Source organism: Patiria miniata, unplaced genomic scaffold, assembly GCF_015706575.1.
Source record: "Patiria miniata isolate m_02_andy unplaced genomic scaffold, ASM1570657v1 HiC_scaffold_22, whole genome shotgun sequence".
In the NCBI taxonomy this organism is placed as follows: Eukaryota; Metazoa; Echinodermata; class Asteroidea; order Valvatida; family Asterinidae; genus Patiria; species Patiria miniata.
The window spans coordinates 3,140,829-3,212,917 of NW_024037061.1; positions in this window are offsets into that span (position 1 = coordinate 3,140,829).

Here is a 72,089-nt window from a genome sequence, read left to right on the forward strand (position 1 = left end):
GTTTGCTTTAAATGCAATGTCTTCAAAAATTGGCTCTTATAAATCTGATATGTGGACTGGCTCCCTCGCTTTCATATCCAAGTACAAAATGATCTTCTTCATTATATTCAAGAGTTTTGTCCGATGGTCTTTTTAAAATGAGATATGGAACATCACTGACGTACGAAATCAGTAATCAGAAATATTATAATAATTCTTTAAGGTTATGTAAAGACAATAACCTTGGAAGGAACCTCTGTATAAAAGAAGACTTATTTCGTTTCGGATTTTGCTCTTGAAAAGTGGCTTCAACAGGGCTATGGATTCTAGTTCTCTTCATCACCAGCGGATTTAGGTGGGGAGAGCCCTTTGAAATTTGTTCATGAAATATCCTGATTGGTCGATCCATGGCAACAACAGTGTGATATTATACCTAATCGCAAGGTCCGTATCACACTCTGTGTATTGCGCTACTCCAAGATACGTGCGCCATTCCTTCTGCACATTCTTGTACTAAAAAACTTTTCAGGCAATAAGACGCTGTGCTAATTGCAAAGCTATGGAACATAATCTCCAATTTTACTCAAAGCAAGGCCAGAAGATGCAAGGCCTCTCATCATCATCAGAGGTCTATAGTTTACATTTACTGGTTTTTCATGGCTGCCACTACAGCCAAAACTTCAGTAAACTGCATGGTGCATATATAATGGCAACTACATATTGTAAAGATGGCTTTATTATTTTGTTCAGTGATACCTATTCATTATAATCACATTGCAATGAACAAAACAAGAGACAATACGCACTAGGCATCATTCAATTTAGCCATCTATACGGGTGCAACTGCACTTTTTTCTTCACATTTTTAGTTTTGCTGAATGACCACCCGCAATTCAGAAGCAAAAAGTACGTGAACCGTAGAAACAAAAAGGCATGCCCTCACACTAATCTAAAAAAAGAAAAGTTTGAAATGTACAGAAAATGAAATGTACATATATTTGTCATCTCTTTGCTCAACAAACTACTTTCATTTTCAGTGTAGCATTAAATTATTCACTAAATGAATCATTTAGGACACTTTAACTCTGATTATTCTCTTATTAATTACTTCCTTATCTGGAACAGCTTAAAGGAAATAAATCATTTTTCATCCTGATGAGTTCATGTCCACAATGGCTGTAGTCGCTCTTGCCTTGTGTGTTTGCATTTTCCTGCAAGTGTCATTGGCATCGGGTTCAGAGCATTTAAGCCTGAATCCCCAGTACCAGAGCGTGGGCGAGGGTGGGACGGCAACATTCACTTGTCGCACCAAATTTAGGGTTGACTGTTCGAACTATAGCATTAGCTGGGACCGGAAGCCAATTGGCAGCGATGAGTATACAGTACTTGCACGTTGCTCAGAGTCAGACCGCGTCATTCTATCTGATTTTGAGAGATATTCAGTTTATCTGAATAGCGCAAAAGATGGAAAAGTCTTCACGCTGGTTATAAACAAAGTTACATCACTTGACAGTGGGCAGTATAAATTCTACATATTTTACCCTGGAAATGTTGTACCTTCCAACATCGCAATACTCAATGTGACTGATCATCAAACCATCTGTCAAACACCCCTGAACATTTCTACCAGAGTCATCCAAAGCCAAGAACTGGTGGTGGGAGATGAAGGAGAGTTTGGCTGTGATGTTGACCCCCTTCCAGACTCATCTACATTCAGATGGTTCATAAAGGGAGCAGGCAACCAGACTATTTCAATCAACAACATGGACAGATTCGCAACTTCAGCCAATCGACTGATCATCTCTCCGCTCCTGGCTTCAGACAACCAAACTCAAATAAGATGCGAGGTTTCTTACTCCCAAGAATGTGAGCAATGGAGTCCTTGGCACCAGCTATTACTGGATGCAAGGACCAAGTCCACACAGACCAGCTTCACCGTGAACAATTTCCTTTTAAACCAGAATTTGACCAACAGCACGAGCAGGTTAATGCAGTCTCCAGCCAGCACTGATGCAACTCCAACCCCACACCAATTGCAGATCACCACTGGTCCCGATACACAGCAGCCCGTGCCACTCTGGGTGATTGTTGGTGCTACCCTTGCCTTGCTGCTCCTCGTAGCTACCTTTCTCGGTGTCTGCTTCTATCGTCGTAAGCCTAAACCCAGACCGCATCAGGACAACCAGGCCACCCCGACTCTGAGACGCTTTATCCCCAATCCGGTTGGTACAGATTCCCACATATACAGCAGTCACACATTCCAACGAGGAACCACGGATGTAAGTGGACGGAATGCTGCTCCTTCGTCCGTCCAACACCCTATCCACACACGTGTCAACACGGTTCTCTACACGATACCCGCAACACGCCCAGGCCAGGTGGCTACAAGGTCTGATTCTTCATCTCTGGGTGCTGGTAGTTTGAGGGGTAACAGACAGAGGAGGAACGAGCAAGAAGAAGTTTCCCTCACACGTGTACGGGTTGGTGAAGATCTGTACACTGTGCCGAGAAAGGGGAAATCTCGCAGCGTGGAATCTCCTGAAGAGTTGTCCGATGACGATAGCGAATCAAATGTCGCTCTTGTGCGATTTCAGGTCGGGGAGGATCTGTACACGGTATCGAACAAACATTACCCCGTATGAACATAAGGTGTACCTCCAACCCAAGCTCATCAAGATAATGTGCCTCCGTCAGCGTCATCCTTGTTATCGTAGGCGTAAAGTAAGAAAGGCGTGACTTTGGTAATGCAACCCAGAATATATTCCATCAAGTATTGTACTATATATCGCTATTTTTGAAGGATTACGAAGCTGTGAACAAATTTAAACGAGAAAGTTGCTTGCGGCCATTTTGCTTATAATGCCCTCTGTATGTGGTGAAGCTGCACGTCAAAATTACAGTAAAAACATGTACGTGTATTACATCAAGTTTTGAAATGTTTTGACATTGAATGGAGTATTCAATTTGTAGAGTATCTCTGCATTTTGAAGTGCCTTGTAAATGTGTTTAATCAAAATTAGATTGAACAAAATCCAAATTTAAGCTATAAGTAAACAATTTAAATGAAAAGTATGCTTTAAATACAATGGCTTCAAAGATTGGCTCTTTTGCTTTAATATCAAATTACAAAACGATCTTCATTATATTCAAGAGTTTTGTCTGATGGACTTTTTAATAATAGATATGGAACATCATTTACGAACAACATCTGTAATCAGAAATATTATAATAATTCTTTAAAAAACTGTTATGTAAAGACAAAAGCCCATGGAAGGAACCTCTTTAAAAAAAGAGAGACTTATTTCGTTTTGGACTTTGCTCTTGAAAAAGTGGCTCCCACTGGGCTATGGATTTTAGTTCTCTTCATCATCAGCGGATTTAGGTGGGGGGCGCCTTTTGAAACTTGTTCATGAAAAATCCTGATTGGTTGATCCTTGGCAACAACAATGTGATATTCTACCTAATCGCAAGGTCGGTATCGCACTCTGCGCATTGCGCTACTCCAAGATGCGTGCGCCATTCCTTCTGCACACACTTGTACTAAAAAACTTTTCAGGCGATAAGACGCTGTGCTAATTGCAAAGCTTTGCAACATAATCTCTAATTTCACTCAAAGCAAGGCCAGAAGATGCGAGGATGTTGCCTTTCATCGTCACCAGGAGTCTATAGTTTACATTTACGGAATTTTCATGGCTGCCACTACAGCCAAAACTTCAGTAAACTGCATGGTGCAAATATAATGGCAATACATATTGTAAAGATGGTTTTATTATTTTGTTCAGTGAATCTACTTATTATAATCTCATTGCAATAAACAAAACAAGAGACAATACGCACTAGGCATCATTCTATTTAGACATCTATACGGGTGCAACTGCACTTTTTTCTTCAGATTTTTAGTTTTGCTGACCGACCACCCATAATTCAAAAGCAAAAAGTACGTGAACCGTAGAAACAAAAAGGCGTGCACTTACACTAATCTAGAAAAACAGTTTGAAATGTACACAAACAAATGCAATGGTTTTTACATATATATGTCATCTCTTTGCTCACCAAACTACTTTCATTTTCAGTGTAGCATTGAATTATTCACTGAATGAATCATTTAGGAAAATTTCACTCTGATTATTCTCCTAAACGATAACTTCCTTATCTGGAACAGTTTAAATGAAAAAAAAAATCATTTTTCATTCTGATGAGTTCATGTCGACAATGGCAAGAGTCGCTCTTGTGTTGTGTGTGTGCGTTTTCCTGCAAGTGTCATCGGCATCGGGTTCGGGGCATTTCAGCCTGAATCCACAGTACCAGAGCGTGGGTGAGGGTGGGACGGCAAGATTCACTTGTCGCGCCACCTTTAGGGTTGACTGTTCAAAATATACAATTCACTGGATGAGGAAGCCAATTGGCAGCGATAACTATACATTACTGGCACGTTGCTCATACGTCGTCATTCTATCTGACTTTGAGAAATATTCAGTGTATCTGAATAGCACAAAAGAGGCAACAGTCTACACGCTGGTTATTAACAATGTTACATCAGCTGACAGTGGGCAGTACCTCAGCTACATATTTGATGGAACAAACTTTCTATATTCCAACATCGCAATACTCAATGTGACCGGTCATCAACCCATCTGTCAAACACCCCTGAACATATCTACCAGAGTTACCAAAAGCCAAGAACTGGTGGTGGGTGATGAAGGAGAGTTTGGCTGTGATGTTGACCCCCTTCCCGACTCATCTACGTTCAGATGGCTTATGATGGGAGCAGGAAACCAGACTATTTCAATCAACGACACGGACAGATTCACAACTTCAGCCAATCAACTGATCATCTTTCCACTCCTGGCTTCAGACAACCAAAGTCAAATAAGATGCGAGGTTTCTTATTCCCAAGAATGTGAGCAAAGGAGTCCTTGGCACCAAATATTGCTGGATGCAAGGACCAAGTCCACAGAGACCAGCTTCACAGATGGTACACAGCAGACCATACCACTCTCGGCGATTATTGGTGGTACCCTCGCCTTGCTGCTCCTAGTAGCTACCTTTCTTGGTGTCTGCTTCTATCGTCGTAAGCCTAAACACAGACCGCGTCAGCCTGACCAAGCCACCCCGACTCTAAGATGCTCTGCCCCCATCTTGGCAAGTGTAGATGCCCAATCATCTGGGGAGGCAAGTGGACAGAATGACGCCCCTTCGTCCATCCATCGCCCCATCCACGCGCACGTCGTCAGGGTTCTCTTCACTAAGCCCGCAACGCGCCCAGGCCAGATGGCTGCAATGTCTGATGCTTCATCTCCAGGTACAAGTGGTTTGAGAGGAAACAGACAGAGAAGGGACGGGCAAGACGAAATTTCTCTCACACCTGCACAGATTGATGAAGTTCAATCAGTTCAATCTTCTACAGAGCTCTCCGATGACGATAGCGAATCAGATGTCGCTCTTGTGCGATTTTAGGTCGGGGAGGATCTGTACATGGTACCAGACAAACATTTCCAGGTATAAACTTACAGTACACATGGACCTCCAACCCAACCTCATCGAGATAACATTCCCCCTTCTCCATCATCCTCGTTATCGTAGCCGTAGAGTAAGAAAGATGATTTTGGTAATATAATCCAGAAAACATTTCATAAAACATTGAGCTACCAGTCCTTTCATAGGACTATAAAGCTATTATATTTAATAATCAAACAGGAATTTGGAACAAATCAAGCAAGAGTTTGGCTTGTAGGTCATTTTGCTCAATGTAATGCCCTCTGTACAAATGTATGTAATGCTTCCCGTACAAATTATCGTAAAAACATGTATTACATCAACTCTTGAAATAATCTGGGAATTCGATTTGTAGAGGATCTCTGCAATGTCAAGTTCCTTGTAAATGTGTATAATCAAAATTAGATTGAAAAGTCCAAATCTTAGCTAAAGAACAAATTAAACGACAAGTTTGCTTTAAATGGAATTTCTTAAATTTGCTCTTACAGATGTGATATACGGAATGGTGCATTTTCAGTATATTCATAATTGTTGTCTGTATATTTTAAATAGACTTAGAACATCAAAGAGAAAAAAAAGAGTAATCAGAAATATTTCAAGAGTGTTTAAAGGAACTTTTGTATAAAAAAACCCCAAAAATTGCTTCACATGTCATTTTTTACCAAAATTTTACAAGGACTATGTGCGCATTTGTTTTAATACCCAAACATCTGACTTCCGCGATGCTGAGCAGAGCTGTTTATTAACCCTAACAGAACTCAACCCATCAAACCCCCACGGCATGTTTTGTTGGAATCTGTCAGGATGGGTACAGTACCCCTAAACTGACAGACTTTACATAGGGTTGGCACACCTCCAGAATTAAAGTCAGAAATATGTGTGTACAGTTCCCATATGGTGTTGGAATTTGCCAGGATGGGTATGGTTCCTAGTAAATCATGCTAGGGACTTAGGGTTAAAGAAAAAAAAAACTTGAAAGAGGCATTTTCTATTTGCAATTATAGAAAAAAAATATCAACAAACTTAAAACCTATTATTTGAGCCAAATGTCTCTGTGTACTCTTTGGAGGAATTTGCTAATAAAAAAGCATACAAGTTATATTTTCAGCCTTTTAAAATCATTTATTTTTGTGCCATTTGTTATGCTTACAGTTTGGTTTCCTGCTTACTCAAATACGTACACACCCACATGTTTGTATAAGACTGTTTTAACTTGCAACGCTAAGCATGGGACCTATTTTTATATTACGCAAATGGTGAAACTCCAATGTTTTTTTCTGGACTTGTGTTTTCTGCTTGTGGTCTTTATCGAATAAAAGAGAAACTCATAATGCAAAAAAAGATTCAGTTCGTTTCGGACTTTGCTCTTGAAAAAGTGGCTCCCACAGGACTATGGATTCTAGTTCTCTTTGTCACCAGCGCTTGGGGGGGGGGGGGCCTTTGAAATGTATTCATGAAAAATCCTGATTGGTCGATCCATGGCAACAACAGCGTGATATTCTACCTAATCACAGTCGGTATCGCACTCTGCGTATTGTGCTACTCCAAGATGCGGATGCCATTCATTCTGCACACACTTGTACTCAAATTACCGCTGAAAAGTTTGTGCACCGTGTGCATGTTCCATCTTTACTGTGCGTCATGTTTGCTTGAAGATAAATTTGTTATCTAACCAAGGGCGGATCCAGAACACAATTTGGGGGGGGGGGGGGCCAAAAAAATTTTTGGTCCCCCCAAAAAAGTGGGTCAAAAAAATTACGGCGTGGGGTTCGGGGCCCGCTTTATAAGGGCCCCGAAAATTTTTTGGATTCTAGATGCTCTGTGGTGCGATCTGAGGCAATTTATGACCACTTTAACCAATGTTTTTTTGAGGAAAAGATGGTGGTGTACTCATTGCCTGCCTTTATTGCGATGTCACAAAAAAAAAAAAAAATTGGTTTCGTTTTGGGGGGGGGCCATGGCCCCCTTTTGGCCCCCCCCCTGGATCCGCCCTTGTATCTAACTCGCGCTCTGGTGCGTCTTGCGTCCCACAAAGCTTAACACTCGGCCTTTGGCCTCGTGGTACGTGGGACACAGACGCACTACATTATTCCACGTTCCACTTGCGCTCGCGTGATAGCTCATATAATAATAAAGAAAATAAATGCAATGGCGTTTACACATTCAGAAACAAAAGTTATCTTTTGTCAATGTCATCTCTCCATGTGTTTGCTCAACAATTCACTTTTATTTTCAATGTACAGTAGCATTTTCTGTAATCAATCTAAAAATGTGTCATGCAGGAAGGCAACCTTTGATTTAAATCTTTAAAGATTTATCTTTAAAAGCTTGCATGAAAAGAGAAATATACAACCTGCAGTGGGTGTCACTTCTCATTCGGACGGGTTGGTGGCAACATGGCTGGTTTTGCATTGTGTGTGTGCATTTTCCTGCAAGTGGCATCGGCATTGAATTCTGAGCTTTGCAGCCTGAATCCCCAGTACCAGAGTGTGGGTGATATTTTTTGCCTGAGAATATTTCTAAATTTATCTTTAACACGTCTTTGGTTCCCGAGAGATATCTCCTGTCTGATTTAAATCAATCGTGAATTTGCAAAGTTTAACTGATGACTTCATTAAACCAGAAATAGCGTGTATCTGTTTATCAAATTGATACTGAAATTTATCAAACACAAAAAGATGTTTTTATTCCACAACTGAAACGAAAGGGTTTTTGGGGGAAAGGCTAAATTTCTTGATTCTTTTTGTTTTGTTCTGACATGGAAATATTCATAACTCAACCGGGCAATGTCCAATGAAATAGTTGCGGGCCCGATCACCCTGCTTTTGTATTCAACAAAAGCGAATCTCTCTAGTTTTACATATTTTTTCTTTCTGTCTTTGTCACTTTCTTTTTGACTCACCTTGTTGTTATTCAGAAAGGCAACATCTGACTGAACTCTTATAAATGATTGCTTCCTTATCTGTATGAGCTTGCATGAACAAATAAGTTTATTCATTTGTTATTCGGACGGGTTGGTGGCAACAATGGCTGTAGTCGGTCTTGCGTTGTGTGTGTGCATTTTCCTGCAAGTTTCATCAGCATCGGGTTCGGTGCATTTAAGCCTGAATCCCCAGTACCAGAGTGTGGGTGAGGGTGGGACGGCACGATTCACTAGTCGCATCAACTTTAGGGTTGACTGTCAACAATATGCAATTTACTGGATCAGGAAGCCAATTGCCAGCGATAACTATACATTACTGGCACGTTGCTCACACGTCGTCATTCTATCTGATTTTGAGAAATATTCAGTGTATCTGAATAGCACAAACGATGCAACAGTCTACACGTTGGTTGTTAACAATGCTACATCAACTGACAGTGGGCAGTACAGAAGCTATATATTCGACGGTGCAAATCTTCTACACTCCAACATTGCAATACTCAATGTGACCGGTCATCACCACATCTGTCAAACACCCATGAACATATCTACCAGAGTTATCCAAAGCCAAGAACTGGTGGTGGGTGATGAAGGAGAGTTTGGCTGTGATGTTGACCCCCTTCCCGACTCGTATACGCTCAGATGGTTCATTAAGGGAGCAGGCAACCAGACCATTTCAATCAACGACACAGACAGATTCGCAACTTCAGCCAATCGACTGATCATCTCTCCGCTCCTGGCTTCAGACAACCAAAGTCAAATAAGATGCGAGGTTTCTTATTCCCAAGACTGTGAGCAACGGAGTCCTTGGCACCAGCTATTGCTGGATGCAAGGACCAAGTCCACACAGACCAGCTTCACGGCGAACAATTTCCTTTCAAACCAGAATTTGACCAACAGCACGAGCAGGTCAATGCAGTCTCCAGACAGCACTGACGCAACTCCAACCCCACACCAATTGCAGATCACTACTGGTCCCAATACGCAGCAGCCCGTGCCACTCTGGGTGATTATTGGTGCTACCCTCGCCTTGCTGCTCCTCGTTGTTACCTTTCTTGGTGTCTGCTTCTATTGTCGTAAGCCAAAACCAAGGCCGCATCAGAACGACCAGGCCACCCCGACTCTGAGACGCTTTGTCCCCACTCCGGTTTGTACAGATTCCCACATATACAGCAGTCACACATTCCAACGAGGAACCCCGGATGGAAGTGGACGGAATGCTGCCCCTTCGTCCGGTCAGCGCCGCATCCACACCCGTGTCAACACGGCTCTCTACGCGATACCCGCAACACGCCCAGGCCAGGTGGCTGCAGGGTCTGATTCTTCATCTCTGGGTGCTGGTAGTTTGAGGGGTAACAGACAGAGGAGGAACGAGCAAGAAGAAGTTTCCCTCACACGTGTACAGGTTGGAGAAGATCTGTACACTGTGCTGAGTAAGGTGAAATCTCGTAGCGTGGAATCTTCTGAAGAGTTGTCCGATGACGATAGCGAATCAGATGTCGCTCTTGTGCGATTTCAGGTTGGGGAGGATCTGTACACAGTACCGAACAAACCTTTTAATGTATGAACATACGGTGTATCTCCGACCCTAGCTCATCATGATAAGGTTTTCTGATGACCTTAATCCTAGATAGGCGTGAACTTTGGTAATCTAACCAAGCATAAATAAATATTTTATTGAGCATTGGACTATACAGGGTCGATAAAAAAAAACGAAACCCAGATATTATTGCTAATTGGAACAGAAGTAGGGCACATGTGAATCAAAGTGAGATATCCTCTGTTAGGGTTGAATCTTCTCTTTAAAATGACACCCTGATCATGTCCTTACATTCACAGTTGACTGAGCAGTGAGCAAATTTATGAAAGAGTCTATTTAGAGAATTGCGCCACTTTCAATTGTGGTTTTTGAGGTGTCATTTGTCACAGAGTGAAAGGCTATGGTTGCCAATCAAGGCAGGTAAGGGGAAAAAAGAGATTTCACCATGAAAAGTGGTGCAATTCTCTAAATAGACCCTTTCATAAAATTGGTCACTGCTCAGTCAACCGTGAATGTAAGGACATGATCAGGGTGTCATTTTAAAGAGGAGATTCAACCCAAACAGAGGATATCTCCCTTTGATTCACATGTGCCCTACTTCTGTTCCAATTAGCAATAATATCTCAATTTCGTTTTTATTTTATCCACCCTGTATATCCGCATTGGAATATATATCTGCTATTTCTATATGTTTATGAAGCTGTTATGTAAACAATCAAACAGAAATATTGAACAAGTCTAACGAGAAAGTTGCTTGCGGTCATTTTGCTTATTACGCCCTCTGTATGTGGTGAAGCTTCACCTCAAAATCATCATAATTATCGTAAAAACATGCATATGTGTTACATAAGGTTTTGAAATGAAAGGTGTATTAAATTTGTAAAGTATCTCTGCATTTTGAAGTTCCTTCTAAAATGTGTTTAATCAAAATTAGATTGAACGAAAACCAAATTTTTAGCTATAAGGAAACAATTAAAATGAAAAGTTTGCTTTAAATGCAATGTCTTCAAAAATTTGCTCTTATAAATCTGATATACGGACTGGCTCCCTCGCTTTCATATCATGTACAAAATGATTTTCTTCTTCATTATATTCAAGAGTTTTGTCTGTTGGACTTTTTAACATTAGATAAGGAACATTATTGACGAACAAAAGCAGTAATCAGGAATATACATGATAATAATTCTTTAAGGTTATGTAAAGACAATAGCCTTGGCAGGAACTTCTGTAAAAAAAGAAAGTTGGTTAATGTGTCGATCAACATTATTATTATTTATATTAGTCTGACCGCAAAAATTAGATTTCAGGACACTGCATTTATTTCTCAAATTTCGTTGAATTACTGTGCCACTCGAAGCTTCCATTGTGGCTGTTGACAACAGTGCGCGTATACCCTGCTGTGTCGCGCGCTACGCTCTGTTGACTGGTTGACTGACTTTATACGCTCCAGATTATGCAGGAACCAGCGAAAATGCCCGGATGACTGCAATATCAATGTTATTGCAGTCATGAAAGCATACAATAGGCTGATTTATTTTTACCACTGGAAGTCTGATATAAATAATAATATCTTATATTACTCAAAGCAAGGCGTATATGACAAACATTGCAATCCCAGAAGATGCAAGGGTGTAGCCTCTCATCATATCAGGGGTCTATACATGTAGTTTACAGTTACCGTTATGTCATGGCTGCCACTACGGCCTGAACGTAAGTGAGCTGCTTGGTGCACATATAATGGCAACTACATATTGCAAAGATGGCTGTATTACATGTATTTAATCAGATCAATGATATTTTGTCCACATTTCAACTTAACTTGGTTTGTCAGATTTTTAACAACACTTCAAAAGCAAGGTATTTCTATGCTCACCTCCTGAATTGTGAAGCCAATAATAGTTTTGCATACAAGAACACCTTAATTGACTGAGTAAAAAACAATTTTAACATGCATGATAATTTCCCACTATTAATTTTCATTGTTAGTCCATCACTCAGAAGGAAATTCATTTCTACCATTAAGAATGTAGACTGTATCAACCATAGTATTTGTGATAGTCTCAAGACAGTTTTGTATCGTAACCAAATTCTTGATTATGATGATCTTGGCACTCTTGGTGGACTGCTCAGGTCATTTTGACAATCTTTAATTTCTGACATTGTCTGGATTATCTGGGGGTCGTCCTTGAGGGTCGGGGTTATCCTGTTTGTGTACACATTGTTACGTATATAATTGTATGTTTTTACTTTAATTTGTATCTTCTCCTTTTATGGAGGTTTTATTGGAAATAAATAAATTAATAAATTATTTAATTCGTTCGGTGAAAATACACGCTTGACATCATTTACATAGCCATCTATATGGTTGCAACTGCACTTTCTTTCTTCAGATCGTTTAGTTTTGCTGACCGACTACTTGTAATTCAGAGGCAAAATAATATGTAAACCATGTAGAAATAAAAAGGCATGCCCTTACCGTAATCTACAATGTAGATGAATAGGCAGTTTAAAACTTATGTAAAGAAAACATTGATGTATGGATTTTTTTTTTTTACATATTCGAAACTAAAAGTTCTCTTTTCTCAATGTCATCTCTCCGTGTGTTTACTCATCAATCTACTTCCATTTTCAATGTTGCATTAAATAATTCACTAAATGAAGTCATTTAGGAAAGGCATCGTTCACTTAGCCATTTATACAGGTGAAAGTGTATTTTTCTTCTTCAGATGTTTAGTCTTGCTGACCGACTATCCGTAATTCAGGCGCAAAAAGTATCTGATCCCTAGGAACAAAAAGGCATGCACTTACACTAATCTAGAAAAACAGACAGTTTGAAATGTACACAAACAAATGCAATGGTTTTTACATAAATATATAATCTCTTTGCTTACCAAACTACTTTCATTTTCAGTGTAGCATTAAACTACTCACTGAATGAATCATTTAGGGAAATTTAACTCTGATTATTTTCTTAAGCGATTATTTCCTTATCTGGAACAGCTTACATGAAATAAATCATTTTTCATTTGGATGAGTTCATGTCCACAATGGCTAAAGTCGCTCTTGCATTGTGTGTGTGCGTCTTCCTGCAAGTGTCATATGCATCGGGTTCAGAGTGTTTTAGCCTGAATCCTCAGTACCAGAGCGTGGGTGAAGGTGGGACGGCAAGATTCACCTGTCGCATCAACTTTAGGGTTGAATATCTACCAAGTACAATTTACTGGAGGAAACAGCAAGCGGGCGGTGATTACCAAAGGATATCCAATGATTCTGAGAAATACTCATTTTATCAGAATAGCACAAAAGATGCAACAGTCTACACGTTGGTTATTAACACTGTTACATCAGCTGACAGTGGGCAGTACGTCAGCTATATATTCGACGGTGAAACTGTTGTACATTCCAGCATCGCTATACTCAATGTGACCGGTCATCAACCCATCTGTCAAACATCCCTGAACATATCTACCAGAGTTACCCAAAGCCAAGAACTGGTGGTGGGTGATGAAGGAGAGTTTGGCTGTGATGTTGACCCCCTTCCAGACTCATCTACATTCAGATGGTTCATAAAGGGAGCAGGCAACCAGACTATTTCCATCAACGACACGGACAGATTCACAACTTCAGCCAATCGAATGATCATCTCTCCACTCCTGGCTTCAGACAACCAAAGTCAAATAAGATGCGAGGTTTCTTATTCCCAAGACTGTGAGCAATGGAGTCCTTGGCACCAGCTGAACAATTTCAGCAGCAATGCAACGCGACACCCATTGCTGATCACCACTGGTCTCGATATGCAGCAGACCGTACCACTCTGGGCGACTTTTGGTGCTATCGCCTTGCTGCTCCTGGTAGCTACCTTTCTTGGTGTCTGCTTGTTTTGTCGAAAGCCTAACCTCAGACCGCGTCAGGCTGACCAAGCCGCAACGACTATAAGGAGTACTGCCCCTTTGTCGGGCCAGCGCCAGCGCCCTGTCCACATGCAGGTTGAGGGGGTTCTCTATGCGATGCCCGAAATACGCCCGAACCAGACGGCTGCAAGATCTGGTTCTTCATCTCCAGGTGCTGGTGGTTTGAGAAGTAACAGACAGAGGAGGCATGAACAAGGAGAAGGTTCCCTCACACGTGTACGGGTTGGAGAAGATCTGTACACTGTGCCGAGTAAGGTGAAATCTCGCAGCGTGGAATCTTCTGAAGAGTTGTCCGATAACGATAGTGAATCAAGTATCGCTCTTGTGGGATTTCAGGGCGGGGAGGATCTGTACACGGTACCGAACAAACATTTCCCCGTATGAACATACGATACACCTCCAACCCAAGCTCATCAAAATAATGTGCCCCCATCACCGTCATTCAAGTTACGTAGTCGTATCATAGTCGTAGAGTAGAAAAGACGTGATTTTGGTGATGTAACCAAGAAAATATTTCATCAGGCCTTGTTCTGTATACCCACGATCTTCGGAGGATTATGAAGCTGTTATGTTGAACAATCAAACAGGAATTTTGAACAAATCAAACAGGAATTTCGAACAAATCAAACAGGAATTTTGAACAAATAAAACAGGAATTTCGAACAAATCAAACAGGAATTTTGAACAAATCAAACGAGAATTTTGCTTGCGGTCATTTTGCTTATTGCGCCCTTTTTATTTGGCAATGCTGCACGCCAAAATTATTGTAAAAACATGTATTAAGTTTTGAAATGATAGGGGTATTTAATTTGTAGACTATCTCTGCCTTTTCAAATTCCTTGTAAATGTGTATAATCAAAATCAGACTTAACAAAATCTAAATTTCAGCTAAAAGGGAACGATTTAAAAGGAAAGTTTGCTTATGCAATTTCTTCATCAAGTTGATCTTATAAAAGGAAAGATGACTTTTCATTATATTTACAAGTTTTGTCTGTATGATTTTTTTTGGATAGACATAGAACATTAAAGAGAAACAAAAACGGCAATCAGAAATATTTCTTTAAGGCATAAAGGTTATGTTATTAAGACAATAGCCTTGGAAGAACTTTTGAAAAAAAGAAGGAAAAAAAAAAAAAAGAAAAAGAAAAAAAAGTTGTTTATATGTCGATTTCAAAAAACGAAATCTACATTTTACCCAATCATCTGAATTCAGCAGTGTAAATCAGAGCTATTTATTAAGCAAATATACCTTGATGGAAGCATTTTCTTTCTGCAATTACAGATACAAATAACAACCAACTTCATATAGAACAGATTTGCTACATTCCAGCATCGCTATACTCCATGTGACTGGTCATCAACCCATCTGTCAAACACCCCTGAGCATATCTACCAGAGTCACCCAAAGCCAAGAACTGGTGTTCGGCGATGAAGGACATGTGGCTGTGATGTTGACCCCCTTGTATACAATAAATAGCCTAAACTTATTTGAATACAACGGTTACATGTCCATGCCTATGGAGTCCATTTGTCAGCGTTGCACACTTATTCCAAGCTGTATTGCCCAATGTGACGTTTATATGTGTCACATTTCACATACATAGTCAAATGAGTTCATGTATTCAAAAACTCTGTGGGAAGTTGTTTCGGAATCCCAAATACACATGTTTTTTGCCTGAGAATATTTCTAAATTGATGTATAACACGTCTTGGGTTCCCGAAAGAGGTCTCCTGTCTGACTTAAATCAATCGTGAATTTGCACATTTTAACTGATGACTTAATCAAACCAGAAATAGCGTGTATCTGTTTATCAAATTGATACTGAAATTTATCAAACACAAAAAGATGTTTATATTCCCAAAGTGAAACGAAAGGGTTTTTGGGGAAAGGCTAAATTTCTTGATTCTTTTTGTTTTGTTCTGACATGGAAATATTCATAACTCAACCAGGCAATGTCCAATGAAATAGTTGCGGGCCCAATCACCCTGCTTTTGTATTCAACAAACGCGAATCTCTCTAGTTTTACATATTTTTCTTTCTGTCTTTTTCATTTTCGTTTTGACTCACCTTGTTGTTATTCAGAAAGGCAACATCTGACTGTATTCTTATAAATAATTGCTTCCTGATCTAGATAAGCTTGCATGAAAAAATAAATTTATTCATTTGTCATTCGGACGGGTTGGTGGCAACAATGGCTGTAGTTGGTCTTGCGTTGTGTGTGTGCATTTTCCTGCAGGTTTCATCGGCATCGGGTTCAAGGCAATTAAGCCTGAATCCTCAGTACCAGAGCGTGGGTGAGGGTGGGACGGCAAGATTCACTTGTCGCACCAACTTTAGGGTTGAATGTCCAAACTATAACATTCGCTGGGAGCGGAAGCCGATTGGCAGCGATAAGTATACAGCACTGGCACGTTGCTCAGAGTCAAACTTTGTCATTGTATCTGATTTTGAGAGATATTCAATTTATCTCAGGAGAAGAACAAAAGATGCAACAGTCTTCACACTCGCTATAAACAAAGTTATGTCAACTGACAGTGGGCAGTATAACATCTACATATTCAACACTGAAAACGTTCTACGGTCCAACATCGCTATACTCAATGTGACCAGTCATCAACCCATCTGTCAAACACCCCTGAACATAACCACCGGAGTTACCCAAAGCCAAGAACTGGTTGTGAGTGATGAAGGAGAGTTTGGCTGTGATGTTGACCCCCTTCCAGACTCATCTACATTCAGATGGTTCATTACGGGAGCAGGTAAACAGACTATTTCAATCAATGACACGGACAGATTCGCAACTTCAGCCAATCGACTGATCATCTCTCCGCTCCTGGCTTCAGACAACCAAAGTCAGATAAGATGCGAGGTTTCTTATTCCCAAGAATGTGAGGAATGGAGTCCTTGGCACCAGCTATTGCTGGATGCAAGGACCAAGTCCACACAGATCAGCTTCACCGTGAACAATTTCACTTCAAACCAGAATTTGACCACCAGCACGAGCAAGTCGACGCAGCTTCCAGCCAGCACTGACGCAACTCCATCCCTGAACCCGTTACGGATTACCACTAGTCCCGATACACAGCAGCCTGTGCCACTCTGGGCGATTATTGGTGCTTCCCTCGCCTTGCTGCTCCTCGTTGCTACCTTTCTTGGTGTCTGCTTCTATTGTCGTAAGCCTAAACCCAGACCGCATCAGGACAACCAGGCCACCCCAACTCTGAGACGCTTTGTCACCACTCCGGTTGGTACAGATTCCCACATATACAGCAGTCACACATTCCAACGAGGAACCATGGATGTAAGTGGACGGAATGCTGCCCTTTCGTCCGTCCAGCACCCTATCCACACACGTGTCAACACGGTTCTCTAGGCGATACCCGCAACGCGCCCAGGCCAGGTGGCTGCAAGGTCTGATTCTTCATCTCTGGGTGCTGGTAGTTTGAGGGGTAACAGACAGAGGAGGAACGAGCAAGAAGAAGTTTCCCTCACACGTGTACAGGTTGGAGTAGATCAGTACACTGTGCCGAGTAAGGTGAAATCTCGCAGCGTGGAACCTTTTGAAGAGTTGTCCGATGACGATAGCGAATCAAATATCGCTCTTCTGCGATTTCAGGTCGCAGAGGATCTGTACACGGTACCGAACAAACATTTCCCTGTATGAGCATACGGTGTATCTCCAACCCAAGCTCATCATGAAAAGGTTTTCTGATGACCTTCATCCTAGAAAGGCGTGACTTTGGTAATGTAACCAAGCATAAATAAATATTTTATCGAGCATTGGACTATACAGGGTGGATAAAAAACACGAAACCGAGATATTACTGCTAATTGGAACAGAAATAGGGCACATGTGAATCAAAGTGAGATATCCTCTGTTAGGGTTGATTCTCCTCTTAAATATGACACCCTGATCATGTCCTTACATTCACAGTTGACTGAGCAGTGAGCAATTTTATGAAAGAGTCTATTTAGAGAATTGCGCCACTTTTCAATTGTGGTTTTTGAGGTGTCATTTGTCACAGAGTGAAAGGCTATGATTGCCAATCAAGGCAGGTGGGGAAAAAAAGAGAGATTTCACCATGAAAAGTGGCGCAATTCTCTAAATATCTCCCTTTGATTCACATGTGCCCTACTTCTGTTCCAATTAGCAATAATATCTCGGTTTCGTTTTTTTTTTATCTACCCTGTATATCCGCATTGGACTATATATCAGCTATTTCCGTAAGTTTATGAAGCTGTTATGTAAACAATCAAACAGAAATTTTGAACAAATCCAACAAGAAAGTTGCTTGCGGTCATTTTGCTAATAACGCCCTCTGTATGTACTGAAGCTGCACCTCAAAATTATCAAAATTATCGTAAAAACATGCATATGTGTTACATAAAGTTTTAGAATGAAAGGGGTATTGAATTTGTAGAGTATCTCTGCATTTTCAAGTTCCTTCTAAAAATGTGTTTAATCAAAATTAGAATGAACAAAATCAAAATTTTTAGCTATAAGGAAACAATGTAAATGAAAAGTTTGCCTTAAATGCAATGTCTTCAAAAATTTGCTCTTATAAATCTGATATACGGACTGGCTCCCACGCTTTCATATCATGTATAAAATGATTTTCTTCATTATATTCCAGAGTTTTGTCTGTTGGACTTTTTAACTTTAAATAAGGAACATTATTGACGAACAAAAGCAGTAATCAGGAATATATGATAATAATTCTTTAAGGTTATGTAAAGAAAATAGCCTTGGCAGGAACGTCTGTAAAAAAAAGACAGTTGGTTAATGTGTCGATTAACATTATTATTATTTATATTAGTCTGACCGCAAAAGTTAGATTTCAGGACACTGCATTCATTTCTCAAATTTCGTTGAATTATCGTGCCACTCGAAGCTTCCATTGTGGCTGTTGACAACAGTGCGCGTATACCCTGCTGTGTCGCGCGCTACGCTCTGTTGACTGGTTGACTGACTTTATACGCTCCAGATTATGCAGGAACCAGCGAAAATGCCCTTACAGAAATGTCCCATGAGCATCCCATGGGATTCCCATGGGGTCCCATGGGATTCCCATGGGACCCCGTGGGAAACCCATGGGGTCATCAAGAACACCATGTAAGTTAAAATGATCACCATGGGAGATTTTATGCTCATCATGGGAAACCCATGGGAACACCATGGAGATTGCATGGACAACATGGGAACACCATGGGGATTTTACGAGCTCCATTGGAACACCATGGGAACACCATGGGGATTTTACGAGCTCCATTGGAACACCATGGGAACACCATGGGGATTTTATGAGCTCCATGGGAACACCATGGGGATTTTACGGACATCATGGGAACACCATGTGGAATTAATGAACACCATGGGAACCCCATGGGAATTTATGGACACCATGGGAACACCATGGGAACCCCATGGCGATTTTATGGACACCATGGGAACACCATGGGGATTTTATGGACACCATGGGAACACCATGCATTGGGATTGTATGTCACCATGGGAACACCATGGGGATTTACTGGACACCATGGGAACATCATGGGGATTTTAGACACATGGGTACACCATGAGGATTCGGACGCCATGGGAACACCATAATGTGGGTGATATAAATTATGGACACAATGGTAACACCATGGAGATTTAAAAGGCAGCACGGGGACACTGCCGGGTTATTCTGGAGAACATGCATGTGCCATGGAAAACCATCATAGACCCAATTGCACTCCCAAGTTATAGGAAAACCTTTCTTTGATTAATTACTTATTCGCCTAGCTGTAAATTTGAATTCAATTAAAAATATTTCCCTTGTGGTCATAGAGGTTATCAAGAATTCTATTTGTTACGCTGACCATGGGAAACTCCTGTGGATGTTCACCAATTGAACACAATGGGATAAACACCATGGGACACCATGGGAACACCATGAGACACCATGGGACCACCATGGGACCATCATGGGACATTTTTGTGAGAATCGCTTACAATAACGAGTGTTGTAATTGCACATTTTTGAATTTTTCTGTTGATAAGTGAAGTTAAATGATGCATACAGTATTTTTTTATGTGGAAAATGTGTCACTCAACTTTGGATAATATTGATTCACATGTTATTATGGTTGGAAACATTTATGAGAAAATAAATTGGTAACACTGTGATAATATGGTACGACTTGACAAGTGGTATGGGAGCAATAATGTAATGTTTCGTCATAGAGTGCATAAGCCACTCCTTTTGATAGCGTGGAACAATCCCATCGGAGTTCCGTGATGTGCTTTACCTATTCGGTGAATAGCAATCAACACACAGGGTTAAAATGTATTAAGGAAGTTGTTATTGAAAAATACCATGGTGCAATAAATCTTTTGAGAAATGAAAGGAAACCATACTTGGGAAAAAACCCATACAAAATTTCCCATGGGAAAAATCCCATGGGAAAACCCCCATGGGAAAAATCCCATGCTACATGGTGTCCAATTCACCATGCAATTCCCATGGGGTCCCATGGGAAAATTTCCCATGGGAATCACATGGGACATTTCTGTAAGGGTGCCCGGATGACTGCAAGGTCAATGTTATTGCAGTCATGCGGGTACTTTTTACGAAAGCATACAATACGCTGATTTACTTTTACCACTGGAAGCCTGATATAAATAATAATATCTTATATTACTCAAAGCAAGGCGTATATGACAAACATTGCAATCCCAGAAGATGCAAGGGTGTAGCCTCTCATCATATCGGGGGTCTATACATGTAGTTTACAGTTACCGTTACGTCATGGCTGCCACTACGGCCTGAATGTAAGTGAGCTGCTTGCTGCACATATAATGGCAACTACATATTGCAAAGATGACAATGCGCACTTGGCATCGTTTAATTAGCCATCTATATGGTTGCAACTGCACGCATTTTCTTCAGATTGTTTAGTTTTGCTGACCGACCACCTGTAACTCAGAGGCAAAAAAAAATATGTGAACCATCGTGTCCATATAGATATAAAAAGCATGCCCTTACCGTAATCTAGATAAATAGGTTGTTCTTAACATTTACATAAAGAAAAGATTTATGTATGGATTTATTTTACATAATCAAAACTAAAAGTTATCTTTTCTCAATGCCATCTCTCTATGTGTTTGCTCAACAATGTACTGTACTTCCATTTTCAATTTTGCATTAAATAATCACTGAATGCAGTCAGTCAGGACCGCTTCCTCTGATTGTACCCTTCAACAATTACTTCCTTATCTGGATAAGCTGACATGAAAATCTGCAGAGGGTATCATTTTTCATTCTGATGAGTTCATGTCCACAATGGCTGTAGTCGCTCTTGCATTGTGTGTGTGCATTTTCCTGCAAGTGTCATTGGCATGGGATTCGGAGGATTTCAGCCTGAATCCCCAGTACCAGAGTGTGGGTCATCGGCGGCGGAACACTTTTAAAAGTGGGGGGGGGGGGGGGGGGGGGCAAGGTTCAGTTACTGTTCCCGTAGCAGGATTAAAGCAAAATCAAAGCAAATGGGAAGAGTGTGAAGTTGGTCCGAAACGAAAATGTGACCTACGTAATGTGTGCTAACCTATGCATGTGGACTATTCCTACCGGTATATCCCTATTTATCGTATCATTTTTCTATTTTTGTGTCGCCATACTCACTTGGGTATAAGGCCTATTGTCAAATTTCACCCCCAACCAGGAGTGTTAATCGCTTTTCAAAAGTGGGGGAACATACCTTGATCAAAACTGATGCGAGCGTGAAACGCGAAGCCCTTGAGGCGTGGGGAAGGGCCCCGAAAAAAATTGGATTCTAGATGTTCTGTGGTGCGATCTGAGGCAATTTCTGACCACTTTAACCAATATTTTCTGAGCAAAAGATAAATTGTAGTACATAATACTATTAATAGGGACCTGTAAATGAGACACGTGTTCAAAAATCTTTTTGACCTCTTGTATCATTTTAATTAACCTCGTTTTTTAAAATCGCTCCTGGTAATAAGTGGGGGGCAAAATAGCTACCTATTCAAAAGTGGGGGGGGGGGGGGGCAACTGTGGGTGAGGGTGGGACGGCAACATTATCTTATCGTACCAACTTTAGGGTTGACTGTTCAAAAGATAGAATTTACTGGAAGAGACAGCCAATTGGCAGTGAAAACCGATTACAGATGACAATTGATTTTGAGAAATACTCATTTTATCTGAATAGCACAAAAGATGCAACAGTCTGCATGTTGGTTATTAGCAATATTACATCAGCAGACAGTGGGCAGTACGTCAGCTGTATCGATGGTAGAAATGTTCTACATTCCAACAGCACAATACTCGATGTGACTGGTCATACCCATCTGTCAAACACCCCTGAAAATATCTACCAGAGTCACCCAAAGCCAAGAACTGGTGGTGAGTGATGAAGGAGAGTTTGGCTGTGATGTTGACCCCCTCCAGACTCATCTACATTCAGATGGTTCATAAAGGAAGCAGGTAGCCAGACTATTTCCATCAAAACACGGACAGATTTGCAACTTCAGCCGATCGCCTGATCATCTCTCCGCTCTTGGCTTCAGACAACCAAAATCAAATAAGATGCGAGGTTTCTTATTCCCAAGAATGTGAGCAATGGACTCCTTCGCACCAGCTGAACAATTTCACTTCTTTCTGTCTATTTCATTTTCGTTTTGACTCACCTTGTTGTCATTCAGAAAGGCAACATCTGACTGTGTTCTTATAAATGATTGCTTCCTTATCTGGATAAGCTTGCATGAAAAAAATAATTTATTCATTTGTAATTCGGGTTGGTGGCAAAAATGGCTGTAGTTGGTCTTGCGTTGTGTGTGTGCATTTTCTTGCAAAGATCATATGCATCGGGTTCAGAGCGTTTTAGCCTGAATCCTCGGTACCAGAGCGTGGGTGAGGGTGGGACGGCAAGATTTACTTGTCGCACCAACTTTAGGGTTGGATGTCAACAAAATACAATTCACTGGATGAGGAAGCCAATTGACAGCGATAACTATACATTACTGGCAAGTTGCTCAGACCTCGACACTCTATCTGATTTTGAGAAATATTCAGTGTATCTGAATAGCACAAAAGATGCAACAGTCTACACGTTGGTTATTAACAATGTTACATCAACTGCCAGTGGGCAGTACTTCTTCTATATACTCAACGGAAAACAGTTTTTACACTCCAACATCGCAATACTCAATGTGACCAGTCATCAACCCATCTGTCAAACACCCCTGAACATATCTACCAGAGTCATCCAAAGCCAAGAACTGGTGGTGGGTGATGAAGGAGAGTTTGGCTGTGATGTTGACCCACTTCCAGACTCATCTACGTTCAGATGGTTCATAAAGGGAGCAGGCAACCACACTATTTCAATCAACGACACGGACAGATTCGTAACTTCAAACAATCGACTGATCATCTCTCCGCTCCTGGCTTCAGACAACCAAAGTCAAATAAGATGCGAGGTTTCTTATTCCCAAGAATGTGAGCAACGGAGTCCTTGGCACCAGCTTATGCTGGATGCAGGGACCAAGTCCACACAGACCAGCTTCACCATGAACAATTTCACTCCCAACCAGAATTTGACCACAAGCACGAGCAAGTCGACCCAGTCTCCAGCCAGCACTGATGCAACTTCAACCCCACAATCATTGTGGATTACCACTGGTCCCGATACGAAGCAGTCCGTGCTACTCTGGGTGATTGTTGGTGCTACCCTCGCCTTGCTGCTCCTAGTAGCTACCTTTCTTGGTGTCTGCTTCAATCGTCGTCAGCATAAACCCAGATTGCGTCAGGCTGACGAAGCCGCCCTGACTCTAAGACGCTGTGACCCCATCTCAGGAAGTGCAGATGCCCACACATGGGTCTTTCCACACTCAAGGGGTACAAAAGTGTGACATGGCATTGAAAAACTGAAGTAGGATAATAGTATCAAGTTGCTTGTCCTCTTTTCCCCCTGTACATTCCAACTCCATTGTTGAGGATTGTGCTCACCAAGAATTTACGACTTTCCAGGCAATTTTACAAGATATGTTTACCTAGAACGTTATGTATGTAACATGGACAGTAAGTTTGTTAATATCGATAGAAAGTTATAATTACAATTTATCCAATATTTTACCTTTTCGTTATCTCTACAGCATTGTTACCTTTGAAAACCAAGACAATGTACTGTATATTTAAATGTCACAGTGTAACATATTCAGAATATGTCTGTAACATGGATAGAAATTTGTCACAAATGTCGATGCACATTATGTTACATACATTGTACAATAGTGTCTTAACACTGTGGTGTACAACAGTACTGACACTATCAGTACTTGTTTAATTAATTTGTAATTAACCTGTCATTTTTTTTGGCAAACAATTTCCATACTCCACAAGTTCCCAAACAAACCATGGTTAAAAAGCATCGTGAGTGACCCTTTAACCCTGGTTTAACTTTTGACCCAGAATTTCTGAGGCAAAGATCAGACCCAGGCCAACTCCCAATAGAATTTGTATTGTCAGGTATAGCTGCTGTTATCACAAGGCCATCAATCATCCTGTTACTAGGCCCAGTCTTGAAGCTGGGAGACAGGTGTTCCTCGTCTGTTTTACATGTAGCCTCAGTTTGTTGTGTTGGGGGAGGGGGGGATGGCCAGGGAGATTAAACTCGAACTTTTTTGCACCGGTACTGACCAAATACAGATCAATCTGTACATATATCTCATTTTTTGCCTTGAAATTATTTTCTTGAGCAAAGAGGGCCTCTGCCCATCTATTTAGACAGTATCAGCAGGCATTATTTTCACCAAAATGCCAACTTAAGGAATTGTGTTAGACCGTAACACCCATACAACATCACACTGAAAAGTTCAGTACTGTGGTGGATTACAACTAAAATGAAACAATGGTACCTCACAGGGTTAAAGACCAAGAGAAATGTGCTTTAATTGGACAGTCCTTTTTCATTCTCTTGGTTCTCATTTCTCACTGACTCTACTTTGGGTTCCCAACCAAAGAATAACATTTTGTTACATCAAACCCTGTCTGGAAAACCAACTAACAATTAATTAATAAAATAAAAATGCAGGCAATAAGATGCTACTGCGTTAATTGAAAAGCTGTCACAGGAAATAATATCCTTAACTCGAAGCATGGCGTATATAGCAAACAATACGCACTTGGCATGATTCAATTTAGCCTTCTTTCCGGTGCAACTGTAACTTTTTTCTTTATATTTTTATTTTTTGCCAACTGACCGACCCTACTTCAGAGCAAAAAGAAATATGAAACCATCGAAATAGAAAGGCATGCCCTTAAAATAAACTTAAAAAACAAACAGTATGAAATAAACATAAACAAATGCAAAGGTATTTACATGTTATCTCTTCATACTTTTGCTCAATCTACTTCCATTTTCAATGTAGCATTAAATCATTCACTGACTGTAGTCATTCAGGAAAGCTACCTCTGATTGTTCTCTTAAACAATTACTTCCTTATCATTTTTTATTCGGATGACTTCATGTCGACAATGGCTGTAGTCGCTCTTGCATTGTGTGTGTGCGTTTTCCTGCAAGTGTCATTGGCAGGGGATTCGGAGGATTTAAGCCTGAATCCCCTGTACCAGAGTGTGGCTGAGGGTGGGACGGCAAGATTCACTTGTCGCATGAACTTTAGGGTTGACTATCTACCAACTACAATTTACTGGAAGAAACAGCAAGCGGGCGGTGATTACCGAAGGATATCCATTGATTCAGAGAAATACTCATTTTATCTGAACAGCACAAAAGATATAACAGTCTTCACATTGGTTATTAACAATGTTACATCAAATGACAGTGGACAATACATCAGCATTATATTTGATGGAAAAAATGTTCTACATACGAACATCACAATACTCCATGTGATTAGTCATCAACCCATCTGTCAAACACCCCCGAACATATCTACCAGAGTCACCCAAACCCAAGAACTGGTAGTGGGTGATGATGGAGAGTTTGGCTGTGATGTTGACCCCCTTCCAGACTCATCTACATTCAGATGGTTCATAAAGGGGGCAGGCAACCAGACTATTTCAATCAACAACACGGACAGATTTGCAACTTCAGCCAATCGACTGATCATCTCTCCGCTCCTGGCTTCAGACAACCAAAGTCAGATAAGATGCGAAGTTTCTTACTCCCAGGAATGTGAGGAATGGAGTCCTTGGTACCAGCTGAACAATTTCACTCCAAACCAGAGTTCAACCACGAGCAAGTCGAGGCAGCCTCCAGCCAGCACCGATCCAACTCCAACCCCGCACCCATTGAAGATCACCACTGGTCCCGATACGCAGCAGCCCATGACACTCTGGGTGATTATTGATGTTACCCTCGCCTTGCTGCTCCTAGTAGTAGTAGCTACCTGTCTTGGTGTCTGCTTCTATCGTCGTAAGCCTAAACCCAGGCCGCATCAGGCTGACCAAGCTGCACCAACTCTAAGGAGTACCGCCCCTTCGTCGGGCCAGCACCAGCGCCCTGTCCACATGCAGGTCGAGGGAGTTCTCTACGCGATGCCCGAAATATGCCCGAACCAGACGGCTGCAAGGTCTGGTTCTTCATCTCCAGGTTCTGGTGGTTTGAGAGGTAACATACAGAGGAGGCACGAACAAGGAGAAGTTTCCCTCACACGTGTACAGGTTGGTGAAGATCTGTACACTGTGCCGAGTAAGGTGAAATCTCACAGCGTAGAATCATCTGAGGAGCTCTTCAATGACGATAGTGAATCAGATGCCGCTCTTGTGCGATTTCAGGTCGGGGAGGATCTGTACACGGTACCGAACAAACCTTTTCCAGTATGAACATAGGGTATATCTCCAACCCAATTCATCAAGATAAGGTGGCCTAATGACCATCATCCTCATTATCGTAGTCGTAAAGTAAGAAAGGCATGACTTTGGTAATATAACCCAGAAAATATTCCATCAAGTAATGTACTATATCCCACTTTTTTTGTAGGATTACGAAGCTGTTTAATAATCAAACAAGAATTTTGCACAAATCAAAAGAGAATTTTGCTTGCAGTCACTCTGCTGTATGGGGTGAAGCTTCACATCAAAATTACAATAAAAACATGTACATTACATCAAGTTTTGAATTAATTGGGGTTTTAAATTTGTAGAGTATCTCTGCACTTTGAAGTTCCTTGTAAATATGTTTAATCAAAGGTAGATTGCACAGAATCCAATTTGTAGCTATAAGGGAACAATTTCAATGAAAAGTTTGCTTTAAATGCAATGTCTTCAAAAATTGGCTCTTATAAATCTGATATGTGGACTGGCTCCCTCGCTTTCATATCCAAGTACAAAATGATCTTCTTCATTATATTCAAGAGTTTTGTCCGTTGGACTTTTTAAAATAGATATGGAACATTATAGACGTACAAAATCAGTAATCAGAAATATTATAATAATTCTTTAAGGATATGTAAAGACAATAGCCTTGGAAGGAACCTCTGTATAAAACAAAGTTAATATGTCATTTTGAAAAAAATTTTTGGTTCCCAACCAAGGGAAACCCCCTTTTTTTCTCTTTGGCCTTCAGCCCTTTCTGGAACCCTACTAACAATAAAATTTGTTCACAAACTAAACAATTCAGGCAATAAGATGCTGTTAAGGCCCCCCAAAAAGGCTCAGATTTCTGGTATGCGCGCGCGTCGCCGTAGCCATGCGCGTCAGCAAAAATTAAAACGTTTTTTTTTCAATGTAAGATGATGTCTCAAAACTGCAAAACTCACTGGTTTGACTGGAATCCTGCTGCTGCACAATTTTGATGTGCTTTTATATGGGGTTACAATCGAGTATAAGCTTTATGTTGCCTCTCTTGGCAAGTTGGCTCCCATATATTTTGCACTAAATTTATAGTCGGGCACCATATGCAGTCATCAGTCGACATTTGAAGGGAAAAAAAGTAAAAAAAAAGTAAAAAAAAACAAAACAAAAAAAAACGCGTCGCCGCACCACTTTCGGGGCAAGCTCGATACCAGAAACTGAAGATTTTTTTGCGGGGGGGGGGGGGGCGCCTAATTGAAAAGCTATGGAAAAAAAAAATTTACTCAGCGGCATGGCGTATATTTCGACAAACAATGCAATCCCAGAACATGCGATGGTGTTGCCTCTCATCATAACGGGGGCTATATTTTACCTTCGTATGTCATGGCTGCAACTACAGCCAAAACTTTAGTGAGCTGCATGGTGCACATATCATCATGATGACATATAATGTCAATGACATATTGCAAAGATGGCTGTATTTGTATTTCGTTGGGTGACAATACGCGCTTGACATCATTTAATTAGCTATCTATTGGGTGCAACTGCACTTTCTTTCTTCAAAAAGAAAACATACATGTCGTCACCGACACCACGAACTGACACCCGGTGGTCAGCGTTGCAGAAATACAAATCGGAGAAAAACGCTTTGAAAGGTTTGACACGAATTTACTCAGTAAAATATTCCATTTATCTTAGAGGTTTTAGTATCACTCAACGTAAAAATGCGTTCACTACTCAATTATAAACTTTATATTGTAAAGATCTGCTTAGTTCATTAGCAATTAAAAGATTAAGATGGGTGTCAGTTCGTGAAAACCAAAATTTACGTGTTTTCGGAGAGTGCGCGTATGCAATAGCGTTAGTGAGTGTCAGTTCGTGAAAACCAAAATTGACCAATTTTGGGAGAGTGCGCGCATACACTGCGCATGCGTGCGCGCACTCTCCTAAAACGCGTCAATTTTGGTTTTCACGAACTGACATTCACTAACGCTATTGCATGCGCACACTCTCCGGAAACACGTAAATTTTGGTTTTCACGAACTGACACCCTGTGCAGTGTCACTTCGTGGTGACCAAAAATACCAGAATTGACAAATTTCTTGAAAATTCATTAGTAAAATTCGCTTATTTTAGATGATTTCAGCAATTTTAACCTCGTCATGTTAAACTTCATGATACAAACTGCTAATATGTGCAAAAAAAAGAAAATTTGAATTTTTATTTTTTTTTGTACACATGTGATGCAGAGGGTGTCAGTTCGTGGTGTCGGTGACGATGTATGCAATGGTTTCTATAAGTCAAAACCAAAAGTTATCTTTTCTCAATGTCATCTCTCCATGTTTTTGCTCAACATTCCACTTTCATTTTCAATGTATCATTTACTGAATCATTTTTAGAATGTGGTCATACAGGAAGGCTACCTTTGATTTAAATCTTAAACGATTACTTCCTTATCTTGGAACGCCATCATGAGAAGAGAAATTTCAAACCTGCAGTGGGTTTCACTTCTCTTTTGGACGGGTTGGTGGCAACATGGCTGTAGTCGCTCTTGCATTGTGTGTGTGCGTTTTCCTGCAGGTTTCATCGGGTTCGGGGCATTTAAGCCTGAATCCCAAGTACCAGAACGTGGGTGAGGGTGGGACGGCAAGATTCACTTGTCGCATCAACTTTAGGGTTGAATGTCCAAAATATAACATTCGCTGGGAGCGGAAGCCAATTGGCAGTGATAAGTATCCCGGTACATTACTGGCACGTTGCTCAGAGTCAAACTTCGTCATTCTATCTGATTTTGAAAGATATTCAGTTTATCTGAATAGCGCAAAAGATGCAACAGTCTTCACACTGGTTATAAACAAAGTTACGTCACTTGACAGTGGGCAGTATAACATCTACATATATAATAATGCAAATGTTCTTCAGTCCAACATCGCAATACTCCATGCGACTGGTCATCAACCCATCTGTCAAACACCCCTGCACATATCTACCAGAGTCACCCAAAGCCAAGAACTGGTGGTGGGCGATGAAGGAGAGTTTGGCTGTGATGTTGACCCCCTTCCAGACTCATCTACATTCAGATGGTTCATAAAGGGAGCAGGCAACCAGACTATTTCAATCAACGACACCGACAGATTTGCAATTTCAGTTGATCGAATGATCATCTCTCCGCTCCTGGCTTCAGACAACCAAAGTCAAATACGATGCAAGGTTTCTTATTCCCAAGACTGTGAGCAACGGAGTCCTTGGCACCAGCTATTGCTGGATGCAAGGACCAAGTCCACACAGACCAGCTTCACCGTGAACAAGTTCACTTCTAACCAGAATTTGACCACCAGCACGAGCAAGTCGACGCAGTCTCCAGCCAGCACTGACGCAACTCCAACCCCACAACCATTGCAGATCACCACTGGTGTCGATACCACCAGCTCAAGCAAATCTACACAGCTTCCAGCCAGCACTGACGCAACTCAAACCCCGAACCCATTACGGATTACCGCTAGTCCCGATACACAGCAGCCCGTGCCACTCTGGGCGATTATTGGTGCTACCCTGCCCTTGCTGCTCCTCGTTGGTACCTTTCTTAGTTTCTGCTGTTATCATCGTAAGCCAAAACCAAGACCGCATCAGGACGACCAGGCCACCCCGACTCTGAGACGCTTTGTCCCCAGTCTGGTTGCTACAGATTCCCACATATACAGCAGTCACACATTCCAACGAGGAACCACGGATGTAAGTGGACGTAATGCTGCCCCTTTGTCCGTCCAGCACCCTATCCACACACGAGTCAACACGGTTCTTTACGCGATACCCGCAACGCGCCCATGCCAGACGGCTACAAGGTCTGATTTTTCATCTGTGGGTGCTGGTAGTTTGATAGGTAACAGACAGAGGAGGCATGAACAAGGAGAAGGTTCCCTCACACGTGTACAGGTTGGTGAAGATCTGTACACTGTGCCAAGTAAGGTGAAATCTTGTAGCGTGGAATCTTCTGGAGACCTGTCCGATGACGATAGCAATTCAAGTGTAGCTCTTGTGCGATTTCAGGTCGGAGAGGATCTGTACACAGTACCGAACAAACTTTTTCCCGTATGAACATAGGGTATATCTCCTACCCAAGTTCATCAAGATAAGGTGGCCTAATGACCGTCATCCTCATTATCGTAATCGTAAAGTAAGAATGGTGTGACTTTGGCAATATAACCCTGAAAATATTTCATCAAGTATTGTACTATATCCCGCTTTTTTTTGTAGGATTACGAAGCTGTTATAATTAATAAGCAAACAAGAATTTTGAACATATCAAAAGAGAATGTTGCTTGCGGTCAATTTGCTTATAACGCCCTCTGTTTGGGGAGAAGCTTCACGTCAAAGTTACAGTAAAAACATGTACATGTATTACATCAAGTTTTGAAATTAGTGGGGTATTAAATTTGTAGAGTATCCCTGCATTTTCAAGTTCCTTGTAAATGTGTTTAATCAAAAGTAGATTGAACAAAATCCAAGGTTAAGCTACATGTATATGGAAACAATTTAAAGGAAAAGTTTGCTTTGAAATCAATGTCTTCAAAAATTGGCTCTTATTAATCTGATATGTTGACTGGCTCTTTTGCTTTAATATCACGCATAAAATGATCTTGATTATAAACAAGAGTTTTGTCCATTGGACTTTTTAAAAATAGATATGGAACATCATTGACGAACAAAAGCAGTAATCGGAAAAGTTATGATATTTCTATGTAAAGACAATAGCCTTGGAAAGATTTTCTGTAAAAAAAGTGGTTAATATGTCCATTTCGAAAACGATTTTGAGCTCACAACCAAGAGACCCCCCCTCTTTTTTTTCTTTTGCCTGCAGCCCTGTCTGGAACCCCCCACTAACAGTAATATTCATTCGTAAACTAAAAAATTCCCGCAACAAGATGCTGTGTTAATTGAAAAGCTATGGAAAATAATATCCAATTATACATGCACGGTGTTTAATGACAAACAATGCAATCCCAGAAGATGTGAGGATGTTGCCTCTCATCATAACGGGGGCTATAGTTTACCTTCGTATGTCATGGCTGCAACTACAGCCAAAACCTTAATGAGCTGCATGGTGCACATATAATGGCAACTACATATATTGCAAAGATCATCATGCCTTTCATTTATTTCGTTCGGTGAAAATGCACGCTTGGCATCGTTTAATTAGCCATCTATATGGTTGCAACTGCACTTTTCTCTCCAGATTGTTTAGTTTTGCTTACCGACCACTTGTAATTCAGAGGCAAAAAAAATAGGAAACTATATAAAAATAAAAAGGCATGCCCTTACCGTAATCTAGATGAATAGGCAGTTTAAAAGTTACATCAAGAAAACATTGATGTATGGATTTGTTTTTACATATTCGAAACTAAAAGTTCTCTTTTCTCAATGTCATCTCTCCGTGTGTTTGCTCAATAATCTACTTCCATTTTCAATGTAGCATTAAATCATTCACTGGATGTAGTCATTCAAGAAAGGCATCGTTCAATTAGCCATTTACACAGGTGAAAGTGTAATTTTTTTCTTCAGATGTTTAGTCTTGCTGACCGACCACCCGTAATTCAGACGCAAAAAGTATGTGAACCCTAGAAACAAAAAGGCGTGCACTTACACTAATCTAGACAAACAGACAGTTTGAAATGTACACAAACAAATGCAATGGTTTTTACATATATATATTATCTCTTTGCTCACCAAACTACTTTCATTTTCAGTGTAGCATTAAACTACTCACTGAATGAATCATTTAGGAAAATTTAACTCTGATTATTCTCTTAAACAATTACTTCCTTATCTGGAACAGTTTATATGAAATAAATCATTTTTCATTCAGATGAGTTCATGTCGACAATGGCAAGAGTCGCTCTTGTGTTGTGTGTGTGCATTTTCCTGCAGGTTTCACTGGCATCGGGTTCGGGGCATTTCAGCCTGAATCCCCAGTATCAGAGTGTGGGTGAGGGTGGGACGGCAAGATTCACTTGTCGTACCAACTTTAGGGTTGACTGTCAACAATATAACATTCGCTGGGAGCGGAAGCCAATTGGCAGCGATAAGTATACACTACTGGCACGTTGCTCAGAGTCAAACTTCGTCATTCTATCTGATTTTGAGAAATATTCAGTGTATCTGAATAGCACAAAAGATACAACAGTCTTCACACTGGTTATAAACAAAGTTATGTCAACTGACAGTGGGCAGTTCATCATCTACATATTCAACCCTGAAAATGTTGTACTTTCCAACATTGCAATACTCAATGTAACCAGTCATCAACCAATCTGTCAAACACCACTGAACATATCTACCAGAGTTACCCAAAGAAAAGAACTGGTGGTGGGTGATGAAGGAGAGTTTCACTATTTCCATCAACGACAAGGACAGATTTGTAACTTCAGCCAATCGACTGATCATCTCTCCACTCCTGGCTTCAGACAACCAAAGTCAAATAAGATGCGAGGTTTCTTATTCCCAAAACTGTGAGCAACGGAGTCCTTGGCACCAGCTGAACAATTTCATTCCAAACCAGAATTTAACCACCAGCAAGAGCAAGTCGAGGCAGCCTCCAGCCAGCACTGATGCAACACCAACCCCACACCCACTGCAGCCTGTGCCACTCTGGGTGATTACTGGTGCTACCCTCACCTTGCTGCTCCTCGTAGCTACCTTTCTTGGTGTCTGCTTCTATCGTCGTAAGCCTAAACCCAGACCGCATCAGGCTGACCAAGCTACACCGACTATAAGGAGTACCGCCCCTTCGTCGAGCCAGCGCCAGCGCCCTGTCCACATGCAGGTTGACGGGGTTCTCTACGCGATGCCCGAAATACGCCCGAACCAGACGGCTGCAAGGTCTGATTCTTCATCGCTAGGTGCTGGTGGTTTGAGAAGTAACAGACAGAGGAGGCATGAGCAAGGAGAAGGTTTCCTCACACGTGTACGGGTTGGTGAAGATCTGTACAATGTACCGAGTAAGGTGAAATCTCGCAGCATGGAATCTTCTGAAGAGCTGTCCGATGATGATAGTGAATCAAGTGTCGCTCTTGTGCGATTGCAGGTCGGGGAGGATCTGTACACGGTACCGAACAAACATTGCCCCGTATGAACATACGATACACCTCCAACCCAAGCTCATGAAGTTAATGTACTCCAAACACCGTCATCCACGTTACGTAGTCGTATCGTAGTCATAGAGTAGAAAAGACGTGATTTTGGTGTTGTAACCAAGAAAATATTTCATCAGGCCTCGTTCTGTATACCAACGATCTTTGAAGGATTATGCAGCTGTTATGTTTAACAATCAAGAAGGAATTTTCAACAAATCAAACAGGAATTTTGAACAAATCAAACAAGAAGTTTGCTTGCGGTCATTTTGCTTATCGCGCCCTCTTTATGTGGCAATGCTGCAAGTCAAAATTATTGAAATGATGGGGGTATTTAATTTGTAGACTATCTCTGCATTTTCAAAATCCTTGTAAATGGGTATAATCAAAACCAGATTTAACAAAATCTAAATTTCAGCTAAAAGGGAATGATTTAAATGGAAAGTTTGCTGATGCAATTTCTTCATCAAGTTGATCTTATAGATCTGACAAAAGGAAAGATGACTTTTAATTATATTTACAAGTTTTGTCTATATGATTTTTTTTTTAGATAGACATAGAACATTAAAGAGAAACAAAAACGACAACCAGAAATATTTCTTTAAGGCATTAAGGTTGTGTTATTAAGACAATAGCCTTGGAAGAACTTTTGAGAAAAAAAAAGAAAAAAAAAAGAAGAAAAAAAAAGAAGAAAAAAAAAGTCGTTTATATGTCGATTTCAAAAAACGAAATCGACATTATACCCAACCATCTGAATTCAGCAGTGTAGATCAGAGCTGGTTATTAAACAAAATATACCTTGATGGAGGCATTTTCTTTCTGCACTTACAGATAAAAAATATCATCTAACTTCATACAGAACAGATTTGCTACATTCCAGCATCGCTATACTCCATGTGACCGGTCATCAACCCATCCGTCAAACACCCCTGAACATATCTACCAGAGTTACCCAAAGCCAAGAAATGGTGGTCGGTGATGAAGGAGAAGTGGCTGTGATGTTGACCCCCTTGTATACAATAAATAGCCTAAACCTATTTGAATACAACGGTTACATGTCCATGCCTATGGAGCCCATTTGTCAGTGTTGCACACTTATTCCAAGCTGTGTTGTCCAATGTGACGTTTATATGTGTCACATTCCACATACATAGTCAAATGAGTTCATGTATTCAAAAACTCTGAGGGAAGTTTTTTCGGAATCCCAAATACACATGTTTTTTTGCCTGAGAATATTTCTAAATTTATCTTTAACACGTCTTGGGTTCCCGAGAGATGTCTCCTGTCTGACTTAAATCCATCGTGAATTTGCACATTTTAACTGCTGACTTCATTAAACCAGAAATAGCGTGTATCTGTGTATCAAATTGATACTGAAATTTATCAAACACAAAAAGATGTTTTTATTCCCAAACTGAAACCAAAGGAATTTGGGGGGATAGGCTAAATTTCTTGATTCTTTTTGTTTTGTTCTGACATGAAAATATTTAATTGATAGTGAAATTTATCAAACACAAAAAGATGTTTTTATTCCCAAACTGAAACGAAAGGGTTTTTGGGGGAAAGGCTAATTTTCTTGATTCTTTTTGTTTTGTTCTGACATGAAAATATTCATAACTCAACTGGGCAATGTCCAATGAAATAGTTGTGGGCCCAATCACCCTGCTTTTGTATTCAACAAATGCGAATCTCTCTGGTTTTACATATATTTGTCACTTTCTATGTCACTTTCTTTTTAACTCACCTTGCTGTTTTTTCAGAAAGGCAACATCTGACTGTACTCTTATAAATGATTGCTTCCTTATCTGAATAAGCTTGCATGAAAAAAATTAATTCATTCATTTGTCATTCGGACGGGTTGGTGGCAACAATGGCTGTAGTCGGTCTTGCGTTGTGTGTGTGCATTTTCTTGCAAGTGTCATATGCATCGGGTTCAGGGCATTTAAGCCTGAATCCCCAGTACCAGATTTTGGGTGAGGGTGGGACGGCAAGATTCACTTGTCGCATCAACTTTAGCGTTGAATGTCCAAAATATACAATTTACTGGAGGAGGAAGCCAATTGGCAGCGATACCTTTACATTACTGGCACGTTGCTCAGGCGTCGACATTCCATCTGATTTTGAGAAATATTCAGTGTATCTGAATAGCACAAACGATGCAACAGTCTACACGTTGGTTATTAACAATGTTACATCAGCTGACAGTGGGCAGTACATCAGCTTTATATTCGACGGTAGAAATGTTCTACGTTCCAACATCGCAATACTCAATGTGACTGGTCGTCAACCCATCTGTCCAACACCCCTGGACATATCTACCAGAGTTACCCAAAGCCAAGAACTGGTGGTGGGTGATGAAGGAGAGTTTGGCTGTGATGTTGACCCCCTTCCCGACTCATCTACATTCAGATGGTTCATAAAGGAAGCAGGTAACCAGACTATTTCAATCAAAAACACGGGCAGATTCGCAACTTCAGCCAATCGACTGATCATCTCTCCGCTCCTGGCTTCAGACAACCAAAGTCAGATAAGATGCGAGGTTTCTTATTCCCAAGACTGTGAGCAACGGAGTCCTTGGCACCAGCTATTGCTGGATGCAAGGACCAAGTCCACACAGACCAGCTTCACCGTGAACAATTTCACTTCATACCAGAATTTGACCACCAGCACGAGCAAGTCGACGCAGTCTCCAGCCAGCACCGATGCAACTCCAACCCCACACCCATTGCAGATCACCACTGGTCCCAATACGAAGCAGTCCGTGCTACTCTGGGCGATTATTGGTGCTACCCTCGCCTTGCTGCTCCTAGTAGCTACCTTTCTTGGTGTCTGCTTCTATCGTCTTCAGCATAAACCCAGACCGCGACGGGCTGACCAAGCCGCCCTGACTCTAAGACGCTTAGGAAGTGCAGATGCTCACACATGGGTCTTTCCACGCTCAAGGGGTACAAAAGTGTGACATGGCATTGGGAAATAAAGCAGGATAATAATATCAAGTTGTTTGTCCTCTTTTCCGCTTGTTGAGGATTGTGCTCACCAAGACTTTAAGAATTTCCAGGCAAATGTTACAAGATGTGTATGCTCACAATGTTACATTCGCAACATGGACAGTAAGTTGGGTAATATTGATAGAAAGATATAATTACCACGAATGTATTTAGAATTTTTTTTTCCTTTTCATTCTTATCCCTACATAATTGTTACCTGTAAAAACCAAGACAATCTACTGTGTATTTAAGACGTCACACGGTATTATATTCAGATTACGTATGTAACATGGACAGAAATTTGTCACAAATTTCTGTCCATGTAACGTACTTCATTTTATCAACATTGTATGATAAAATGCTTTATACTCAGCAAGTTCATGTTTGTATGTATGAATTCATTTTGCTCTTTGCCCTAGTTTCATATACATACAAGAGCACAGGCCAGCAATTTGGCATGTTGCCAAGTCTTTGACCTAATTAACTGGATCACCTCACCCAGTGGTCCAGCCTTGCACAGCTGCACTCCATTACCATATTTGGTATGCCAGTGAGAGGTTTCAATATGCAAATGTAAAGACCAACTTTGAACCAATGAAAAAATTCGTTTAATTTTCTTGTGTGGCTTAGTGAAGTGGTGGCCCGAGTTGGGCTGTAACAGAGGGCAGTGCTCACTTTTGTCACAGTCATTGAGACAGCAAGATCAGATTTCATCATGGGAGTGTGTCCCATGTACGAATTGATGTGACCAGTTTGACCAATCATCGGTATCCGGCACAGTTATGAATATTGAATAATTGGAATGAATTAAAAGTTTCAAGTGACTGTGGCATAAATTCAAACCTGCGAGTAATTCCATGTGTTTTTGTTATTTGAGTCTAAGTATCAATTACATATAACTGTCTTAAAGACCAAGAATGATGTGCATTAATTTGACATTGGTTTTTTTATTCTCTTGTTTTCAATTCTAACCGACTCTATTTTGGGCATCCAACCAATGAATAAAATCCTTTGTTATTTGTTTTACCTCCAACCCTGTCGGGAATCCCCAAACAAAAAATAGATTCATAAAAAAAAGTTTTCAGGCAATAAGACGCTGTGCTAATGGCAAAGCTATGGAACATAATCTCCGATTTTACTCAAAGCCAGCCAGGCCAGAAGATGCGAGGATGTTGCCTCTCATCATCATCAGAGGTCTATAGTTTACATTTACTGGTTTTTCATGGCTGCCACTACAGCCAAAACTTCAGTAAACTGCATGGTGCATATATAATGGCAACTACACATTGTAGAGATGGCTTTTTTTGTTAAGTGATATCCACTCATGATAATCTCAATGCAATAAACAAAACAATACGCACTAGGCATCATTCAATTTAGCCATCTATACGGGTGCAACTGCACTTTTTTCTTCAGATTGTTAGTTTTGCTGACCGAGCACCCGTAAATCAGAAGCAAAAAGTTCGTGAACCGTAGAAACAAAAAGGCATGCCCTCACACTAATCTAGACAAACAGACAGTTTGAAATGTACACAAACAAATGCAATGGTTTTTACATATGTCATCTCTCCATGTTTTTGCTCAATCTACTTCCATTTTCAATGTAGCATTAAATCATTCACTGACTGTAGTCATTCGGGAAAGCTACCTCTGATTGTTCTCTTAAACAATTACTTCCTTATCATTTTTCATTCGGATGTGTTCATGTCCACAATGGCTGTAGTCGCTCTTGCATTGTGTGTGTGCATTTTCCTGCAAGTGTCATCGGCATGGGATTCAGAGGATTTCAGCCTGAATCCCCAGTACCAGAGTGTGGGTGAGGGTGGGACGGCGACATTCACTTGTCGCATCAACTTTAGGGTTGACTGTTCAAAAGATACAATTTACTGGAAGAGTAAGCCAATTGACAGCGAGAAGTATACATTACTGGCACGTTGCTCAGAGTCAGACCTCGTCATTCTATCTGATTTTGAGAAATATTCAGTTTATCTGAAAAGCACAAAAGATGCAACAGTCTACACATTGGTTATTAACAATGTTACATCAGCTGACAGTGGGCAGTACGTCAGCTTGATATTTGATGGAACAAAGTTTCTATCTTCCGACATCGCAATACTCCATGTGACTAGTCATCAACTAATCTGTCAAACACCCCTGAACATATCTACCAGAGTTACCCAAAGCCAAGAACTGGTGGTGGGCGATGAAGGAGAGTTTTGCTGTGATGTTGACCCCCTTCCAGACTCATCTACGTTCAGATGGTTCATAAAGGGAGAAGGCAACCAGACTATTTCAATCAACGACACAGACAGATTCCCAACTTCGGCCAATCGACTGATCATCTCTCCGCTCCTGGCTTCAGACAACCAACGTGAAATAAGATGCAAGGTTTCTTATTCCCAGGAATGTGAGCAACGGAGTCCTTGGCACCAGCTATTGCTGGATGCAGGGACCAAGTCCACACAGACCAGCTTCACCGTGAACAATTTCACTTCAAACCAGAATTTGACCACCAGCAGGAGCAAGTCGAGGCAGCCTCCAGCCAGCACTGATGCAACTCCAACCCCACACCCATTGCAGATCACCACTGGTCCCGATACGCAGCAGCCCGTACCACTCTGGGCGATTATTGGTGGTACCCTCGCCTTGCTGCTCCTAGTAGCTACCTTTCTTGGTGTCTGCTTCTATCGTCGTAAGCCTAAACCCAGACCACGTCAGGCTGACCAAGCCACCCCAACTCTAAGATGCTCTGCCCCCATCTTGGCAAGTGCAGATGCCCAATCATCTGGAAAGGCAAGTGGACGGAATGCCGCCCCTTCATCCATCCACCACCCCATCCACGCGCGTGTCGTCGGGGTTCTCTACACTAAGCCCACAACACGCCCAGGCCAGATGGCTGTAATGTCTGATGCTTCATCTCTAGGTACAAGTGGTTTGAGAGGAAACAGACAGAGGAGGGACGGTAAAGACGAAATTTCTCTCACACCTGCGCAGGTTGGTGAAGTTCAATCAGTTCAATCTTCTAAAGAGCTCTCCGATGACGATAGCGAATCAGATGTCGCTCTCGTGCGATTTCAGGTCGGGGAGGATCTGTACATGGTACCAGACAAACATTTCCAGGTATAAACTTATGGTACACATGGACCTCCAACCCAACCTCATCGAGATAACGTTTCCCCTTCTCCATCATCCTCGTTATCGTAGTCGTAGAGTAAGAAAGATGATTTGGGTAATATAATCCAGAAAACATTTCATAAAACATTGTGCTACCAGTACTTTTCATAGGACTATAAAGCTGTTATATTTAATAATCAAACAGGAATTTTGAACAAATCAAGCAAGAATTTGGCTTGTAGGTCATTTTGCTCAATGTAACGCCCTCTGTACAAATGTATGTAATGCTTCCCGTAAAAATTATCGTAAAAAATATATATTACATCAAGTTTTGAAATAATCTGGGAATTCGATTTGTAGAGGATCTCTGCAATGTCAAGTTCCTTGTAAATGTGTATAAACAAAATTAGATTGAAAAGTCCAAATCTTAGCTAAGGGAACAATTCAAATGACAAGTTTGCTTTAAATGCAATTTCTTAAATTTGCTCTTACAGATGTGATATACGGAATGGTGCCTTTTCAGTATATTCATAATGTTTGTCTGTATATTTTAAATAGACTTAGAACATCAAAGAAAAAGAAAGAAAGAGTAATCAGAATATTTAAATAGTGTTTAAAGGAACTTCTGTATTAAAAAAAAAAAATCGCTTCGCATGTCAATTTATTTTTCAAAATTTTACAAGGACTATGTGCGCATTTGTTTTAATACCCAAACATCTGACTTGAAGAAAAGGCAAATGGTGAAACTCCAATGTTTTTTTCTGGACTTGTGTTTTCTGCTTGTGGTCTTTATCGAATAAAAGAGAAACTCATAATGCAAAAAAAGATTCAGTTCGTTTCGGACTTTGCTCTTGAAAAAGTGGCTCCCACAGGACTATGGATTCTAGTTCTCTTCGTCACCAGCGCTTTGGGGGGGGGGGGCCTTTGAAATGTATTCATGAAAAATCCTGATTGGTCGATCTATGGCAACAACAGTGTGATATTCTACCTAATCACAGTCGGTATCGCACTCTGCGTATTGCGCTACCCCAAGATGCGTGTGCCATTCCATCTGCACACACTTGTACTAAACTAACCGCTGAAAAGTTTGTGTACCGTGTGCCTATTCCATCTTTACTGTGCGTCATGTTTGCTTGAATATAAATTTGTTATCCCACTGGCGCTCTGGTGTGTCTTGCATCCCACGCAGCTTACCACTCGGCCTTTGGCCTCGTGGTACGTGGGACACAGACGCACTACATTATTCCACGTTCCACTTGGGCTCGCGTGATGGCTCATACAATAGTAAAGAAAACTAATGCAATGGTGTTTACACATTCAGAACCAAAAGTTATCTTTTCTCAAGGTCATCTCTCCATGTGTTTGCTCAGCGATTCACTTTTATTTTCAATGTAGCATTTTCTGTAATCAATCTAAGAACGTGGTCATGTAGGAAGGCTACCTTTGATTTAAATCTGAAATGATTACTTCCTTATCTTGAAAAGCTTGCATGAAAAGAGAAATCTACAACCTGCAGTGGATTTCACTTCTCATTCCGACGAGTTGGTGGCAACATGGCTGTAGTCAGTCTTGCATTGTGTGTGTGCATTTTCATGTCATTGGCATGGGATTCGGAGCATTTCAGCCTGAATCCTCAGTACCAGAGCGTGAGTGAGGGTGGGACGGCAAGATTCACTTATCGCATTAGCTTTAGGGTTGACTGTATAAAAAAATGCAATTCACTGGATCAGGAAGCCAATTGGCAGTGATACCTATTCATTACTGGCACGTTGCTCTGTTGTCATTCTATCTGATTTTGAGAAATATTCAGTGTATCTGAATAGCAAAAAAGATGCAACAGTCTACACGTTGGTTATTAACAATGTTACATCAGCTGACAGTGGGCAGTACGTCAGCTATATATTCGACGGTGCAAATCTTCTACCTTCAAACATTGCAATACTTAGTGTGACTAGTCGTCAACCCATCTGTCAAACACCCATGAACATATCTACCAGAGTTACCCAAAGCCAAGAACTGGTGGTGGGCGATGAAGGAGAGTTTGGCTGCAATGTTGACCACCTTCCAGACTCATCTACATTCAGATGGTTCATAAAGGGAGAAGGCAACCAGACTATTTCAATCAACGACACAGACAGATTCGCAACTTCAGCCAATCGACTGATCATCTCTCCACTCCTGGCTTCAGACAACCAAAATCAAATAAGATGCGAGGTTTCTTATTCCCAAGAATGTGAGCAACGGAGTCCTTGGCACCAGCTGAACAATTTCACTTCAAACCAGAATTTGACCACCAGCACGAGCAAGTCGACGCAGTCTCCAGCACTGCACCCACTGCAGATCACCTCTGGTCCCGATGCACAGCAGCCCGTGCTAATGCTGCTCCTTGTAGCTACCTTTCTTGGTGTCTGCTTCTATCGTCGTCAGCATAAACCCAGACCGCGACAGGCTGACCAAGCCGCACTGACTCTAAGACGTTTAGGAAGTGCAGATGCCCACACATGGGTCTTTCCACGCTCAAGGGGTACAAAAGTGTGACATGGCATTGGGAAATAAAGCAGGATAATAATATCAAGTTGTTTGTTCTCTGTTCCGCTTGTTGAGGATTGTGCTCACCAAGACTTTTCAAGGAATTTCCAGGCAAATTTTACAAGATGTGTATGCTCACAATGTTACATTCGCAACATGGACAGTAAGTTGGGTAATATTGAGAGAAAGACATAATTACCACAAATGTATTTATCCAATTTTTTTTCCTTTTCATTCTTATCACTACATAATTGTTACCTGTAAAAACCAAGACAATCTACTGTGTATTGAAGACGTCACACGTTATTATATTCAGATTACGTACGTAACATAGACAGAAATTTGTCACAAATTTCTGTCCACGTTACGTACTTCATTTTATCAACAGTGTATGATAAAATGCTTTATACATGTACTCAGCGAGTTCATGTTTGTATGTATATGAATTCATTTTGCTCTTTGCCCTAGTTTCATATACATACCAGAACACAGGCCAGCAATTTGGCATGTTGCTAAGTCTTTGACCTAATTAACTGGATCACCTCACTCAGTTCTCCAGCCTTGCAGAGCTGCACTCCATTACCATATTTGGTATGCCAGTGAGAGATTTCAATATGCAAATGTAAAGACCAACTTTGAACCAATGAAAAAATTTGTTTTGTCTTGTGTTGCTTAGTGAAGTGGTGGCCCGAGTTGGGCTGTAACAGTGGGCAGTGCTCACTTTTGTCACAGTCATTGAGACAGCAAGATCTGATTTCATCATGGGAGTGTGTCCCATGTACAAATTAATGTGACCGGTTTGACCAATCATCGGTATCCGGCACAGTTATCAATATGGAATAACTGGAATGAATTAAAAGTTTCAAGTGACTGTGGCATAAATTCAAACCTGCGAGTAATTCCATGTGTTTTTGTTGTTTGAGTCTAAGTATAAATTACATATAACTGTCTTAAAGACCAAGAATGATGTGCATTAATTGGACATTCGTTTTTTTATTCTCTTGGTTTTCAATTCTAACCGACTCTACTTTGGGCTCACAACCAATGAATGAAATCCTTTGTTATTTGTTTTACCTCCAACCCTGTCAGGAACCCCACAAACAAAAAATATATTCATAAAAAAACTTTTCAGGCAATAAGACGCTGTGCTAAAGGCAAAGCTATGAAACATAATCTCCAATTTATCAAAGCAAGGCCAGAAGATGCAAGGATGTTGCCTCTCATCATCATCAGAGGTTTATAGTTTACATTTACTATCTTTTTATGGCTGCCACTACAGCCAAAACTTCAGTAAACTGCATGGTGCATATATAATGGCAACTACATAATGTAAAGATGGCTGTTTTTGTAAAGTGATATCCACTCATGATAATCTCATTGCAATAAACAAAACAAGAGACAATACGCACTAAGCATCATTCAGTTTAGCCATCTATACAGGTGCAACTGCACTTTTTTCTTCAGATTTTTAGTTTTGCTGACCGACCACCCATAATTCAGAAGCAAAAAGTACGTGAACCGTAGAAACAAAAAGGCGTGCACTTACACTAATCTAGAAAAACAGACAGTTTGAAATGTACACAAACAAATGCAATGGTTTTTACATATATGTGTCATCTCTTTGCTCACCAAACAAGTTTCGTTTTAAATTATTATTCACTGAATGAATCATTTAGGGAAATTTAACTCTGATTATTCTCTTAAACGATTACTTCCTTATCTGGAACAGCTTACATGAAATAAATCATTTTTCATTCTCATGAGTTCATGTCGACAATGGCTGTACTCGCTCTTGCATTGTGTGTGTGCATTTTCCTGCAAGTGTCATTGGCATCGGGTTCGGAGCATTTAAGCCTGAATCCCCAGTACCAGAGCGTGGGTGAGGGTGGGACGGCAAGATTCACTTGTCGCACCAACTTTAGGGTTGACTGTTCGAACTATAGCATTAGCTGGGACCGGAAGCCAATTGGCAGCGATGAGTATACAGTACTGGCACGTTGCTCAGAGTCAGACCGCGTCATTCTATCTGATTTTGAGAGATATTCAGTTTATCTGAATAGCGCAAAAGATGGAAAAGTCTTCACGCTGGTTATAAACAAAGTTACATCACTTGACAGTGGGCAGTATAAATTCTACATATTTTACCCTGGAAATGTTGTACCTTCCAACATCGCAATACTCAATGTGACTGATCATCAAACACCCCTGAACATTTCTACCAGAGTCATCCAAAGCCAAGAACTGGTGGTGGGCGATGAAGGAGAGTTTGGCTGTGATGTTGACCCCCTTCCAGACTCATCTACATTCAGATGGCTCATAAAGGGAGCAGGCAACCAGACTATTTCAATCAACAACATGGACAGATTCGCAACTTCAGCCAATCGACTGATCATCTCTCCGCTCCTGGCTTCAGACAACCAAACTCAAATAAGATGCGAGGTTTCTTACTCCCAAGAATGTGAGCAATGGAGTCCTTGGCACCAGCTATTACTGGATGCAAGGACCAAGTCCACACAGACCAGCTTCACCGTGAACAATTTCCTTTTAAACCAGAATTTGACCAACAGCACGAGCAGGTTAATGCAGTCTCCAGCCAGCACTGATGCAACTCCAACCCCACACCAATTGCAGATCACTACTGGTCCCTATACGCAGCAGCCCATGCCACTCTGGGTGATAATTGGTGCTACCCTTGCCTTGCTGCTCCTCGTAGCTACCTTTCTCGGTGTCTGCTTCTATCGTCGTAAGCCTAAACCCAGACCGCATCAGAACGACCAGGCCACCCCGACTCTGAGACGCTTTGTCCCCACTCCGGTTGGTACAGATTCCCACATATACAGCAGTCACACATTCCAACGAGGAACCGGGGATGTCAGTGGACGGAATGCTGCCCCTTCGTCCGGCCAGCGCCCCATCCACACACGTGTCAACACGGTTCTCTACACGATACCCACACCACGCCCAGGCCGGACGACTGCAAGGTCTGATTCTTCATCTCTGGGTGCTGGTAGTTTGAGGGGTAACAGACAGAGGAGGAATGAGCAAGAAGAAGGTTCCCTCACACGTGTACGGGTTGGAGAAGATCTGTACACTGTGCCGAGTAAGGTGCAATCTTGCAACGTGGAATCTTCTGAAGAGCTGTCCGATGATGATAGTAAATCAAGTGTCGCTCTTGTGCGATTTCAGGTCGGGGAGGATCTGTACACGGTACCGAACAAACATTACCCCGTATGAACATACGGTATACCTCCAACCCAAGCTCATTAAGATAATGTGCCTCCGTTACCGTCATCCTTGTTATCGTAGTAGTAGAGTAAGAAAGGCGTGACTTTGGTAATGCAACCAAGAAAATATTCCATCAAGTATTGTACTATATATCGCTATTTTTGAAGGATTATGAAGCTGTGAACAAATTTAAACGAGAAAGTTGCTTGCGGTCATTTTGCTTATAATGCCCTCTGTATGTGGTGAAGCTGCACGTCAAAATTACAGTAAAAACATGTTCGTGTATTACATCAAGTTTTGAAATGTTTTGAAAATGAATGGGGTATTCAATTTGTAGAGTATCTCTGCATTTTGTAGTTCCTTGTAAATGTGTTTAATCAAAATTAGATTGATTAAAATCCAAATTTAAGTTATAAGTAAACAATTTAAATGAAAAGTATGCTTTAAATACAATGTCTTCAAAAATTGGCTCTTTGCTTTAATATCAAAGTACAAAACGATCTTCATTATATTCAAGAGTTTTTTCTTTTGGACTTTTTAATAATAGATATGGAACATCATTTACGAACAACATCTGTAATCAGAAATATTATGATAATTCTTTAAGGTTATGTAACGACAAAAACCTTAGAAGGAACCTCTTTTAAAAGACTTATCTCTTTTTGGACTTTGCTCTTGAAAAAGTGGCTCCCACAGGGCTATGGATTTTAGTTCTCTTCATTACCAGCGGATTTGGGGGGGGGGGGGCCTTTGAAATTTATTCATGAAAAATCCTGATTGGTTGATCCATGGCAACAACAGTGTGATATTATACCTAATCGCAAGGTCCGTATCGCACTCTGCGTATTGCGCTACTCCAAGATGCGTGCGCCATTCCTTCTGCACACACTTGTACTAAAAAACTTTTCAGGCAATAAGACGCTGTGCTAATTGCGAATCTATGGAAAATAATCTCCAATTTTACTCAAAGCAAGGCCAGAAGATGCAAGGATGTTGCCTCTCATCATCATCAGAGGTCTATAGTTTAAAATATCCTGGTTTTTCATGGCTGCCACTACAGCCAAAGCTTCAGTAAACTGCATGGTGCATATATAATGTCAACTACATATTGTAGAGATGGCTTTTTTGTTAAGTGATATCCACTCATTATAATCTCATTGCAATAAACAAAACAAGAGACAATACCGGTACGCACTAGGCATCATTCAATTTAGCCATCTATACGGGTGCAACTGCACTTTTTTCTTCAGATTTTTAGTTTTGCTGAACGACCACCTGCAATTCAGAAGCAAAAAGTACGTGAACCGTAGAAACAAAAACGCACGCACTTACACTAATCTAGACAGACAGTTTGAAATGTACACAAACAAATGCAATGGTTTTTACATATATATGTCATCTCTTTGCTCACCAAACTACTTTCATTTTCAGTGTAGCACTGAATTATTCACTGAATGAATCATTTAGGAAAATTTTAACTCTGATTATTCTCTTAAATTACTTCCTTATCTGGAACAGCTTACAAGAAATAAATCATTTTTCATTCTGATGAGTTCAGGTCCACAATGGCTACAGTCACTCTTGCGTTGTGTGTGTGCATTTTCCTGCAGGTTTCATCGGCATCGGGTTCGGGGCATTTAAGCCTGAATCCCCAGTATCAGAGCGTTGGCGAGGGTGGGACGGCAAGATTCACTTGTCGCACCAACTTCAGGGTTGACTGTTCAAACTATAGCATTAGCTGGGAGCGGAAGCCAATTGGCAGCCATGAGTATACAGTACTGGCACATTGCTCAGAGTCAGACCTCGTCTTTCGATCTGATTTTGAGAGATATTCAGTTCATCTGAATAGCGCAAAAGATGGAAAAGTCTTCACACTGGTTATAAACAAAGTTACATCACTTGACAGTGGGCAGTATAAAATCTACATATTATACCCTGGAAATATTGTACCTTCCAACATCGCAATACTCAATGTGACTGATCATCAAACCATCTGTCAAACACCCCTGAACATATCTACCAGAGTCATCCAAAGCCTAAAACTGGTGGTGGGCGATGAAGGAGAGTTTGGCTGTGATGTTGACCCCCTTCCAGACTCATCTACATTCAGATGGTTCATAAAGGGCGAAGGCAACCAGACTATTTCAATCAACGACACGGACAGATTTGCAACTTCAGCCAATCAACTGATCATCTCTCCGCTCCTGGCTTTAGACAACCAAAGTCAAATAAGATGCGAGGTTTCTTATGCCCAAGAATGTGAGCAATGGAGTCCTTGGCACCAGCTATTGCTGGATGCAAGGACCAAGTCTACACAGACCAGCTTCACGGCAAACAATTTCCTTTCAAACCAGAATTTGACCAACAGCACGAGCAAGTCGACGCAGTCTCCAGCCAGCACTGACGCAACTCCAACCCCACACCAATTGCAGATCACTACTGGTCCCTATACGCAGCAGCCCGTGCCACTCTGGCTGATAATTGGTGCTACCCTTGCCTTGCTGCTCCTCGTAGCTACCTTTCTCGGTGTCTGCTTCTATCGTCGTCAGCCTAAACCCAGACCGCATCAGGACAACCAGGCCACCCCGACTCTGAGACGCTTTGTCCCCAGTCCGGTTGGTACAGATTCCCACATATACAGCAGTCACACATTCCAACGAGGAACCCCGGATGTAAGTGGACGGAATGCTGCCCCTTCGTCCGTCCAGCACCCTATCCACACACGTGTCAACACGGTTCTCTACGCAATACCCACACCACGCCCAGGCCAGACGACTGCAAGGTCTGATTCTTCATCTCTGGGTGCTGGTAGTTTGAGGGGTAACAGACAGAGGAGGAATGAGCAAGAAGAAGGTTCCCTCACACGTGTACGGGTTGGAGAAGATCTGTACACTGTGCCGAGTAAGGTGCAATCTCGCAGCGTGGAATCTTCTGAAGAGAGCTGTCCGATGACGATAGCGAATCAAGTGTAGCTCTTGTGCGATTTCAGGTCGGGGAGGATCTGTACACGGTACCGAACAAACATTACCCCGTATGAACATACGGTATACCTCCAACCCAAGCTCATTAAGATAATGTGCCTCCGTTACCGTCATCCTTGTTATCGTAGTAGTAGAGTAAGAAAGGCGTGACTTTGGTAATGCAACCAAGAAAATATTCCATCAAGTATTGTACTATATATCGCTATTTTTGAAGGATTATGAAGCTGTGAACAAATTTAAACGAGAAAGTTGCTTGCGGTCATTTTGCTTATAATGCCCTCTGTATGTGGTGAAGCTGCACGTCAAAATTACAGTAAAAACATGTTCGTGTATTACATCAAGTTTTGAAATGTTTTGAAAATGAATGGGGTATTCAATTTGTAGAGTATCTCTGCATTTTGAAGTTCCTTGTAAATGTGTTTAATCAAAATTAGATTGATTAAAATCCAAATTTAAGTTATAAGTAAACAATTTAAATGAAAAGTATGCTTTAAATATAATGTCTTCAAAATTGGCTCTTTTGCTTCAATATCAAAGTACAAAACGATCTTCATTATATTCAAGAGTTTTGTCCGTTGGACTTTTTAAAAATAGATATGGAACATCATTTACGAACAACATCAGTAATCAGAAATATTATAATAATTCTTTAAGGTTATGTAAAGACAAAAGCCTTGGAAGGAACCTCTGTAAAAAAACCCCACTTATTTCGTTTTGGACTTTGCTCTTGAAAAAGTGGCTCCCACAGGGCTATGGATTCTAGTTCTCTTCATTACCAGCGGATTTAGGGGGGGGGGGGCCTTTGAAATTTATTCATGAAAAATCCTGATTGGTTGATCCATGGCAACAACAGTGTGATATTATACCTAATCGCACGGTCCGTATCGCACTCTGCGTATTGCGCTACTCCAAGATGCGTGCGCCATTCCTTCTGCACACACTTGTACTAAAAAAACTTTTCAAGCTGTGCTAATTGAAAAGCTATGGAACATAATCTCCAATTTTACTCAAAGCCAGCCAGGCCAGAAGATGCGAGGATATTGCCTCTCATCATCATCAGAGGTCTATAGTTTACATTTCCTGGTTTTTCATGGCTGCCACTACAGCCAAAACTTCAGTAAGCTGCATGGTGCATATATGATGATTATGACATATTGTAAAGATGGCTTTTTTTGTTAAAGTGATATCCACTCATTATAATCTCATTGCAATAAACAAAACTAGAGACAATACTGGTACGCACTAAGCATCATTCAATTTAGCCATCTATATGGGTGCAACTGCACTTTTTTCTTCAGATTTTTAGTTTTGCTGAACGACCACCTGCAATTCAGAAGCAAAAAGTATGTGAACTGTAGAAACAAAAAGACATGCACTTACTCTAATCTAGAAAAACAGACAGTTTGATATGTACACAAACAAATGCAATGGTTTTTACATATATATGTCATCTCTTTGCTCACCAAACTACTTTCGTTTTCAGTGTAGCATTAAACTACTCACTGAATGAATCATTTAGGAAAATATAAGTCTGATTATTCTCCTAAACGATTACTTCCTTATCTGGAACAGTTTACATGAAATAAATCATTTTTTTATTCGGATGAGTTCATGTCCACAATGGCTGTAGTCGCTCTTGCATTGTGTGTGTGCATTTTTTTTGCAGGTTTCATTGGCATCGGGTTCGGGGCATTTCAGCCTTGCTCCCCAGTACCAGAGCGTGGGTGAGGGTGGGACGGCAAGATTCACTTGTCGCACCAACTTTAGGGTTGATTGTTCAAACTATAGCAATTCACTGGAAGAGGAAGCCAATTGGCAGCAATGAGTATACAGTACTGGCACGTTGCTCAGAGTCAGACCGCGTCATTCTATCTGATTTTGAGAGATATTCAGTTTATCTGAATAGCGCAACAGATACATCAGTCTTCACACTGGTAATAAACAAAGTTATGTCAACTAACAGTGGGCAGTATATCATCTACATATTCAACCCTGAAAATGTTGTACCTTCCAACATCGCAATACTCAATGTGACTGGTCATCAACCCATCTGTCAAACACCCCTGAACATATCTACCAGAGTTACCCAAAGCCAAGAACTGGGTCTTGGGTTCTCGAGAGATATCTCCTGTCCGACTTAAATCAATCGTGAATTTGCACATTTAAACTGATGACTTCATCCTACCAGAAATACGTAGCATTGTATCTGTTTATCAAATTGATACTGAAATTTATCAAACACAAGATGTTTTTATTCCCAAACTGAAACGAAAGGGTTTTTGTGGCAAAGGCTCAATTTCTTGATTCTTTTTGTTTTGTTCTGACATGAAAATATTTATAACTCAACTGGGCAATGTCCAATGAAATAGTTGCGGGCCCAATCACCCTGCTTTTGTATTCAACAAACGCGAATCTCTCTTGTTGAGTGGTCGGACAAAACCCGACCACTCTCTATTATTGTTCCGATTAATCTTTATTTTTTTCCGTACGGCACGTTTCCGCGGGTTCTCTCTTAAACAGTATATGGTATGAACTTGTAACTTTTAACATATATCGGCCCTCATCCCTAGTGGTGCATATTACTCTGACGTCATGATGACGTCATCGGGTGTCAAATTGCAAGCAATTTTCGTTGAAAAAATGATGATATTCTGTCACCTATCACTCTTGAACAAACCAATCAATTGTTTTCCAACCTTGTAATCAGATAGACCATTTGTAGATGAACATTTTTTGTCGTGTACGTTAACTCGCTTGACCTTTACTTCCGGGTCTACCGGAAGGTCAAAGTTAGGTCAATTCAAACCAAAGACTTTAGCCTGAAATCAAAACAAGGCAACAATTCTTCCAAAGGGTTTACGGTATGATCATAAAACCTTGTGTGAACTTGTACCATGTAACGAAGATGTTGTAAATTTTGTAACGTCATCATGACGTCATCAGGTATCAAATTACAAGCGATTTAAGGGCAACTATTGACAAAATAGTTTGCGTTATATCTTTTAAACTAAATACAGTATCGTGTTTTTTTTCGTGAGGTTGTAGACTATGCCGTGAGAAACATTTCTTGTTCCCGGACACAAAACCGCATGACCTTCACTTCCGGTGTTACCGGAAGTGCAATAAAAACCGAACACAACTCAAAAGTGGAAGCATTTTACTACACACATCAAATTAGGAAAGTGTTTAGTGAGGAATGTCAGACAAATAAAACAGTGTGATGACGTCATCTTTCGAAAGGGCGCCCCCTAGCGGCACATAAAATAGTGTGTGCTTTCTTTAATTTGAAAACCATCCGTTCAAATTTTACCAAATCGCCGCTTGATATTCTTTGATAAACCACATATAACTTGGCAAGGTTTCAAATTCATGACGTCATCAGACCAGAAGTTACTTCTATGAGAATTTGAAAACAATCATATTTCAAATGTAATTTCTATCAATTGATCCATGTCGATCTTAGCCCCCCAAAAGATATCCATTACAATGGTCACCTTTGTTTCCAAATACTGTGTCGTCATCAAACCGGAGGGTGGGTGTTATGAATACATACGTTATTTTACTTTACAATGAACATCATTTTCCGTTTTTGAATTATGACGTCATCAACCAAGAAATAACTTGCATGTGTACATAGACTGCTTACTGAAAATGATCACACCGTGAAAGATGTATTTTTGTACTTGAAGATAAATATAATTGATTTTACTGGAAATGATTTTTTTTCGAAATCCTTTGTTCTAACATAAAAATATTCATAAATTAAAGGAAACATGCAGTGGAAATTCAGCTCATCTTGATTTCATGCACATTATTATGTGTTGCAACAATACATACAAGATCTTAATACTTGTTTTCATTGGAAATGACAAGAAAGTGGTAGTTTTCCAATTATTAGTAAATCCTTTCATCAATATATAAGAGGGTGCTATTTTGCTTTTGTCACACAAGGTACTCCTTGCTAAAGGTGTGTTATGAACAGTACAAAAATTCAAAATTACCCACAAATTTTTTTTGGAAGAAATATTTGCCACTACGATTGTCAAAATAAGCTGTTTTACATGATAAACAATAAAAAGTGGAATTTACTCCAAGAAAATAAAGACAGCTTTGACATATATTTGTATACACAAAGCTATGGAGACACTACGGTTCTGCCTTGAATGACATCACGCTTTGGCTCATGAATATGGAAATTTTCATTAGCATCAAAGCTTAAATGTTGAAAATTCTCTCTTTTACTGCTACAAAGGAGGTTGAAACTTCATAGTTACATGGCAAGAAAGCTGTTTTAAATGTATTTAAGTCATATAAATCCTATTACATGTTCCGTTAACTGGACAGTGTTTCATAAAATAGTTGTCTACCCGACCACTCTGCGTTTGTAACAACAAACGCGAAACTCTAGTTTTAAATATTTTTCTTTCTGTCTTTTTCATTTTCGTTTTGACTCACCTTGTTATTATTCAGAAAGGCAACATCTGACTGTATTCTTATAAATAATTGCTTCCTGATCTAGTTAAGCTTGCATGAAAAAATAAATTTATTCATTTGTCATTCGGACGGGTTGGTGGCAACAATGGCTGTAGTCGCTCTTGCATTGTGTGTGTGCATTTTCCTGCAGGTTTCATCGGCATCGGGTTCAAGGCATTTAAGCCTGAATCCCCAGTACCAGAGCGTGGGTGAGGGTGGGACGGTAAGATTCACTTGTCGCACCAACTTCAGGGTTGACTGTTCACAATATAACATTAAATGGCATCGGAAGCCAATTGGCAGCGATAAATATACAGAACTGGCACGTTGCTCAGAGTCAAACTTTGCCATTGTATCTGATTTTGAAAGATATTCAATTTATCTGAGTAGCACGAAAGATGCAACAGTCTTCACACTCGTTATAAACAAAGTTATGTCAACTGACAGTGGGCAGCATAACATCTACATATTCAACACTGAAAATGTTCTACGGTCCAACATCGCTATACTCAATGTGACTGATCATCAACCCATCTGTCAAACACCCCTAAACATATCTACCAGAGTCACCCAAAGCCAAGAACTGGTGGTGGGCGATGAAGGAGAGTTTGGCTGTGATGTCAACCCCCTTCCAGACTCATCTACGTTCAGATGGTTCATAAAGGAAGCAGGTAAACAGACTATTTCCATCAACGACATGGACAGATTCGCAACTTCAGCCATTCGACTGATCATCTCTCCGCTCCTGGCTTCAGACAACCAACGTCAAATAAGATGCGAGGTTTCTTATTCCCAAGAATGTGAGCAATGGAGTCCTTGGCACCAGCTATTGTTGGATGCAAGGACCAAGTCCATGCTGACCAACTTCACCGTTAACAATTTCACTTCAAGCCAGAATTTGACAACCAGCACGAGCAAGTCGACGCAGTCTCCAGCCAGCAACGATGCAACTCAAACCCCACACCCATTGCAGATCACCACTGGTCTCGATACCTCCAGCACAAGCAAGTCGACGCAGCTTCCAGCCAGCACTGACGCAACTCAAACCCCGAACCCATTACGGATTACCACTAGTCCCAATACACAGCAGCCCGTGCCACTCTGGGCGATTATTGGTGCTACCCTGCCCTTGCTGCTCCTCGTTGGTACCTTTCTTAGTTTCTGCTGTTATCATCGTAAGCCAAAACCAAGACCGCATCAGGATGACCAGGCCACACCGACACTAAGACGCTTTGTCCCCACTCCAGTTGGTACAGATTCCCACATATACAGCAGTCACACATTCCAACGAGGAACCACGGATGGAAGTGAACCGAATGCTGCCCTTGCGTCCGTCCAGCACCCTATCCACACACGTGTCAACACAGTTCTCTACGCTACACCCGCAACGCGCCCAAGCCAGACGGCGGCAAGGTCTGATTCTTCATCTCTAGGTGCTGGTAGTTTGAGGGGTAACAGACAGAGGAGGAACGAGCAAGAAGAGGTACCCCTCACACGTGTACAGGTTGGAGAAGATCTGTACACTGTGCCGAGTAAGGTGAAATCTCGCAGCGTGGAATCTTCTGCAGACCTGTCCGATGATGATAGCATATCCGATGTCACTCTTGTGCGATTTCAGGTTGGGGAGGATCTGTACACAGTACCGAACAAACATTTCCCTGTATGAACAAACGGTGTATCTGCAACCCAAGTTCATCATGATAAGGTTTTTTGATGACCTTCTTCCTCATTATCGTAGTCATAGAGTTAGAAAGGCGTAGCTTTGGTAATATAACCCAGAAAATATTCCATCAAGTATTGTTCTAAATCATGCTTTTTGTTGTTGGTAGGATTAAGGAGCTGTTTTGTTCAATAATCAAACAAAAATTTTGAACAAATCAAACGAGAATGTTGCTTGCGGTCAATTTGCTTATAACACCCTCTGTTTGAGGTGAAGCTTCACGTCACAATTACAGTAAAATCATGTACATGTATTACATCAAGTTTTGAAATGAGCGGGGAATTAAATTTGTAGATTATCTCTAAACTTTCAAGTTCCTTGTAACTGTTTAATCAAAATGAAATTGAACAAAATCCAAATATTTAGCTATAAGGAAACAATTTAAATGAAAAATTTGCTTTAAATTTAATGTCTTCAAAAATTGGCTCTTGTAAATCTGATATGTGGACTAGCTCCCTCGATTTCATATCCAAGTACAAAATGATCTTCTTCATTATATTCAAGAGTTTTGTCCGTTGGACTTTTTAAAAATAGACATGGAACACCATTGACATACAAAAGCAGTAATCAGGAATATTATAATAATTTTTTTAAGGTTATGTAAAGACAAAAGCCTTGGAAGGAACCTCTGTAAAAAAAAAACTTATTTCGTTTCGGATTTTGCTCTTGAAAAGTGGCTCCCACAGGGCTATGGATTTTAGTTCTCTTCGTCACCAGCGCTTTGGGGGGGGGGGGGGCCTTTGAAATTTCTTCATGAAAAATCCTGATTGGTCGAACCATGGCAACAACAGTGTGATATTATACCTAATCGCAAGGTCCGTATTGCACGCTGTGTATTGAGCTACTCCCAGATACGTGCGCCATTCTTTCTGCACACACTTGTACTAAAAAACTTTTCAGGCAATAAAACGTTGTGCTAATTGCAAATCTATGGAAAATAATCTCCAATTTTACTCAAAGCAAGGCCAGAAGATGCAAGGATGTTGCCTCTCATCATCATCAGGAGTCTATAGTTTACATTTCCTGGTTTTTCATGGCTGCCACTACAGCCAAAACTTCAGTAAACTGCATGGTGCCTATAGATTGTCACCTACATATTGTAGAGATGGCTTTTTTGTTAAGAGATATCCACTCATGATAACCTCATTTCAATAAACAAAACAAGAGACAAGACGCACTAGGCATCATTCAATTTAGCCATCTATACGGGTGCAACTTCACTTTTTTTCTTCAGATTTTTAGTTTTGCTGACCGACCACCCGCAATTCAGAAGCAAAAAGTACGTGAACCGTAGAAACAAAAAGGCGTGCCCTCACACTAATCTAGAAAAACAGTTTGAAATGTACAGAAAATGAAATGTACATATGTATGTCATCTCTTTGCTCACCAAACTTCTTTCATTTTCAGTGTAGCATTAAATTATTTACTGAATGAATCATTAACGACAATTTAACTCTGATTATTCTCTTAAATTACTTCCTTATCTGGAACAGCTTACATGAAATAAATATTTTTCATTCTGATGAGTTCATGTCCACAATGGCTGTAGTCGCTCTTGCGTTGTGTGTGGGCATTTTCCTGCAAGTGTCATCAGCATCTGGTTCGGGGCATTTAAGCCTGAATCCTCAGTACCAGAGTGTGGATGAGGGTGGGACAGCAAGATTCACTTGTCGCATCAACTTTAGGGTTAATTGTTCAAAACATACAATTTACTGGAGGAGGAAGCCAATTGCCAGCGATAACTATACATTACTTGCACGTTGCTCAGACGTCGTCATTCCATTTGATTTTGAGAAATATTCAGTGTATCTGAATAGCACAAAAAATGCAACAGTCTACACGTTGGTTATTAACAATGCTACATCAACTGACAGTGGGCAGTACAACAGCTATATATTCGACGGTGTAAATTTTCTACATTCCAACATTGCAATACTCAATGTGACCGGTCATCAACACATCTGTCAAACACCCCTGAACATATCTACCAGAGTTATACAAAACCAAGAATTGGTGGTGGGTGATGAAGGAGAGTTTGCCTGTGATGTTGACCCCCTTCCAGACTCGTCTACGTTTAGATGGTTCATAAAGGGAGCAGGCAACCAGACTATTTCAATTAATAACACGGACAGATTCGCAACTTCAACCAATCGACTGATCATCTCTCCACTCCTGGCTTCAGACAACCAAAGTCAGATAAGATGCGAGGTTTCTTACTCCCAGGAATGTAAGCAATGGAGTCCTTGGCACCAGCTGAACAATTTCACTTCCAACCAGAATTTAACCACCAGCACGAGCAAGTCGAGGCAGCCTCCACTCTGGGTGATAACTGGTGCTACCCTCGCCTTGCTGCTCCTCGTAGCTACCTTTCTTGGTGTCTGTTTCTATCGTCATAAGCATAACCCAAGACCGCGTCAGGGTGACCAAGCCACACCGACTATAAGGAGTACCGCCCCTTCGTCGGGCCAGCACCAGCGCCCTGTCCACATGCAGGTTGACGGGGTTCTCTATGCGATGCCCGAAATACGCCCGAACCAGACGGCTGCAAGGTCTGATTCTTCATCTCCAGGTGCTGATGGTTTGAGAGGTAACAGACAGAGGAGGCATGACCAAGGAGAAGGTTCCCTCACACGTGTACAGGTTGGTGAAGATCTGTACACTGTGCCAAGCAAGGTGAAATCTCACAGTGTGGAATCTTCTGGAGACCTGTCCGATGATGATAGTGAATCAAGTATCGCTCTTGTGCGATTTCAGGTCGGGGAGGATCTGTATACGGTACCGAACAAACATTTCCCCGTATGAACATACCATACACCTCCAACCCAAGCTCATCAAGATAATGTACTCCCAACACCGTCATCCACGTAACGTAGTCGTATCGTAGTCGTAGAGTAGAAAAGACGTGATTTTGGTGATGTAACCAATAAAATATTTCATCAGGCCTCGTTCTGTATACCCACGACCTTCAGAGGATTATGAAGCTGTTTTGTTTAACAATCAAGCAGGAATTTTGAACAAATCAAACAGGAATTTTGAACAAATCAAACAGGAATTTTGAACAAATCAAACGAGAATTTTGCTTGCGGTCATTTTGCTTATTGCGCCCTCTTTATGTGGCAATGCTGCACGCCAAAATTATTGTAAAAACATGTATTAAGTTTTGAAATGATGGGAGTATTTAATTTGTAGACTATCTCTGCATTTTCAAATTCCTTGTAAATGTGTATAATCAAAATGAGACTTAACAAAATCTAAATTTCAGCTAAAAAGGAACAATTTAAATGGAAAGTTTGCTTACGCAATTTCTTCATCAATTTGATCTGATAGATCTGATAAAAGGAAAGATGACTTTTCATTATATTTAGGAGTTTTATCTGTATGATTTTTTTAATAGACATAGAACATTAAAGAGAAACAAAAACAGCAATCAGAAATATTTCGTTAAGGCATGAAGGTTATGTTAATAGCCTTGGAAGAACTTTTGAAAAAAGAAGAAAAAAAAGAGAAAAAAAGAAGAAAAAAAAGAAAGAAAGAAAAAAAGTGGTTTATATGTCGATTTCAAAAAACGAAATCGACATTTTACCGGACCATCTGAATTCAGCAGTGTAGATCAGAGCTATTTAACAAAATATACCTTGATGGAGGCATTTCTTTCTGCACTTACAGATAAAAATATCAACCAAATTCATATAGAACAGATTTGCTACATTCGAGCATCGCTATACTCCATGTGACTGGTCATCAACCCATCTGTCAAACACCCCTGAACATATCTACCAGAGTTACCCAAAGCCAAGAACTGGTTGTGGGCGATGAAGGAGAGTTTGGCTGTGATGTTGACCCCTTGTATGCAATAAATAGCCTAAACCTATTTGAATACAACGGTTACATGTCCATGCCTATGGAGCCCATTTGTCAGTGTTGCACACTTATTCCAAGCTGTATTGCCCAATGTGACGTTTATATGTGTCACATTTCACATACATAGTCAAATGAGTTCATGAATTCAAAAACTCTGAGGGAAGTTGTTTCGGAATCCAAAATACACATATTTTTTGCCTGAGAATATTTCTAAGTTTATCTTTAACATGTCTTGGGTTCCCGAGAGACATCTCCTGTCTGACTTAAATCAATCGTGAATTTGCACATTTTAACTGACGACTTCATCCAACCAGAAACAGCGTGTATCTGTTTATCAAATTGATACTGAAATTTATCAAACACAAAAAGATGTTTTTATTCCCCAACTGAAACGAAAGGGTTTTTGGGGGAAAGGCTAAATTTCTTGATTCTTTTTGTTTTGTTCTGACATGGAAATATTCATAACTCAACCGGGCAATGTCCAATGAAACAGTTGCGGGCCCAATCACCCTGCTTTTGTATTCAACAAACGCAAATCTCTCTAGTTTTACATATTTTTCTTTCTGTCTTTGTCACTTTCTTTTTGACTCACCTTGTTGTTATTCAGAAAGGCAACATCTGACTGTACTCTTATAAATGATTGCTTCCTTATCTGGATAAGCTTGCATGAAAAAAAGAAATTTATTCATTTGTCATTCGGACGGGTTGGTGACAACAATGGCTGTAGTTGGTCTTGCGTTGTGTGTGTGCATTTTCTTGCAAGTGTCATATGCATCGGGTTCGGAGCATTTAAGCCTGAATCCCCAGTACCAGAGCGTGGGTGAGGGTGGGACGGCGACATTTACTTGTCGCACCAACTTTAGGGTTGACTGTTCAAACTATAACATTCGCTGGGAGCGGAAGCCAATTGGCAGCAATAAGTATCCCGGTACATTACTGGCACGTTGCTCAGAGTCAGACCTCGTCATTCTATCTGATTTTGAGAGATATTCAGTTTATCTGAACAGCGCAAAAGATACAACAGTTTTCACACTGGTTATTAACAAAGTTACGTCAACTGACAGTGGGCAGTATAACATCTACATAATCAACACTGAAAATGTTCTACAGTCCAACATTGCAATACTCAATGTGACCGGTCATCAACCCATCTGTCAAACACCCATGAACATATCTACCAGAGTCACCGAAAGCCAAGAACTGGTGGTGAGTGATGAAGGAGAGTTTGGCTGTGAAATTGACCCCCTTCCAGACTCATCTAGGTTCAGATGGTTCATAAAAGAAGCAGGCAACCAGACTATTTCAATCAACAACACGGACAGATTCGTAACTTCAGCCAATCGACTGATCATCTCTCCGCTCCTGGCTTCAGACAACCAAAGTCAAATAAGATGCAAGGTTTCTTATTCCCAAGAATGTGAGCAATGGAGTCCTTGGCACCAGCTATTGCTGGATGCAAGGACCAAGTCCAGACAGACTAGCTTCACCGTGAACAATTTCACTTCCAACCGGAATTTGATCACCAGCACGAGCAAGTCGACACAGTCTCCAGCCAGCACTGATGCAACTCAAACCCCACACCCATTGCAGATCACCACTGGTCTCGGTACTACCAGTTCAAGCAAGTCGACGCAGCTTCCAGCCAGCACTGACGCAACTCCAACCCTGAACCCGTTACGGATTACCACTGGTCCTGATACACAGCAACCCATGCCACTCTGGGCGATTATTGGTGCTACCCTTGCCTTGCTGCTCCTCGTTGCTACCTTTCTTGGTGTCTGCTTCTATCGTCATAAGCCAAAACCCAGACCGCATCAGAACGACCAGGCCACCCCGACTCTGAGACGCTTTGTCCCCACTCCGGTTGGTACAGATTCCCACATATACAGCAGTCAAACATTCCAACGAGGAACCACGGATGTAAGTGGACGGAATGCTGCCCTTTCGTCCGTCCAGCACCCTATCCACACACGTGTCAACACGGTTCTCTACGCTACACCCGCAACGCGCCCATGCCAGACGGCTACAAGGTCTGATTCTTCATCTCTGGTTGCTGGTAGTTTGAGGGGTAACAGACAGAGGAGGCATGAACAAGGAGAAGTTTCCCTCACACGTGAGCAAGAAAACGTTTCCCTCACACGTGTACAGGTTGGTGAAGATCTGTACACTGTGCCGAGTAAGGTGAAATCTCGTAGCGTGGAATCTTCTGAAGAGTTGTCCGATGACGATAGCGAATCAAGTGTCGCTCTTGTGCGATTTCAGGTCGGGGAGGATCTGTACACGGTACCGAAAAAACATTTCCCTGTATGAACATACGGTGTATCTCCAACCCAAGCTCATCATGATAAGGTTTTTTGATGACCTTCATCCTAGAAAGGCGTGACTTTGGTAATGTAACCAAGCATAAATAAATATTTCATCGAGCATTGAACTAAACAGGGTCGATAAAAAAAAACCCAAACGAGATATTATTGCTAATTGGAACAGAAGTAGGGCACATGTGAATCAAAGTGAGATATCCTCTGTTAGGGTTGAATCTCCTCTTAAATATGACACCCTGATCATGTCATTACATTCACAGTTGACTGAGCAGTGAGCAATTTTATGAAATAACTATTTAGAGAATTGCGCCACTTTTCAATTGTGGTTTTTGAGGTGTCATTTGTCACAGAGTGAAAGGCTATGATTGCCAATCAAGGCAGGTGGGGAAAATGAGAGAGATTTCATCAGGAAAAGTGGCGCAATTCTCTAAATAGACCCTTTCATAAAATTGGTCACAGCTCAGTCAACCGTTAATGTAATGACTTGATCAGGGTGTCATTTAAAGAGGAGATTCAACCCTAACAGAGGAAATCTCCCTTTGATTCACATGTGCCCTACTTCTGTTCCAATTAGCAATAATATCTCGTTTCGTTTTTATTTTATCCACCCTGTATATCCGCATTGGACTATATATCCGCTATTTCCATATGTTTATGAAGCTGTTATGTAAACAATCAAACAGAAATTTTGAACAAGTCTAACGAGAAAGTTGCTTGCGGTCATTTTGCTTATAACGCCCTCTGTATTTGGTGAAGCTGCACCTCAAAATTATCATAAAAACATGCATATGTGTTTCATAAAGTTTTGAAATGAAAGGGGTATTGAATTTGTAGAGTATCTCTGCATTTTCAAGTTCCTTCTAAATGTGTTTAATCAAAAACAAAATCCAAATTTTTAGCTATAAGGAAACAATTTAAATGAAAAGTTTGCTTTAAATGCAATGTCTTCAAAAATTTGCTCTTATAAATCTGATATACGGACTGGTTCCCACGCTTTAATATCAAAGTACAAAATGATCTTCTTCATTATATTCAAGAGTTTGTTTGTTGGACTTTTTAACATTAGATAAGGAACATTATTGACGAACAAAAGCAGTAATCAGGAATATATAATAATAATTCTTTAAGGTTATGTAAAGACAATAGCCTTGGCAGGAACTTCTGTAAAAAAGGAAAGTTGGTTAATGTGTCGATTAACATTATTATTATCTATATTAGTCTGACCGCAAAAATTAGATTTCAGGACACTGCATTGATTTCTCAAATTTCATTGAATTATTGTGCCACTCGAAGCTTCCATTTTGGCTGTTGACAACAGTGCGCGTATACCCTGCTGTGTCGCGCGCTACGCTCTGTTGACTGGTTGACTGACTTTATACGCTCCAGATTATGCAGGAACCAGCGAAAATGCCCGGATGACTGCAATATCAATGTTATTGCAGTCATGCGGGTACTTTTTACGAAAGCATACAATACGCCGATTTATTTTTACCACTGGAAGCCTGATATAACTAAAAATATCTTAATATATTACTCAAAGCAAGGCATATATGACAAACATTGCAATCCCAGAAGATGCAAGGGTGTAGCCTCTCATCATATCAGGGGTCTATACATGTAGTTTACAGTTACCGTTACGTCATGGCTGCCACTACGGCCTGAACGTAAGTGAGCTGCTTGGTGCACATATAATGGCAACTACTTATTGCAAAGATGACAATGCGCACTTGGCATCGTTTAATTAGCCATCTATATGGTTGCAACTGCACTTTCTTCAGATTGTTTAGTTTTGCTGACCGACCACCTGTAACTCAGAGGCCAAAACAATATGTGAACCATCATGTCCATATAGAAATAAAAAGCATGCCCTTACCGTAATCTAGATAAATAGGTTGTTCTTAACATTTACATGAAGTAAATATTTATATATGGATTTATTTTACATATTCAAAACTAATAGTTATCTTTTCTCAATGCCATCTCTCTATGTGTTTGCTTAACATTCTACTTCCATTTTCAGTGTTGCATTAAATAATTCACTGAATGTAGTCATTCAAGAAAGCTACCTCTGATTGTTCCCTTAAACAATTACTTCCTTATCTGGATAAGCTGACATGAAAATCTGCAGTGGGTATCATTTTTCATTCGGATGAGTTCATGTCCACAATGGCTGTAGTCGCTCTTGCATTGTATGTGTGCATTTTCCTGCAAGTGTCATTGGCATGGGATTCGGAGCATTTAAGCCTGAATCCGCCGTACCAGAGTGTGGTTGAGGGTGGGACGGCAACATTCACTTGTCGCACCAACTTTAGGGTTGACTGTTCAAAATATATAATTTACTGGAAGAGGAAGCCAATTGACAACGATAACTATACATTACTAAGGGAATAAATGTGTGCTCCGGAGGTTTTTATCACTCGTTTAATACCGCTTAGAGTTTGGGTGCTGATAATTACCCGAGCCGGAGGCGAGGGTAATTATCAGCACCCAGACTCTAAGCGGTATTAAACAGAGTGATAAATACCGACCGAGCACATATTTATTCCCATTCATAAATACCTTATCTGTAAAAAAAATATCAAATAATTCGTTCAAAAAATCCTGATTTTGTTCAACAAGTTCCCTTCATGCTTTTTGAAACATCCCTCTAGCAAAATAATGGAGTGTTCAGCTGGCGAGTAAGATGTAAACAACCCTTTTATGGAGATTGACGCTCGCGTAGCATGTTCTGCGCGATGTCACGCAGAACGCACCTGGGGCGTTGCGTTTTGAATTTAGAACTATAAAATTCTGTTTCGCTTGTAGTATTGCGCATGCCTACGTGAGGATTGTGAACGTTCAACCAATGAAACGGTAAGAGGCACTAGATTTTTAGGAGTCCACATTTTATTGTGACACTGGAAAAGTGTTTAAGACCAGCTAGCCATGTCTTTATCATCCGTTTAAGACCGGCCACGTGACGGGCTCTCTACCAATAGGAATAGCTAAACTGTCTGAGGTATTTATGAATGGCAAGTTGCTCAGACATCGTCATTCTATCTGATTTTGAGAAATATTCAGTGTATCTGAATAGCACAAAAGATGCAACAGTCTACACGTTGGTTATTAACAATATTACATCAGCTGACAGTGGGCAGTACGTCAGCTATATCGATGGTAGAAATGTTCTACATTCCAACATCGCAACACTCCTTGTGACCGGTCATCACCCCATCTGTCAAACACCCCTGAACATATCTACCAGAGTCACCCAAAGCCAAGAACTGGTGGTGGGCGATGAAGGAGAGTTTGGCTGTGATGTTGACCCCCTTCCAGACTCATCTACATTCAGATGGTTCATAAAGGAAGCAGGTAGCCAGACTATTTCAATCAACAAGAAGGACAGATTTGCAACTTCAGTTGATCAACTGATCATCTCCCCGCTCCTGGCTTCAGACAACCAAAGTCAAATAAGATGCGAGGTTTCTGATCCCCAAGAATGTGAGCAATAGAGTCCTTGGCACCAGCTGAACAACTTCACTTCTTTCTGTCATTTCATTTTCGTTTTGACTCACCTTGTTGTCATTCAGAAAGGCAACATCTGACTGTATTCTTATAAATGATTGCTTCCTTATCTGGATAAGCTTGCATGAAAAAATAAATTTATTCATTTGCCATCCTTACGGGTTGGTGGCAACAATGGCTGTAGTCGGTCTTGCGTTGTGTGTGTGCATTTTCTTGCAGGTGTCATATGCGTCGGGTTCGGGGCATTTAAGCCTGAGTCCACAGTACCAGAGTGTGGGTGAGGGTGGGACGGCGAGATTCACTTGTCGCACCAACTTTAGGGTTGAATGTCAACAATATACAATTCACTGGATGAGGAAGCCAATTGGCAGCGATACCTATACATTACTGGCACGTTGCTCAGGCGTTGTCATTCTATCTGATTTTGAGAAATATTCAGTGTATCTGAATAGCACAAACGATGCAACAGTCTACACGTTGGTTATTAACAATGTTACATCAACTGACAGTGGGCAGTACGTCAGCTATTTATTTGACGGTGCAAATCTTCTACATTCCAACATCGCTATACTCAATGTGACTGGTCGTCAACCCATCTGTCAAACACCCCTGAACATATCTACCAGAGTTACCCAAAGCCAAGAACTGGTGGTGGGTGATGAAGGAGAATTTGGCTGTGATGTTGACCCCCTTCCAGACTCATCTACATTCAAATGGTTCACAAAGGGAGCAGGCAACCAGACTATTTCAATCAACGACACGGACAGATTTGCAACTTCAGCCAATCGACTGATCATCTCTCCGCTCCTGGCTTCAGACAACCAAAGTCAGATAAGATGCAAGGTTTCTTATTCCCAAGACTGTGAGCAACGGAGTCCTTGGCACCAGCTATTGCTGGATGCAAGGACCAAGTCCACACAGACCAGCTTCACGGTGAACAATTTCCTTTCAAACCAGAATTTGACCAACAGTACGAGCAGGTCAATGCAGTCTCCAGCCAGCACTGACGCAACTCCAACCCCACACCAATTGCAGATCACTACTGGTCCCTATACGCAGCAATTATGGGCGAGTATTGGTGCTTCCCTCGCCTTGCTGCTCCTCGTTGCTACCTTTCTTGGTGTCTGCTTCTATCGTCGTAAGCCAAAACCCAGGCCGCATCAGAACGACCAGGCCACCCCGACTCTGAGACGCTTTGTCCCCACTGCGGTTGGTACAGATTCCCACATATACAGCAGTCACACATTCCAACGAGGAACCACGGATGGAAGTGGACCGAATGCTGCCCCTTCGTCCAGTCAGCGCCCCATCCACACACGTGTCAACACGGTTCTCTACGCTACACCTGCAACGCGCCCAGGCCAGGTGGCTACAAGGTCTGATTCTTCATCTCTGGTTGCTGGTAGTTTGAGGGGTAACAGACAGAGGAGGCATGAACAAGGAGAAGTTTCCCTCACACGTGAGCAAGAAAACGTTTCCCTCACACGTGTACAGGTTGGAGAAGATCTGTACACTGTGCCGAGTAAGGTGAAATCTCGTAGCGTGGAATCTTCTGAAGAGTTGTCCGATGACGATAGCGAATCAAGTGTCGCTCTTGTGCGATTTCAGGTCGGGGAGGATCTGTACACGGTACCGAACAAACATTTCCCCGTATGAACATACGGTGTATCTCCAACCCAAGCTCATCATGATAAGGTTTTCTGATGACCTTCATCCTAGAAAGGCGTGACTTTGGTAATGTAACCAAGCATAAATAAATATTTTATCGAGCATTGGACTATACAGGGTGGATAAAAAACACGAAACTAAGATATTACTGCTAATTGGAACAGAAATAGGGCACATGTGAATCAAAGTGAGATATCCTCTGTTAGGGTTGATTCTCCTCTTAAATATGACACCCTGATCATGTCCTTACATTCACAGTTGACTGAGCAGTGACCAATTTTATGAAAGAGTCTATTTAGAGAATTGCGCCACTTTTCAATTGTGGTTTTTGTGGTGTCATTTGTCACAGAGTGAAAGGCTATTGTTGACAATCAAGGCAGGTGGGTGAGAAAAGGGAAATTTCACCATGAAAAGTGGCGCAATTCTCTAAATAGACCCTTTCATAAAATTGATCACTGCTCAGTCAACCGTGAATGTAAGGACATGATCAGGGTGTCATTTGAAAAGGAGATTTAACCCTAACAGAGGATATCTCCCTTTGATTCACATGTGCCCTACTTTTATTCCAATTAGCATTAATGTGTCGGTTTCGGTTTTTTTTTTAATCCACCCTGTATATCCGCATTGGACTATATATCCCCTATTTCCTGAAGTTTATGAAGCTGTCTTGTAAACAATCAAACAGAAATTTTGAACAAATCCAACGAGAATTTGGCTTGCGGTCCATTTGCTTATAACGCCCTCTGTATGTGGTGAAGCTTCACGTCAAAATGATCAAAATTATCGTAAAAACATGCATACGTGTTACATAGAGTTTTGAAATGAAAGGTGTATTGAATTTGTAGAGTATCTCTGCATTTTCAAGTTCCTTCTAAAATGTGTTTAATCAAAATTAGATTGAACAAAATCCATTTTTTTAGCTATAAGGAAACAATTTAAATGAAAAGTTTGCTTTAAATTCAATGTCTTCAAAAATTTGCTCTTATAAATCTGATATGTGGACTGGCTCCCTCGCTTTCATATCCAAGAACAAAATGATCTTCTTCATTATATTCAAGAGTTCTGTCTGTCGGATTTTTAAAAAATAGATAGGAACATTGTTGACAAACAAAAGCAGTAATCAGAAATATTATAATAATTCTACAAGGTTATGTAAAGACAAAAGCCTTGGAAGGAACCTCTGTAAAAGAAGACTTATGTTGTTTCGGACTTTGCTCTTGAAAAGTGGCTCCCACTGGGCTGTGGATTTTAGTTCTCTTCATCATCAGCGGATTTAGGTGGGGGGCGCCCTTTGAAATTTGTTCATGAAAAATCCTGATTGGTCGATCCATGGCAACAACAGTGTGATATTATACCTAATCGCACGGTCTGTATCGCACTCTGCGTATTGCGCTACTCCAAGATACGTGCGCCATTCCTTCTGCACACACTTGTACTAAAAAACTTTTCAGGCAATAAGACGCTGTGCTAATTGCAAAGCTATATAACATAATGTCAAATTTTACTCAAAGAAAGGCCAGAAGATGCAAGGATGTTGCCTCTCATCATCATCAGGAGTCTATAGTTTACATTTCCTGGTTTTTCATGGCTGCCACTACAGCCAAAACTTCAGTAAACTGCATGGTGCCTATAGATTGTCACCTACATATTGTAGAGATGGCTTTTTTGTTAAGAGATATCCACTCATGATAACCTCATTACAATCAACAAAACAAGAGACAAAACGCACTAGGCATCATTGAATTTAGCCATCTATACGGGTGCAACTGCACTTTTTTCTTCAGATTTTTAGTTTTGCCGACCGACCACCCATAATTCAGAAGCAAAAAGTATGTGAACAGTAAAAACAAAAAGGCATGCACTTACACTGATCTAGAAAAACAGACAGTTTGATATGTACACAGACAAATGCAATGGTTATTACATATATATATTATCTCTTTGCTCACCAAACTACTTTCATTTTCAGTATAGCATTAAATCATTCACTGAAATTAGTCATTCAGGAAAGCGAACTCTGACTATTTTCTTCAACGATTACTTCCTTATCTGGAACAGCTTACATGAAATAATCATTTTTCATTCAGATGAGTTCATGTCCACAATGGCTAGAGTTGCTCTTGTGTTGTGCGTGTGCATTTTCCTGCAAGTGTCATCAGCATGGGATTTGGAGCATTTCAGCCTGAATCCCCAGTACCAGAGTGTGGGTGAGGGTGGGACGGCAAGATTCACTTGTCGTATCAACTTTAGGGTTGACTGTATAAAATATACAATTTACTGGAAGAGGAAGCCAATTGGCAGCGATAAGTATACAGAACTGGCCCGCTGCTCAGACGTCGTCATTCTATCTGATTTTGAGAAATATTCAGTGTATCTGAATAGCACAAAAAATGGAACAGTCTACACGTTGGTTATTAACAATGTTACATCAACTGACAGTGGGCAGTACCTCAACTTGATATTTAATCAAAAAGGGTTTCTAACTTCCAACATCGCAATACTCAATGTGACTGGTCGTCAACCCATCTGTCAAACACCCCTGAACATATCTACCAGAGTTACCCAAAGCCAAGTAATGGTTGTGGGTGATGAAGGAGAGTTTGGCTGTGATGTTGACCTCCTTCCAGACTCATCTACATTCAAATGGTTCATAATGGGAGCAGGCAACCAGACTATTTCAATCAATCACACGGACAGATTCACAACTTCAGCCAATCAACTGATCATCTCTCCGCTCCTGGCTTCAGACAACCAAAGTCAAATAAGATGCGAGGTTTCTTATTCCCAAGACTGTGAGCAACGGAGTCCTTGGCACCAGCTATTGCTGGATGCAAGGACCAAGTCCACACAGACCAGCTTCACGGCGAACAATTTCCTTTCAAACCAGAATTTGACCAACAGCACGAGCAGGTCAATGCAGTCTCCAGCCAGCACTGATGCAACTCCAACCCCACACCAATTGCAGATCACTACTGGTCCCAATACGCAGCAGCCCGTGCCACTCTGGGTGATTGTTGGTGCTACCCTTGCCTTGTTGCTCCTCGTAGCTACCTTTCTCGGTGTCTGCTTCTATTGTCGTAAGCCAAAACCCAGACAGCATCAGGACAACCAGGCCACCCCGACTCTGAGACGCTTTGTCCCCACTCCGGTTGGTACAGATTCGCACATATACAGCAGTCACACATTCCAACGAGGAACCACGGATGTAAGTGGAGGGAATGCTGCTCCTTCGTCCGTCCAACACCCTATCCACACACGTGTCAACACGGTTCTCTACACGATACCCGCAACACGCCCAGGCCAGGTGGCTGCAAGGTCTGATTCTTCATCTCTGGGTGCTGGTAGTTTGAAGGGTAACAGACAGAGGAGGAATGAGCAAGAAGAAGTTTCCCTCACACGTGTACAGGTTGGTGAAGATCTGTACACTGTGCCAAGTAAGGTGAAATCTCGCAGCGTGGAATCTTCTGAAGAGCTGTCCGATGATGATAGCGAATCAAGTGTCGCTCTTGTGCGATTTCAGGTCGGGGAGGATCTGTACACGGTACCGAACAAACATTACCCCGTATGAACATACGGTATACCTCCAACCCAAGCTCATCAAGATAATGTGCCTCCGTCACTGTCATCCTTATTATCGTAGTCGTAGAGTAAAAAAGGCGTGACTTTGGTAATGCAACCCAGAAAATATTCCATCAAGTACTGTACTATACATCGCTATTTTTGAAGGATTACGAAGCTGTGAACAAATTTAAACGGGAAAGTTGGTTGCGGCCATTTTGCTTATAAAGCCCTCTGTATGTGGTGAAGCTGCACATCAAAATTACAGTAAAAACATGTACGTGTATTACATCAAGTTTTGAAATGTTTGAAAATGAATGGGGTATTCAATTTGTAGAGTATCTCTGCATTTTGAAGTTCCTTGTAAATGTGTTAAATCAAAATGAGATTGAACAAAATCCAACTTTAAGCTATAAGTAAACAATTTAAATAAAAAGTATGCTTTAACTACAATGCCTTCAAAAATTGGCTCTTTTGCTTTAATATCAAAGCACAAAATGATCTTCTTCTTTATATTCAAGAGTTTTGTCCGTTGGACTTTTTAAAAATAGATATGGAACATCATTTACGAACAACATAAGTAATCAGAAATATTATAATAATTCTTTAAGGTTATGTAAAGACAAAAGCCTTGGAAGGAACCTCTGTAAAAAAAAAGAAGACTTATTTCGTTTCGGATTTTGCTCTTGAAAAAGTGGCTCCCACAGGGCTATGGATTTTAGTTCTCTTCATTACCAGCGGATTTAGGGGGGGGGGGGCCTTTGAAATTTATTCATGAAAAATCCTGATTGGTTGATGCATGGCAACAACAGTGTGATATTATACCTAATCGCACGGTCCGTACCTATCGCACTCTGCGTATTGCGCCACTCCAAGATGCGTGCGCCATTCCTTCTGCACACACTTGTACTTAAAAACTTTTCAGGCAATAAGACGCTGTGCTAATTCCAAAGCTTTGCAACATAATCTCTAATTTCACTCAAAGCAAGGCCAGAAGATGCGAGGATATTGCCTCTCATCATCATCAGGAGTCTATAGTTTACATTTCCTGGTTTTTCATGGCTGCCACTACAGCCAAAACTTCAGTTAACTGCATGGTGCATATATAATGGCAACTACATATTGTAAAGATGGCTTTCTTGTTAAGTGATATCCACTCATGATAATCTCATTGCAATAAACAAAACAAGAGACAATACGCATACTAGGCATCATTCAATTTAGCCATCTATACGGGTGCAACTGCACTTTTTTCTTCACATTTTTAGTTTTGCTGACCGACCACCCATAATTCAGAAGCAAAAAGTACGTGAACCGTAGAAACAAAAAGGCGTGCACTTACACTAATCTAGACAAACAGACAGTTTGAAATGTACACAAACAAATGCAATGGTTTTTACATATATATGTCATCTCTTTGCTCACCAAACAAGTTTCGTTTTAAATTATTATTCACTGAATGAATCATTTAGGGAAATTTAACTCTGATTATTCTCTTAAACGATTACTTCCTTATCTGGAACAGCTTACATGAAATAAATCATTTTTCATTCTGATGAGTTCATGTCGACAATGGCTGTAGTCGCTCTTGCATTGTGTGTGTGCATTTTCCTGCAAGTGTCATTGGCATCGGGTTCGGAGCATTTAAGCCTGAATCCTCAGTACCAGAGCGTGGGTGAGGGTGGGACGGCAAGACTCACTTGTCGCACCAACTTCAGGGTTGACTGTTCAAACTATAACATTCGCTGGGAGCGGAAGCCAATTGGCAGCGATGAGTATACAGTACTGGCACGTTGCTCAGAGTCAGACCTTGTCATTCTATCTGATTTTGAGAGATATTCAGTTCATCTGAATAGCGCAAAAGATGGAACAGTCTTCAAACTGGTTATAAATAATGTTACATCACTTGACAGTGGGCAGTATAAAGTCTACATATTAAACCCTGAAAATGTAGTACCTTCCAACATCGCAGTACTCAATGTGACTGATCATCAAACCATCTGTCAAACACCCCTGAACATATCAACCAGAGTTACCCAAAGCCAAGAACTGGTGGTGGGTGATGAAAGAGAGTTTGGCTGTGATGTTGACCCCCTTCCAGACTCATCTACATTCAGATGGTTCATAAAGGGAGCAGGCAACCAGACTATTTCAATCAACGACACGGACAGATTCGCAACTTCAGCCAATCGAATGATCATCTCTCCGCTCCTGGCTTCAGACAACCAAAGTCAAATAAGATGCGAGGTTTCTTATTCCCAAGACTGTGAGCAACGGAGTCCTTGGCACCAGCTATTGCTGGATGCAAGGACCAAGTCCACACAGACCAGCTTCACGGCGAACAATTTCCTTT